The 72,089-nt window shown below is 42.2% G+C and overlaps 1 protein-coding gene across 1 annotated transcript; it reads left to right on the forward strand.

Moving 5' to 3' along the window:
• Nucleotides 1-6,559: 6,559 nt before the first annotated feature.
• Nucleotides 6,560-34,621, forward strand: PPP1CB (protein phosphatase 1 catalytic subunit beta). Its single transcript, XM_084261433.1, has 8 exons — nucleotides 6,560-6,684; nucleotides 18,140-18,271; nucleotides 21,529-21,759; nucleotides 22,106-22,210; nucleotides 27,023-27,094; nucleotides 30,485-30,636; nucleotides 32,152-32,286; nucleotides 32,871-34,621. The coding sequence occupies exons 1-8, from the start codon at nucleotides 6,633-6,635 to the stop codon at nucleotides 32,973-32,975; spliced, it is 984 nt and encodes a 327-aa protein (XP_084117559.1). The 5' UTR covers nucleotides 6,560-6,632; the 3' UTR covers nucleotides 32,976-34,621.
• The last annotated feature ends 37,468 nt before the right edge of the window (nucleotides 34,622-72,089 follow it).

Consider the following 72,089-nt stretch of genomic DNA (forward strand, 5'->3'; position numbering starts at 1 on the left):
AATAGCAAATTCAAACTCTTAAAATGCTGATCATGAAGTATATTAAATTACAGTGTTGCCTCAACTACATGCAGGGCAGGTGTGCTCAGGGGCACACCCTCTGCCGTGCAGAGGATGGGATAAACCAGGGCACAACACAGCTTCTCTCCTGGAAACTGAAGGAAACCAACACCTAAAAAGGCATTTCAGACCTCTGCTGTGCCCTGCAACCAGGACACGCTTTAGGGTTCCCAGCTGTAGGACTTGGAAGCGGCACCCAGTGATTTATGGTAAATAGGCCTCGCGCTAAGTGATCCAGAAAACCGACGTGCTTTCGTGGGCAGGTTCGCTCTGAAATTGCAAGTCAAAAGAAATCCTTCCCAAGGCTATTTTTACATGCAGCAGGTGACGGGGAGTCAGCAGGTTTGGATTCGGCTCAGGAACGTGTGCAGCAGCCGTCAGCGGCCACAAGGCCTGAAGCCCCCTGAGCCTCGCTCTTCAGGCTGTGAGTAATCTTGAGCAAACCACATCAGCCTCCCAGTAGCCCAACAAAATGGTGTACCTATCAGAGTGGCGTAGCGCAATTACCAAGTGGCTGGAAACCACTTGCCGATCGGTAGAAAAGAGATGCCTTGTCACTGCAGAGCGATGTTAAGCAATAACAACACAAATCAATAAAAATCACCAAATAATTAAGCATCTTCAGACACTTAACACCCACTGCAGCTGCCATTAGGAAGAGGTTTGAGGGCTGTTCACAAATCTCTTTAGCATATTATGAATTCCCCACAGAGCACTCAGATGTCCCAGCTCTGGCGATGTATGGTGCACACACCGCAATCCTGTCCCTGTGCTATTAACAGTAATGGTTTCGCATTTAAAAATCATGTCCTGGGAATATGGCTGAGGACACAGCACGCTAGAGAGGCATTAACAAGGAGAGAGACATGTGGATGGATGGTCAGAGCATGCAGGAGGCTAGACCGTGACTCACCGCATAACCCGGAGGAACTCATTTACCTTTTTGACTTTAGTGTAACCCTCTGTGAGAAATGTGTATCAAAATTTAATTACTTCACGGGCTGTTATGTAGTTTGATTAATAATGTTTAGAGAGCCCTTGGTGATCCCTGGATAAAGGTTGTTGGGTTGGTGTTTTTTTCTAAGTCTATTATTACTACCCTCACAGCTTTCACTTCTTCTGTTGGGTCCCTGAGTTTAAAGGAGTTCTCTCTAATGCTCCACACACGTTTTGTGAAACTCCGGCTGCTAGTGTCAAATGCCAGCATATTCACAGGGCATAAACCATCTGGTTTTGCTGAAACTAAATATTCCCGTGTTTACTTAGGAAAATGGATGCAGACATTTTCAGTTCTCGCAGCTGTTCCTTCCTGGGAAACAGGAGGAGAAGCACATTTTTCTCTCCAAAGCAGAGAAATAGTAAGTTTGATTGGTGTTCCCTGAACTGCAGACCCAAATTAGTTGCCTTGTTTTGCTTCAGAACTCCTTCCCTCTTCCTCGCCTGAGGAATAACACCCCAGCAGGTGTTGTGTATTTCTGATAGTTTGTGGGCAGCAGGACAGGCTGCCAGGGGAACCGAGACTGTATCATATGCTAATAAATATATTAATAAAAAAAGGGAAAAGAAAAAAGAAAGAAAGAAAAAAGCTCCCCACACTTTTAAATAGTTCTGACACGAGAGATGAAGTAATCAGTGATAGTACCCCTGGGTACACCTCACCTTGTCCTTGTTTTGCATGTGGCTCTCAGGAGGCTCTCTCACACCCGCAAGGCACTGCTTATCTCTTGCCCAGGCACTCCAACCCAGCTCGGAGCTATCGGGATAGGGAAGGGGGAGCTGCTCTTTTCAAAGTAAGACTTTCATGGCATATGTACTGCACTGAAATTTCTAGGGTTTTGTTTGGGTTTTTTTTTAACTGTTTCAACACTGGTTCTTGGCATCGCTTATCTGCTTTCTTGGTTTAATTCCAGAGAAAATAAGGGAACACCTAGACCTGCCCTGCCTTTTATGTATGCGTAAAAAGAAATGAGGACACACTGCAGTCATGGGAATTGAGGGTCAGTATTAATCTACCAAAAAATCTCGTTCTTCAAAAAATACTATTACTGAAGCTTTGATGATTACAGCAAACACATTTGTGTATCAACCAAAGATCTCATCATGTGTTTTGAATATTTGTTATGTCTCTTCACTCCCCAGAGAGGTTCACATATGTTATTATTCCCACTTTATAAATGTGGGAATTAAAACTGAGAGCTCACCAGGGATGCCCAGGTAATGATGAGCAAACACATGACAGGAGTCTGGGGAGGCTGAGTCTGACTTACCTATTAGCTCTTTGAAGTGGAAAGAATAAGTGTAAAACACCGGTAGAATATTTACAGCATTACTTTAATAATAACCCATCTCTTTGGTTGGATTAATATTTAACTATTTCTGCAAACTCTAATAGTCTGCAACAAGAGAGATGGATGAGCTGTATGGCTGAACAATTGGGGCATTCACCCCACACAGATCCAGACTCCAGTTCCTGTCCCAATGGACATGCAACTATTTATACAAGGTGTTACAGTTCCAAATAGCAAAACCAAGAGACTGCCCCCTTGGGTGCCACAGTTCAGAGAGGAGTTTTTTCCCATCGTAGGTTATGTGCCCCTGAACCAAAATCACAGGCTATTTTGGGGCTGTACTCCTCTAACTTTTCAGGAAAGTTGAGAAAGCCTTGGTTTTACCTCAGTGTAGAAAAGTCTTGTTTTGGTTTAATCTTAACAGGATATAATTAAACCTGCTGTTTAGCCAGCTTTAGTACAAATACTGGGGTCTTGTGCTCTGAAGTGAGATGTAGACTTACACACCTGTCTCTGAATCTAAATTTTTGGAACAAAATTGTGAGGTATCATCTATCTGCAGTAAAGTCTGAAACAGAAAAAGGCCAGTGAGGAGGCAGCGGTACTTCAGATATCGCCGCCCAAGGAGACTATGTTCCTAATTACACGCTGGAAAACTAACCACATGGCTCCTCCCAGCTTCCTCCTCCCATCTACATACCAGCTGCTGTCAGCCAGAAATTACAGTCATCAAAGGTGACCGAGCACATTAGAAACAAGCTGTAGTGATGGGATAGTGCTGTAAAACACTGACGTGTTCTGTCTGGCAGGTAACTGATGACAGATCCAGCAGAGCAATGCAGCAGGGGCCTTGGTTTTCTAAAGCAGCATTTACAATGGTGTAGTAAATAACTTAAAAGCACAGGTAAGGCACTAACTTTTAAAGCACAATGAGGAGTAGACATACTGGCTGAACCAATGTAAGGTTACTAGGGAAGAGTAGCTAGCATCAGAGATGCTGAGACCATGCTCTGTAGGTGGGGATGCAAGTCTCGATGTCCCCACAGCAGCGTAAGAAGTCCTGTCTAGAGAGCCACAGTGAAGAGAATGACACTTACTAACAGAATTTTTTGCCACCTTCTTTGGAAATTTCTCATTCAAATGTTGCTAATTAAGCAGACGAGCAGTGCAATTAAGAGGACACCTCAAGAAGGTGTGCAGAGGAGAGGACAGTTGACACACAAGGTATTTAGGGGGAATGACATTGAGGCCAAGTAGGGGAAAATTAGACACAAAGCCATATTGGTGGATGTAAGAGGAAATGTCAAAATAACAAGGAAGTTTAGGAAGTTGAGCATTATTAACAAGAATAATGCCAAAGGCATCAGCAACATTCAGCTCCTCCTGCTACTTAAGTCACCAGTTAGGTATCTTTGTCCTGTACCTCTATATGCTATAATGCCAACAATTAGAGAACATCTCCCCTCGATCAAAGAATACCCATTCAGTCCATACTAACTGTTTGTTTCTGAATCACAGATGACAACGGGCCTCACTCTCTGATCTTTCAATTCTATTTGCTGCTCTGGGATTATGTCAACACAAACCACGGGACCTGTCAAGTTTTACCCATGGAGGGAGAAACTCATGAACTCGTTTCCCAGCTCAAGCCATCAAGGTGGCGGTGGGGGGGGCAAGGGGAACTTTACAGGTGACAGTCCCCCTGTTTGAGAACTGGGGAGTGGCTCTGTCCCCCAGCCATGTTCTCACTGCACGGGCTGACAGAGGAGGGAAGGCCTGCTGTGGTGTGTGAGCTGGGAGACAGCTGTGATGGGAACCAAGAGGCATCCGTGGGGGTGCCATACCTTTGACGTCAAGGACAGTGCCAGTGGGCTTTCCTCACGGTATGACCCAGCTACCCATCAGCACCCCAAGAACACTGGGAACACAGGGAAGTAGTGAAATACAGGTTTAAAGTATTTACCAGAGATCCTCAATAACGCAACAGCACGAGTTCCACAGGCCAGCGTGGGGAAACCAAGTAAGACACAGGCACGGCGTGTACCAGGAAAGAAGGGAGGTATTTTTTGCAGTTTGGGCTGCTCCATAGCATCTCCGCTTATTAAATTATTTTGTTTTTATGATATGCCACTGAATTATTTCTGGAACATGCTGACATGCCTAGTGAAAACAGTGGTTATGGAATTCCGCTTTGCTCAGTGTATCTGAAAGTTTAGTACCGTCTGGAGTTCTGGAAGACAAATTAATTGTATCTTTATGCCACAGTGAAAGATAATTTCATCTCCCCATTTTGTTGTCAATGCAGAATGTTCTGTGAGAATATAATACGATTATGTCTGAACCTCATGTTGCGATGGCTTAAAATAACCTTCAGGGGAGTTCAGTTGTGAGAAATGAAACCAGGACAATTCCTGAAAGCTCAAGAGGGGCTGCGGATCTATTAGTTTTGGCAGCAATAAAGGAGCTGGGATAAGGGAGATCCTTTTAAAAGCTGAATAATTATTTTTCCTAGTTTGACCAAAAAAAAAAAAAATGTAAAGATTTTTTTACTTAGATTTTTCACTATTAGCAGAATTTGAAAAAAAAGGAAGGGTAGCTGTATATGCTTTCAGCAGATGAGCTGGAATTACATTACCATACATGCTGCCTACAAGTGGAGTTAGAAAATTGTCCTGCTTCTGGCCAGGACAGTTAACCTCAGCTTCTTTGGAACTTCTTTTTCCTGGAGTTTTGTCCTCTTCCATCAATGTATCAAGTCAAACTTCATTAGCACTGCATTAGGTATTTGAAAAGAGTGTTCTTTTACCTGATTGTCTGGACACCTAGCATCACCTAATGCCTAATCATTGCCCCACCTTGTCCTAATTTCTTTTGTTTTGCTCATACTCATTGTCTCCTATCAAGAGATAAAAACCCCCTGTGTTTTGAAATTATTTAAGGTGACAGGATTTTGCTGGCTTGTACAGACTGATGGAAAAAATCAAGTTTGAGCTCACAGAGAGAAGTTTCTACATCAAAATCTATCTTTAGGCATACAAAAAAGCAGTCTGTATTTTTTTCTAGAACATCTCCACTTTGTTATTTTGTCAACATACATGTATTTGTCTGAAGTCTTCACCAACTACCTTTTAAAGCACTTCTCTCTCCATCCACGGCAGGCATCTGTTGACAGAAGTATGTAAAGTAACATGTTTTTAGAGTGCTTGTCTTGAAAAAAGTTTCAGAAATCACAAAAAAAGTACTCCCAGCAGGTCCAGCCCCAATGAAACATAAACCATGTTGGTTAGGTTTTTCTTCAACAGTGTTAGAGGGCTACAGAGAGCACAACTTGTCATTCCAGTTCTGACAAATATTTTTTAATAAACTATGAGCTTTCACAGGCGCAGCTTCAGCCAAAGGGGTGACACATAGGTTATATGCAGCCTACTAGGACTCATTTTCTTGCCATCTGTCTTGACGGCTGCCAACAAAACCTCTTAAGGTAAAGCCACCACTCTCTCCTGCAGTAACATGTCATACGGAGGTGGGGCACCATGACAAGTGCCAAGGATCTCCGTATCCACACTGGAGCCCTCAGAGCTGCTCCCCGAGTTAGACACTCGTCGGAGCTGCCCAGCCCCTCAGGACTGGCGGCTGCAGGCGTCATGACAGGAAAGGTTTACTCATCCTGCGCCCTGCGAGGGCCCGAAGGGGCTCAAACCAGAGTCAGACCCAGAGAAAGCCCCCCGGGGGCCTGGCTTGTGAGCCCCCGACTCCGAGACCCGAGCCGGATTGAAAGCGGGCCAGAAAAGCCCGTCTCAGGGCGCAAGGGCCTCTCGTGAGGCCGGCAGGTAACCAGTCTAGCCCACCCACCGCCACCCACACCGCCACACGCCTGGGCGGTAACCGGGAGACCCGCTGTGGGTGAGGGAGCACCAGGGAAGCTCTGCGCATGCGTCCCGGAGCCCGCCAGCACCTTCGGCGCCTGCGCCGTGCTTAGAGCGCGGAGTGGTAGGGCTGTCGCGGCGGCGAGCGAAGCGGGAGGGGTACGGGGGCGCATGCGCCCTGGCGGTTCCTGAGGCGGGGAGGAGGCGCAGGGAGGAGGGGTGGCCGCTTCCCCCCATTTAGCGGTGAGAGAGCGGGCGCGGCGCTTTTGGCTGCCAGCGCGGGAGAAGCCGAGCGGCCGCAGGGGACTGTCGGAGGGGGGTGGGGGGGAGTCACTGTAGCTGCGGCCACCACTCCCTGCTCCTCCTCCTCTGCGAAGCGCCCTCCTCCCTGCCCGGGACCGAGTCTGGTGGCCACAAAATGGCGGATGGGGAGCTGAACGTGGATAGCCTCATCACCCGGCTGCTGGAAGGTGAGTGAGGCGCCGGGCAGTCCTGCCTGCCTGTCGCCCCATGCGGGCACCGCGGGGGCCGAGAGGGCGCCGTCGTTTGCCCTCCACCTCCCTGCGGGAGCCGGGGCTGCCGGAGGGGTGAGGGTAAAGCGGGCGGGGCGGGCTCGTCCCGTGCTGCGGCCGGCCGGGGGAGCGGTGGCAGCGTCTCCCCCGCAGCGCCGGGCCGGTGTGGCCGCCGGGATGGGGCTTGGCCTGCCTCGGCGGTGCGCTGGGTCCCGGGCCCGGCCCTGCCTAGCCCCTTGACGGGATGAGGGCGCTTTTAAGCGTCCTGTCGGCTGGTGTGCGCGGGGGTCCGTGCTCCCTGTCTAGGTGAAGTGGCTGCTTTCCTGTTAAACCCCGAAGCCAAGCCCTGCTTTCCTTTTTCCCTCCCCGCGCTCACCCCCACCCCCCGGTGCAGCCGCCTCGCTTAGGGGCGAGCTGGAGAAACCTTGCTAGCCGAGCTATGGGCGGCCTTGTCCCTTCCTCCTGTTGGGTTAGTCGCAGTCTATTATGTGTGTAAGCTGTGTTAGGTATGAAGTTGTACGTACGTGAGTCGTGAGTGTCAGTGGAAGCACAGTGGGCTGACATTCCTCTGCCTGCCTACGGGGCAGTGTCCAAAAGTGGCGCTCACGGATGGCTAATAAAAGCTGTGAAGGGTTTCGAGTGTGTTAAATAGTGAGCCTTACCTTTAAAGTAAGGAGGAAGCTGACCTACTACCGGCTTTTGGAGAAGCTTAGGAATTATTCCTAGCATTTTCCATTTTATTTAGGTTATGTCTTGAATGTTTAGTCTTCTTAGGCCTCTTCTCCCATTAATCTTTCATTTCACATTCAACAAATACCTGATATGCTGGAGATGAAAGTGCATGCATGGGTATGTGCTGTTCACTTACTTGGTTGCTATATTCCTTGGATACTTGGATCACTTTGCTGAAGGCTTATGGAAAGGAATTTCTGGAGTATGCAGACTTCTGGAAGTGAAACAAGTTTTCTTAAGTCTCAAAGTTTTGTTCTGCTGAGTTACTACAAAGCACAGTTTGAGGATTGTTTTAGTAGTTGTTATCTGGTGGTTTTTTAGAAACTTAATTATGATGAATAGAGTATTTTAAAACATATAAAGGCTTTGCCCAGTTGTGCTTGTGATTTAAGGTATGCAGTGTAGTATAGTATGAAGAAATCTGCATGTATCATCAGTCAAGGCTTATCTTTGATCACGGATACAGATAAAACTCCCTTTTTCTGGATGTTGAAACCCAGATTAGTAGGTGGGTTTTTAAAACAAAACAAATAGTAACCTAGTAAACACTGACTTCGCAGTGTGGGTTTTTTTGGACATCAAAATGCACGTATATGTGTGGTGGTGGGGTTTTTTTGAGTGCCACTTTAAAAATACATAAGTGTAGTTACTTAAGTGTAGATTGCTTTGAGAAGGGGATTCTGTAGTGTTGGATTGTTCTTACTCTGTTTACCTCTTTTTTTTTTTACAAATACTTTTAAAATATGTTCCATACACTTTACAAAAAACATAAAATACTTGTGTTGCAACTTTCTAGCTTTTCGAGTTAGGCTTAGGTGCCTTGTGTCCAAGCAACCTGATCTGTGCGTTCTCTTCTGTAGTGCTTTAGGGATGTGTATGTGCAACTTTTGACCCAAGCTTTGCTTATAATTTTTCATCTCTTGTTTCTCCCTCTGAGCAGAGATTAGGAAGATTTTTAAGGGTTTTTTCTGCTTGTCATTTACTACCAGTAGTAGGAGTGGCTTGTACAACATCTTGTATCTGAAAGGGAATAGATTTTTGCAGGTTTTACTTAACAAAAAAAATAAACATACTGTTAAAAGAATGCATTGTATTGGGATTATTTTTGCTTCTGTGTAACATCTTTTATTATACTGCTAGTGTATAATATTTTAAGCTGTGGTTCAAATAGGGGTGTTTCACAATGAAGCTTTTTTTTGTACAATTGGCGGCTAACATTCTGGAGTTCGTGCAGTTGCTTAGCTGACCTGTTCTGGTAAAGTGAGTCTGAATCCCTCTCTGTGCTGCTTGTGCAGAAAAAATTCTATGGACTGTTATCTCTGGAGCAATTAATTAGTTTAAAGCAAATTTTTGGCTCCATTACTCACACTTCAACTTTGCCTTAAAGGCTAAGGAGATACAGCTTTTGAGCTGTAAAAATACACATTAAAAATACTTTCTGTGAAATGCTGTTACGTGTGTCTGTAGTCCTTCCAGTTCTTTCAAGTGAGATGGATGGCTCTTAAGTTTGAATAGCAGTCTGTAGTTGTGTCTCAGTGGCTGCTGCACATACATTTTTAAAGAGCAGCAAATACCCCTCAGAACCTACAGCAACAGGAAATTTCCCTACTGTCACTAAGTTGCTGCTTGGTGACACTTGTTTCTAGGCTGTGGTATTAGCTGTCATGAGTTCTTGCTCTCACTTTAATTAGGTTACTCTAACCTTTTTTTTTATCTTGTTGCTCAAGTCTGCATATCTTTGGGGTTGACACATTAACTTGGATTTACCCTCCATGTGTTGGTGTATTGTGGTTTCTTTTTGCTGAGATATCAGTATGAGGTAGCCTGTAACCAGGCTGCTTGTGAGAATTCATCAAGAACATCTCAGTACTCACTGTGTGCATGCTTATCTTGTGTGTGTGTGCGCTTCGAGTGCCGAGAGCCAGATTGATTAACTCTTGAGTTGGGAATAGTTTTCAGAAGGACTCAGCCATTGTGCAGTGCATGGTTATAGTCTTCTAGGACATTAACTTTTAATTTCCTTGTTCTTTTACTTAGACCAGGTTCTTATACCATTTATCTATTGATTTCATGGAATTATAAGAGCTTATTTTGAATTTACTTTCTCTTGCAAAGTATGTAATACTTGGTTACTAGTTAGTGATATCTTATAAATTCTGTTTGGAAAAAATAAAACTAAAATGTATACTGTATGCACAAAGACTCAATGGAGCAGTGCTTTCTCTTGTTTCTTCTACCTCCAGACTTATTTCTCTTTTCTAGAACAATGATGGAGGTGGAAGTGCTCTTAGATGTGTGCCCGCTTGTTCTTGGAGACACTTTTGGCTTTTATTACAAGATTCTTTAGGTAAAGAAATCACTACTGATTGCCTCATTTTTGCTTCAGTGTGATGACTTTTTGTTGTGTTTTTCCTTTTTTTTTTTCCTGCCTTCCCAGCTATGCCATCTGGTGGATAGATTTTTCCTGGTCCATTCTAGCTGTGGACAGCATGGGAGTATTCACACACACGAGATTGTCATGAGTAGAGCACATGTGGGATATGTTGTGCTTTGACCCATCTGGGCACACCACGTATCCCTCTGTGGGAAATGCCTGGAGATTTGTTAAAATGCTGGACTAGGCTGATAGACCAGACTGCATTTAAGACAGGCTCTAAGCTAATTCTAGCTACAGTGATGTGTGGAGAAGTTGCTCTGTGTCAAAGCAAGGATGCTGGAATAGGCGTGACCGTAGTTGTTAAGTGCTGCGGATGGCATTCGGTAAGACTGCTGTATTTCTGATCGGGTGCTGGACTTTGTGCTGTATGTCTCTTCAAGTGCCTGGATATAAGGCAGCCCATCTGGATGGGGCTTTCTGCACTTTCAAATATATAGGTATCTGCCTTGGTAAATGCTAAGGAGTTTACCATATGGAAGAGAGGATGTACTTGGGGAAACCCAGGCATATAATAACATTAAATACAAGCTGGATTTCTGTGAAGAGGGTTTATTTATATAGCTCTAAAAACAAATTTACTTTGTCTAGGCAAGACCTCTTGCTTGCCTAAATCTGGCTAGCCTGTTTCAAATTATCAGCTTTAATTCAGTTGATGGAATTTAATGTTGATCTGCACTAAACCAAAATTATTTTTGTTGAGGCTGGAAGGGCTACTGTGTCTGATAGTACTGATCCACAAGGAAAGTTGGGAAATAATCCAAGAGAGTTCTCAGACTTCCAGTAGACATGAAGAATGGTTATTGCTTCAATGTTCAAGTCAAAGTGAGTTTTTGATTGCCTTAATACAAGCTGGTTGCATAGTGTTCTTCCTGTCATGCAATGTCTTAAAGATGCAGCCTTCAGTTTCTTCTGATTTCGGAGGTCTTGCAGGTTGTGATCAAACCAGAAATTTGAAGATTGTGCAATTTTTCAAATGGAAGTTGGATTTTAAATTCCAATGAAGTAATTGAAATTTACCTTATTAGTTTTAGGTGCTATAGAGCTACCACACTAATATATAGTCAGTAATGTCTTACTTGTTTGGTAAGACATTACCAAACTAATTTGCCTTAACTATTTAACCTATCCAGCCAGCCTGATGGTGTGGTATGATGCAGTAGTAGTGCTTGCAGTTCCATACAGTCAGTAACTGATACTGAAAAAGAGGCAGTTGTAGAGGAGAAAAATAGACCTTGATCTGTTGCAGAGCAGCATAAACTATGAAGATGCACCTTGATTATATGGGAGTGACTACCTAGTTGGGTGTGAAATCACTGGATCATTCACTGTTAAACAGGGAAAAATTAAGTTCTTTCTTGAAATGGCTGTGTTTTTTAAATACTCTCAGTCTTCAGATAGGCAGTTTTCATATATTTCAAGGAGGGTAAGTGTTGTATTTAACAGGAGAAGGGATAGGGAGGGGAATGACATTTGTTTCTGGGTTTGTACAGCAGCGCAGCTATCAGCCAGTTCATCTTTAGCTTTATAAGTGCATGACGAATGCAGTAGTTGGCTCGAAGAATTGCACGGAAGGCCAAGAGCCCAGTGTCAGGCAGTGTGTGCTGGTGTTCCTTTAGTCTGGCTGGTTATTTTGCCCCTTGAAGCCCACATGATTCAATAACTGTTTCATTTAGATATTCTGCAGCAGTTTTTACTGGACCTGGTGTCTTGCTCAGAGCACAGCTAGATCATAGCATAAAAGGAGAAGAAAAAAATGACTTTTTATTTAATGTATATAAGAGTATTTGTACAACTTGATAGTTGTAATTAAATGCTTATTAGTGACCACTATGAATGTAGGTGTGTCCCTTTATTTTTACAAGGGAGAAAAACAAAAGGAAACACTGAAGTCAGTTACTTGGTAAGGTCAGATGTTGCACTCAGTGAAGGGTGTGTGCATATAGAGGAATCCACTCTGAACTGCAACCTCTAATGTGATATGTTCATAATTTGAATGTAAACATGAACCTGTTTACCACTGCATCATATGGCTTGTCTAGTACATAGGCTAGGTCATCTTAGTTTCAAAGCACCATTTTCTGTTTTGTGGTGAGTTTTTTTATATCAGGATTGATAGAAAGCTTTTGTGTGTATATCCCATGCAACCATATTAGTTACATAGCTGTGAAATTGAAGATATGGTAAAGGCATATTAAAACCTAGCTTTTTGTATTGCAATTTAAGTAACTTTTCTCCTAGGTGATTTTCAGGAGTTACTTCTGAACTTTGTCATTTGCCTCTGCCTTCCTCAAAGTTTAGGACTTTCATCAGCACCACTTTAGAGGAAAGGAAAGTCGGACTTTAAGAAGCTTCAGGTCCTGAGACTTTTATGCTAGGTTAGGCTTCCAAGTGGACTAGAACAGGAATTGCCACCACTTGGTATAATGCAGCATAGTGGCTTCTACCTTAGGCTTTGCTAGTTGCATGAGTTCTAGGTTCAAGTGTAATTAAGCAAAGAGTAAATACAGACCAGTAACAAGCATTAGGGTCCATGTTTTGCTTACAGAACAGAGTAACTAATGTGATCTTGTCTTTCAACTTTGAATTCAGCAGTTCTTGGAGCTGTGCATGGTACAGAGTGACTTGAGACCAGAAGTTTATGGAAGTTCTGTGTAAGGAAGCGGGTGGTCTAAGAAAAGCAAATTCAGTAGGCGGAGGTTGATGTGGGGACACTTGCCTGTTTTAATGGGCTTATTTGGGTATCCCCTGAAGCAAGTTTAGGCACTAGTTTCTAACAAAGCTCCTTCTCCAAGAGCCTGTATTCTGCTGGCTAGTACGTATTTTAAGAATGTAAATTCAAGCTCGAGTTGAAGAACACTTAATTGTTTGGTTATTTTCCTGGCTAGAAATTAAAGGCCTGGGTAGTCTCTTGCTCTGCAATGAATTTGTTTGATATTAAATAAGTTCTGCTAAAATGAGTCCACAAGCAATGACTCTGTTATTCAGCAAAATACTTAAAATCAAGAGTATCTAGTGAAGGTGTGGTTTTAGAGTACTTGGATATGAAAGCAGGCTTCTTCACGGGGGGGAAAGAACCCTTCCCCGGCAGTCTGATTCCGCTATTTTTGGTGGAAGTTTGGATGATACACCCTAGGAAAAGTACAGGGCTTTGCTGTGTGTGACATGCAGAAGAGCTATATATTCAGAAATATGCTTCTTACCTTCTTACTTATCATTTATAGCTCCATTTGCATTATTGCTCTCTGCCAGTGTAACTCATGATTGAAAGCTCTTCTGAGCTTAGTTGTGTTACAGTGATTCTGAAATACTGAAATTTTCTGTTGCTGGTTTAGCTCTCTGTTTTGTTGTAAGGGAGTGGCTGTTTCTAGATGGCAGCTGAACAATTTAAGTAACAGAAGATATTTAGGAGTAGAAGTTTTGCTTTCCAAACCGAAAGACACTTTAAATCCAATGTAGGATTTCTGACTTTAAACAATGAAAATTTGTAACTTGGATTTTAAAAATGCTGAGACCAGATAACTTCAGAACACATTTCCAAAATCACTGAGAAATGATTCTCTCCCAAGTCATTGGTAATGCCACCTTTGGCTTCCAAATCTGTTCTGTTCCTACTACTGAGAGGCTAGCTTTTCAGGATTTGTCAAATACTCCAAAGTACTTTGAACCATGATAAATAGGATAGCTACATGTTGTAGTTGTTAATCACTAATGTTAAACATTGCACCGAATGTCAGGGAGAACATAAGCTTGTGGGAATTGCATGTGTGCAGTTTGTAACATTGTATGCTTGCAGTCTTGTAGCTTTGGGGTTTTTTTTAGATACACCCTGGCAAAATAGACCTCTGAAGCCGTAATTTCAGAAATAAGCTTGTCTAGAGCTACTGTGAAAGAAGCAGAACCAGCAGCTTATTCCTTCACTAGTCCTTGGAGAAGTTTACAGTGGATGTATTCTTCAGCTTGGAGAACTGTCTAGATTAAATTTTGTTTTGCTGTGTCTTTGTACTAGAAAGAAAAGATCGGTTCACTAATGCAGTTTACTGTCTGGCCGCACAAATTCATATGTCTGTAGGGAAAGGAGAGGAGGCTGCTGCTTAGCAACAATGCTGGCCCTACTTTTTAACAGACTTAGAAGCCTGTCTTCATGCTATGCTGAAAACTTGAGTGTTTTGTCCAGTGAACAGGATATGAGTGGTATTAGAGAACAGGGTATAAATGCTTAGGACAACTGTGCATGCCACAGCTGATACAGTAATTGAAGAAGCTTCTATTAGCGATGCTGCAAAATGAGCATCGTATCTGAGACTAGAAATGGTCTGACAGAATAGGTTAAATGCATTTTCTCTAGTTCATGAAAGAGTACGTCAAGAACTTCCAACAACCAGTTTTTCACCAACTTTCCTTAGTGTTATTTTCTTCCTCTTCAGTATTGCGTTGCATAAACTGCTGTTCTCTGGCATGAATTTGGAGATATTTTAAAAAAAATTAATTTAGCTGAAGTTTTTCTTTGCTGCCACTGTAACTCCTGTCTCTGATTACTATCTGCTATTAATAGACTTGCTAAGGTTGCTTATGAGAGTTGGTGTAGATGCAGAGGCCATTTTAATATTGATTAGAGCAGCTTTTAGATGGCTGTAGGATCTATTGTGCTAAAATAGCATGGCAGTACAATGGATATAGTTGCTTTTAATTCTCTATTCCCTACTATGTCAGATTGCTTTTAGCTTCTTGCAGCAAAGGCTTGTTCTGGTGTAGCACTATGCACATGGGATTGTCTATTACAACACGAATTGCTGTCCCTACTGAAGACTTATGTAGATCAAAGCTTGTTTACAGCATCTGCATCTTAGATTAAAGACAGTTAATTTACATCTAATGTTGAGATGCTGTTTCTGCTCTGGGTAAATGACAACTATTAAAAATTATGGTTTTGCCAATCCTTTTAAAGGCTTTTTGTGATCTACATATTTTACAATGCATGCAGCTATGACTTGCATGCTTTAAGAATGGTTAACTACAGTAATTTGTAAATAAGTCTGAAAACCATCACTTACACTCTTGAAGTTCTGAGAATGAAATTTTCTTAAATCTGTTCTTGGGGGTTTGGATTTTTGAAAAACTAAATGTATTGAGAGGTGTTCATGTTTGATTCATATAGTGCTTGGCTGAGTCATCAACATTGTAGTTGTAACACAAACTGGTGAAAGATGTGCTTAGTCAGCATGTGTTACTTGTACCATTGGTGTGACACATCTGTTTTGGGTGATTACTTGGTGAACCTTTCAGTGTCTTGGTGACCCCAGTAAAGGGCTGAGGCTTTCAGGGGATTGTGTGAGAAAACTAAGTATATTATTAATGATTGTTCCTCATGAAACTCCAGGCTTTGTGGTTCAGATGTAACTGAGCTGCTTGTTATTAGGATGGAGGCTGGAGGTTGCCTTTTCAAAGGTGCTGTGACCCAGAGTTATACCCTTCCCAAGGTCTGGAAGTAACAGCAGTCATTAGGTGTGTGTCTCCTCCAAGTGTGACTGTTTGTCGTAGTTGTAGCAATGTCTCTTACCTAGAAAATCTGAAGTGTGGTAGGTTACTGACCAGTTTGTTGGTTTGCCTGTGTGGGCTTGCACATTTAAGGCTGTACTGTAAAAGGTAAAGAGCTAGCGTCAAGACAGTGGATACAGTGACTATGGCAGTTAATTTTGAAGTCAGGAGCTGAGTGTTTACTGTGTCTTCTAGCGCAAAAAAATTCAGCATTTAGAGCCTCAGTCCTATAAAGCGATTGTTCCAAGTTTAAATGTTTGAGTTTGAGGGAGCTAAAGACTGGTGTTCTAAGAAATACTAATTGGATCAACATTATTTTAAGTATTATGAGTACCCTCCTTGAACTGCTCTCTCAATTTTGGATTCTTCTTGGTCTGGTGTTAGTTATGGTAATAGTGATGTTTATGGTGGGCTTTCCTGAGTTTAAGTTGTGAAACTAGTGTATGGTTACATCACTTCTTGGTTTTCATCTAGATGAAATAGCTTAATTCTGGTCTTGAAAAACATGACAATAGTTAAGTATTAAAACCAGGAAAATTGGATTGCATTCTTTCAACCTGTCTTGATAAGCAGTTTATAGGGAGGGAAATGGCACTGAAAACCTAGCTGTGCTGTGTGCTGCTTCAGCGTGACCCTAGATGCTGTAAGCTGTGGATTTAAAATACAGCAGTTGTTTCAATAGAACGATAGCTATTGTGATACTAAGACTGCTCTTTCAGTTGGGAGCTTTTTACGTATAGTGGTGGTTTATTGCACCTATCAAGGTGAGCTTCTAGTCCATGAAAGGGATCATAAGCTACTGTAATGTAAGCATGGAAAAAGTGAATATTGTTGGAGCATTTTGGTTCCACACAAATTGGATAGTTGAATCCTGTGCTAAGCTGTCAAGCCTGAGGTTTATTTTCTTTTTGCTTATGATCCACATGGGACTGAAGAGGTGTGTGTATATATATATATAAAGTCCATCACTTAGTAGATGTTTAAAATGTGATTAAATGGAAGCCTGCAGAGCACACTTAGTGTTTTCTAGACACCTTTATTGTATCTGATTTCTACTTTTATGTTCTTCTAATATGTAACATCTTAATACATGAAGAATAACAAGAAAAGATATTACCTAAAAAGCTGTTTGCTTCCTCAAGTATAGTTGAAATCTTAATTAGCAAAAGGAATGTGACTTGCCATATGGTAAATATCACCTGGTACTGATTCAGAGTTTCAGTGGAAGGAGTCCTGTATGGCAGAGCCTTGTTCTTGTGGGGCTCTAATGAGCAAAGTACTTCCAGTGTATCCTCACTGCAGATAGACTAGCCCTCCTGCTATTTTGGTACTCCAACAGGCTGTCCCAGGATCTAGTTTCACATCATCTCTGCTTGAGAAACTCATTCTTCATTTCTGCCTTTTCACGTGTTCCTGTGGCTGCTTCCTAACCTCAGTTTAACAAGTGTCTGGTGTTCATTAAAAAGAAAAATAGGAATTTGTAACACAGTGTTTGAATGCTCAGATGTGCTGTTACACTGGGAGAAGGATGCAGTGATAACCAAAGCAAAGCGTTTTGCTCTTAACGCTTTGGACTGTAGTACTAGGTGATTGAACTATTTCCAGTCATACCCTTTTTTTCCCCATTGCACGATGTAGGTAATACACCAATCTCCTCTGTAAACCTAGGAGCTAGGCATAAATTTTTATGAAATAATGTCTTGTGATTGAGTTTGAAAGCATTTGGGTTTGAACTGCTAATGTTTTGTACCACCTTCTCTTGTAGGTACTGCAGTGGTTTAATGCTCAGGGTTGCATCTATCTACAGCAGATGGCAGAACAGGATGTTCGCCTGTTGTAGACACTGATATATTCTGGCTTATTAGTTTGAACTCTGAAGTTTGGCTTATGTTGAGATGGTAGACTGAACCTGATCAGCCAAAGTGCAGACACATTTGTTCTATTTTGCTGCCTCATTAAAGACACATGAAAACCTCTGACAGAGGAATTGTACAGATATTTGTGGAAAGAAGCAGCTGCAGATAAACTTGCCAGAGGATGTTGACTGGAATGCAATGACAAGTGAATGCTTTTGAAAAGTTAGTGCTAAATATAGGTCTGAATACCTGACTTCAGTGGCTTAGGAATTCAGTTTCATTCTAGTTAGAATGTCTTTGGACATAGAGGTTCCAATGACTGTTCCATATGAATGAAGATTTTATCAAATTTTCATAGTTTTTAGTGTGGTGTTCCTAATATAGCAATTTCAGCTGTGAAAAGTGTGAATTTACCTGTGTGTTTTTTGCACTTAGCCCTGTCGATCTCAACAGTCCTCAAGAAGCTTATATTGTGCTAATGCGAAAGTGATTTCAGGATTTCCATTCTCTGGAATTTTTTCCTATTGCCAATACTCCAACGTAATGGGATTGTTAATTTAAACAGGTTTTGATGGTGATGTTTATCTAAATGTGGACAAAAGCAAAGCTCAAATTGTTCTCTTCTAAGAACCTGATTAAACAGCAGTGCATGCAGACCTTTAAGCACAGGTTACTACAGTACCAGAGATTAATTTTTAGAATCCACTGACATACGTACTTTCAGTTGGTAGATATGTTGGAGCATTCTGCTGAATTTGGTCAAACACAGATTTCAAATACCCCTCATCTGCACTTCGGTATATCTGTGTATCTGAGTGATAGTGACCTTCAGTTGTTAAATATCTCGTTTCAGTGCGAGGATGTCGGCCTGGGAAGATTGTTCAGATGACTGAAGCAGAAGTTCGGGGCTTGTGTATAAAGTCACGGGAAATTTTTCTCAGCCAGCCTATTCTTCTGGAACTAGAGGCACCTCTGAAAATTTGTGGTATGTAAACTTTGTATGTGTTTTATGTAGGTTTCTTCATCTAGCTGAGTGCTAGGTGGATTTGGAGGGTACTTAGATAGACCTTGACTTGGGTGATACAGATTAGTAAGGGCTTCACAATTTTAAATGTCGTTTTCAACTTAGATGCCTTTTCTCAACTTACTCTTAACAGCTGATAGGTTGTTGATGCTTCTGGTACTATTAAGGGACAAGTTCTGTTGGTAAGAGCTGCTTGTGCCTGTATCTGGTGCAGATTTTGCAACCTTTCTCCCCCTTCCCTAGAGATAGCTTGTGCAGAGGTACTGCTCTTTCAATCACTATTTGAAAAGCAGTTAGCTGCTTCAAAAATGGGTGATGTTTAATACTGTAGTTGCTCTCTTCAAAGCATAAGCAAAGGACAGATATTTAAATGTGAAATGGAATACTTCAAAAATACTGTGAAGAAAGTATTGTTAGTTTTTCAGTTGAAAAAAATAGAACAGAATGCAGACTGCTAAATAGGCTAAGTTACCATGTAATAAATTCCTTGAGCTTTAGAACCAGTTTTAACAAACATCATTATTGCTGTCAAATATGATAAAACTAAAATGTCTGTGTTCTTTACAACTCTAAAGCTTTGTAAGATGCTAAAGCACCACAAAGTACATTTGTTAATAGGTATGCAATGCAAAAGTGCCTTAAATACTGGCTAGTAATTGTCCTTCAAGTTATTAACAGAAGAACCAGTCTTAACATAAAATTTCTTGAATTAGGCTTCTTGAAGTGTCATAATATTAAAACTGAAGCAGTCTCAGAATTTGTTGTTGCTAACCATGCTCAAATACAGACTAGCTTCTTCCTAGGCTTCTTCCTGGCAGACCTAATGTAGCAATGTTTCTTATATTAAGATAGGATATTACCAATTTTTAAAAAGTGCATTAGTGGCAAAGTAATTCTTAAATGACTGATTGCTTGGTAGGGTGGAGAGAAAAACCAGACCAGCTTGCCTAATAAGATAAAGTTGAAGGTAAATGCAGCTTTACCATGGTGTGTTTATGCTACACTGAAAAGACTACAGTTGTCTCATCAAATTCTTAGATAAGGAAAAAATGAAAACTCAAATATTTAGACTGTTTAAAAAAAAAGTATAATTAACCTCCTTCGAAGTTAGTTTCTCATTTGGTTAAATTGAGGTGGTTGAAAGGACTGGTAGATGCACAGTAATAGGGTAACAAATACACAGTTAAATAAGGCGTTTGTTATTTTTAAATTGGATTCCAAACACAGTGATAGCACCAGGAAGTGTCAGGTGCATCTAAATTTAATATCAGAGCAATTGTCAAAGATGCATTTAGATAAAAGTGAAAGAAAGATGATCGCTTTCACCAAAAGCAAAATATGCAGCTGTAACGCTTTGAACTGCTGCTTCAGTGTGTTCAGGCAACGCCTGAGGAACCATTATAGGATTGTCTTCTCATGTAATCAAGTCAGTTCAAAATAAGCTTCTACATCTTGAATCACTGTGTTTTAATGCAAGATGAAAGATACTCTTATGTAAACATTAATTTTAAAATAGATGTGGTTTTTACTGTAAGACTTTATCTGGTAGACTTCAATTCAACTTGTGCCTGTATGAAGCTGTATTTTAAAATGTCAAATGCCTGGAATGGAATAGTAAATGCAGTGGTCCCTTTACAAAATTGTTTCTATAAAATGTTCCTTTACCCTTTAAGTGCTATGGTCCCTCTGACTCATGAGTAATAAAATAGTTCTAGACAAGGAACACAATCATAGCGTTCTTTCTGTAGTATGCTTTTCATAGTTAATTCTGGTGGTGGTGAAGTCTGGAGAGTGTACTGATAGCATAGTTCTAGAGAACTAGACTGCATAGCAATGACTTGTTGAGGAGCCCTCTGTTTTCTTCCAGTTGTGATGTGGAGATTGCAAAATATCAAGCAGAATAGGAATTGTTCTTGTTGCGGTGTACATGAAAATTATTTTAATCAGTGAATCTTCAGATTGTGTCTGGAATTGGGTACAGTATAATGCTTCCTGCTACCAGAAGGAGATTGGGAGGTGATTTGTTTCCTTGGGTGAGAAATAGTTATGGAAGAATGCTGCCTAAAGGAATGAAGAGCAATATAGTAGTGTACTTTCCTTATCACCAGCTCTAAGAATTGAACTGGAGAGGCTACAAGTTGGGTAACAATTTTTCTTTGGGATTATGGAAAAAGTTGTAGAGATGGTCTATGTTTTTTTCTGTTCTAAAGCCATAGGAACTAGTGCTCTACTGGGGAATAGCTTAAAGTCAGATTATTGCCACTGAACAAGCAGCAAAAGTGAAAATGCAGTTATGAATGCTTAGTTTAAAGGTATGAAATTGAAAGAGCATACAGTGTATACTGAAGGCTGCTTGTGTAGTGTTTTGCATTTGGTCACTTTGGTAATGAATTCTGCAGTCAGCTGGAATGTCACATGTACTCTGGAAGTTACTGTAGAGGAGCTTTGCTATCTTCTTTGACCTCATGGGCAGCTCACAGATGTTAGCTTTGGCTAGTCTGATATGACACACTACAGTGGTGTAATTGCCACACAGAGTTGTTTCATGGAAAGCCTGCTTAATTTTAAGCTGGCAGCGTGATGAGTAACATGACAGTTATTTTTCCTACGATATGCCTGTAGGGTTGAATATCTTGTAAGGGATATCAGTCTGAGTGCCTGTACTGTTTTTGTATGAGTAATTGCATCAAAGGAGGAGTTACCCTAAATACTGGGGGATGGGAATCTTAGTACAGCAATGTTATGGGAGGAGGAGTTAACCTTTGAAGTGCTCTCTGCCGGCACAATGTTCAGTTTCCCTGCAGTCTGAAGAGATTCTTTACTGATCTGTTTTCGTAGTACATTATGTGACTTAGCCTTTTTGTCATACAGTGACTTCCTGGCCATGTAACTCTTCAATTAGAGTCTGTCTTTCTGATGTTTTAATTTGAACTAAATAGAGCTTTGTTAGAAAGCTTAAGCTTAATTTTTAAGATTTATGTAGCTTTTGATTTTCAGGTTTTCTTGTGTGACATGAGTCTGCAAGTACTATGGTACTTTGGTTCATAGTATCAACCTGGTTCTTGCCTTTCTAATAGCTATTGCCAGTCTGTTTTAAAGAAAATATTAATGCATTTTTAAAGATCAGTTAACAAAAAGCGATTAGCTGACTTTAAGTTCTTGATTTGTATACTCTTTATACTGTTGCGCTAATTCTCAATAAAAATTTTCTTATTCAGGTGATATTCATGGTCAGTATACAGACTTGCTTCGATTATTTGAATATGGAGGATTCCCACCAGAAGCTAATTATCTTTTCCTTGGAGATTACGTAGACAGAGGCAAACAGTCTCTGGAAACAATTTGCCTACTACTGGCATATAAAATCAAATACCCGGAAAACTTCTTTCTCTTGAGAGGAAATCACGAGTGTGCTAGCATCAATCGGATCTATGGATTCTATGATGAATGTAAGCAAAACCTATTTCTTCTGAAAGACTCTTACAAGCTAATACTGTCTTTTGGAGGCACTTCTAGTAGTGACTCTTACGCTGCGAGGACTTCGCTGTTCTGTGAATCTGCTTTGAAACTTTCTAAAAGTACATTTCAAATCAAGGTTAAAGTAATTTAGATAATTACGGTTTGCAGTTCTGCTGTCCTTGAAATGCTCTTGCAGGAGGTTGGAACCTAAGTACACTAACAGAAGTAAAGACTTGTGAAGACAGTTTGCTTATGTTTCTGGTCAGGCTGTGATATGTATTGCAGGTTTGCTTTAAGAAAACAGTCTTGTTCTAATGTCACACACTGTCCTTGTAGGTAAGCGGAGATTTAACATTAAGCTGTGGAAGACCTTCACAGATTGTTTTAACTGTCTGCCTATTGCAGCCATTGTGGATGAGAAGATCTTCTGCTGTCATGGAGGTAAGCTGATGACTGCTTTTAAAGGCTGTGTCTAATCTGATCTTTGGGTTAATGCTATACCAAATGGAGTGTGGATGTGCATACTTGATACTTGGCTGGAGATATTTAACCTTATATTGCCTGTGAAGGTTTTTGTTATGCCTTGCACTTTTCTGTACACATGGCAGCAGGTGGATATTATCCTTACCTGAACACACATGGGCCTCTGTGACTGAGGGGCGATCAGGTCCATAATTATTCCTCTCTGAATCCCCCTTCTGAAGGGTATTGAATGCTAGAATTCTTGCCAAATGTGCCGCATGACTTGTTGCAGTTACTGTCTTATCAATGCAGCCTAACATTGGCATCCCTAACAGTGAAGTGAAAAACTTTTGCAAGCAACCCCAGCTCCATAGTCTTGGCTTCTTTAGCTGTTGTCATTAGATATCAATTGAATGGACCTCTGAGGTCAGTCAAGCCTGCTACTTGAAAGCAACACAGTTGTTAACATTAGAGCAAGCCAGCTGTGACTTGTGCTGACTCTGTAAAACCTCTGCTGTTGGAAAATCTATATTCTCTGGGCACCTGTCCCAGTGCTGCCTTATTCTTGTAGAGAAAAAGTGGTGATCTGACTTCTCAGAATATTGAAATTTTTGGGGGTGCTCTTCACTGTAGAAGGGGACTCCCCATGTTTTTCCAGGCAATGATGCTTACAGGATTTTGGGACCTCACAGATTAACAAGAACTTGGCAACAATTTCAAATTACATATAGTAAGAGACATCCTGCCTCTCTGCAGCTGTTCTTCTAACTAGCAACTTGATGCTTTGAATTGAGTGATCCAGAGATAGTTTGGTAGGTGTCACACTTGCGTTGTCAGTGAGGTAATTGGAGATTAGTGGAGAAACTTCTGGTTTTACAGCTCTGTTTGGAATTAGAAATAATGGGCACCTAAACTTCCTGAGCAGACTCTTCCAGATTTTGTGAGGTAGTATTGATGGCTGCCATCCTGCCTTTATTAATTACAGGTATCTCTCTGCAAGAGCTCTGTCTGTACAGAATGCGTGGTAAAAATGATTGTGGCTCTTCTTACATCTTGTATTTAAAACTTCTGCTTTCAGTGCCTGCTAGTAAAGCTATCAAAGCCTTATTCGTAATATGTTCTGAGGTATTGTCATGTCTCTATAAATACATAATTAATGCAGTTGAGTCTGTGCTAGTTTCCAGGTAGCATTGACATATTAGAGAAAACACTTGTTTTCTCAGAGGTCATCTTTTCTGATTCTCAATCACTGTGGTGTGGTGTCTCTTTTTCTTATGAGCTAGATCTCGTAATTTTAAGAGTGTGATACAAAATCATTTCTGCACTGAGGGAGGCAATTATCAGTAGCTAAAACTCTAATAAATTTGTTACCAAAAAAGCTGACAAAGCTGTGTTTTACTATCATTATACTACTTGAAATTTGTTTTATTTGGGAAACAGTAAATGAATGGTGACAAAATATTGTGGTGCTTCAGGCAAACAGTTCCTCTTAGGTGGGTGGTAGAAGGTAATCAAGGAAGCTTAGCAGGTAGAGTAGAATGCTGTGTTCTGTGACAAAACTGATAGTGTGTGTATATGCACTTGACACCTGAATTATGAATAAGAAGCTTTCTTCAAGTAAAAAATGCATCAAGTAGGAAATCTTATTTTGTACATAGTATGCTTTAAGGATCCTTGTATGAAAAGCAGTATTTATTACTTCCCTGAATGCTAATTGTCCCTTAAACTTGTACAGGCTTCGTCTAGCTGAAATTACTATCGCTCACAATTGATCTGCGGCTGTGAAATAAAGTTGAAAGATTACTAAATGTGCTGTGTGCTCCTAATAAATGAAAGTGGACATTCAGCACATACGTAAGTTTTGCCCTTTTTCCACTCTTCTCCAATCCTATCCAGACTGCGTTCCAGATCCCATGAAGTCATGGACTGTCAACGCCTTTTCATGATGTTACTACTATAATAAACACTGAGGCAGCAACACAAACCATTCAACTCTGCTGGAGGTTGAAGCTAGCATATAGATAAAAGGTAGGTGCCTTTTTTACTATATTGCGCATTTTTGCATAGTTTATTTTAAAAATATTGTCCTCTGGGATATACAATAAAACTTTGCAAAACCGCATAACATAGTAAAACAAAAGGCACCTAACTTACCCCCAGCAGGCTGTGTACAGTAGCTTGAAATCCTGAGTCAGCTTTTTTACCTAGACTTCAATGAGCACCTACTGTTTTGAGTTCTCTACCTCACAGTATAAATCAAACCTCTCTTGGCATCCCTGTCTCCATATGTTCATGATGCTGGAGGGATCTTTTGTTGTCTCCTTCCCAAGACCACCCTCTTTCCACATTGCTCATACAAGGCGTATTTTGGCCTTTTCTTAAGGTGATCCTCTCCCAACTTGCTCTTTGTCTTGCTTGCTTAAGGCTTATTCCATAACCATTCCTGACTTCTTTTGCTCTGCTTTGTATTCTGAACAGTGTTGTCCTCTTATCTATGGCACCACTCTCTAGTTCTAATCTTTAGAGACCTTATGTGATTATTTTCAAGCTTCTATAAATGAAGTCTGTGTTGTAGTGTCATGTTGATGGAACACGTTGGCCTTATCGCATTGGATTTAAGCTCTGAGGTGAGAGTCATGTTAGTTTAGAACACTGGATTTACCTAGTTTTCTGGAATTCTGTTTTTCTTGTGGCATTGATGACAACTAAATGTATGTTGAAGGTGAAGTCTAATTGATAATCTTACATGGTATCCAAAGGGACCTGATGAGCTTCCCAGATTACCCTATAAAAATAAGTAGCCATCAATCTCTATCAATTCTACCTGATCAAGGACTGGTCAAATCTACGGCCTGGATTTGTTGAGTCTGCCAGGAGTAATGACAATTCATTTTGTTTCCCTTAGGGAAGGGGGGATCTCTTATGCTTCAAGAAGATAGTCTATTGAAAGAGACTTTTTCTGCGCATAACTGTCATTGTGACAAGACAACTTAATTCAATTGTGCAGTTTTTTGTTTTCTTTCAGTATGCAGCAGGCTGTGGCAATCACACAGTAGCGGTAGCAGCTTGACAGTGAGCTTGAGTAGCCTGTGTTAGCATTATTTCCTTCATTTAATGCTGATCATATACAGCTTTTGTCTATGGATCTGAACTGAAATATTAGCTATTTTTTATGTGTGCAGGAAGGTGTTAGGAAGATACTTGGGAAAAGACCTCTTGGGTGGTTACAGAGAGGTCTACAAACATACAGGCACAAAATGTAACAACTACAGGTTTGAGACATGGTTTGTAGTAATGTATTCTTTAAGATCTTCTAATTTTGGGTGCCACCTGAAATGCTGAGAATTGTAACCTCATAGAAGGTCAGAAACTGGTTGAGTTTATTTCACTGAGATTGTCCATTGCTATCTCAGAGGGTGTGGTGCAGAGTAGGATCGGGACTAGAATCCACATGCCTTTGTGCTAACATAATCTGCATGCAAATAGATCAGTTCTGAGGAAGTGGTAGGTTGGTCAAAGTTTAGAAGCTGATTATCTACTTGAGTGTTTATATGGGTTTCCATGTATTGTTGTGTAAGTAGAATTGACCAAAACTTCTTTGAAACACCATTTAAGGTAAGGTTTCTGCCATCCTCCACAACCTCATGGTAATACTGTGAAGACAGCTTTTAACATGCTGATGTGATATAGAGAGCTTTTATCATAAGTCTGCTTCAACAAAAATAATCTGAAAATCTTAATACTCGAAGAAACATTCTTCAGTCTTTATATCAAATGCATTGGAGTATCTGTTCTTGTGAAGTGTATTGCCACTGTATGCAAGCTGTCAGCTGAAAATTTTTAGGTGGTGACTCCTTTCCAATACAGGTTTTCTTCTGTTCTGTTCAAAGTTCTGGACTGAGTCAAACGGATATCACTTACTGATATGAAATGTGTTTCATCACAAATTAGGTCTTCATGCTCTATTTCCAAATTTGCAACTTAATTATGTGATCTTGGTCACTTCAAGACCCTTACTTACAGACATGTTAAGATACAAGAGCATCTGGTAGGTTCTCTTCCATGCCTGTATGGCTCCAGTAGAAAAGTTCTGTAAGTGTGTACTTAGGTTGTTCAGTGGAATCCCCTGCTTTGACTGTAATTACATGTTAATATGATAAAGCTATTTGGAAAGTTGTGTCTTTGTGATAAATGAGGTTCTCAGGAATCAAGGTACTATGGTTTTATGAATGACTAAGCAGCTGAACTGTACTAGATAACCACCTTTGCCTATGTATTACAGTTGCATTGTCTAGTATTTGTTTACAGCATCCAGTGACTGCTGCTCAGCTGATGTGTGGCAAAACACTAAAATAGTTATGTGACTTAACAGTTCCAGTCATACCTGCAGGCAACTTTAGCTTGTGGTCTGTTAAAGCTAAGCATTTTTCTTTGCCTTTAGAAAGTAAGGTGGTTGTAAATTAGGCCACCAACATCTTGTTTAAGTGTGTTAGATAATAGGAATGCTATCCTTCACTGGTTTACTCTCCTAAACTCTGTAAGAGATGTTTAACTGTACAGTTCTGTTTGAGGCTAAAAGAATGCTGGGAAAACAATTCCATCCTCTTACTAATTTCACTTCTATTATTCTCTGTCCAGGACCTTAACTGTCTTACAGCAAACTGTCTTTTGTTTATATTGCAGTGGAAACAATGGATGCTGTATGACTTTGAACCTCTAATTGTGTGTTCTACGGAACCCTTTTTACAGGTAAAAGGTGTAGATAAGTCACTTGTTTTCTTGTACTTACAGGGCTGTCTCCAGATCTCCAGTCAATGGAGCAGATCCGGAGAATTATGAGACCTACAGATGTTCCTGACACAGGTCAGTCACATGGAACTTACTCTTAACGATATAATAGGTTTATTCAATTTCTGTGAAGGCAATGGAGTTGCTTAACATAACCTCTCTTCACAGTAAAACATTCTTTGATCTCTGTGCAGGGCATGAGTCTTGTTACTAAGACAGCTAGTTTATCTGACCTTTTGGAGGTTATTGCCCACATTGTTACTACTTGTAAGAGCAGGACACATCACTTGTGTATGGGTACTTGATTCACGTTTGCTGTGAAGTGAACTTTGAACTCTAATGAAAGAACTAATGAAACTAAATAGGCAGTTCTTTTTCTTACCTTGGTTAGGCACACTCAACCTTTTAGTCTATCAAGGAGCATAACTGTTTAAAGATTCCCATTGTTTAAAGTATTTTGGTTTCTCTCTACTTGGGGCCATGCCTCTTTCCTCTTTTACATTTCTAAAGTGTAACTCCTGCTTCATTGTGATTGGGATTTCAATTTCTTAGATCAGTGTGCTAGTCATGAAATTTTCTTCTCATACATTAATACTTTTGTATATAGGTGTTAGATGCAAATTTCCAGTGCTTTCTGTACAATATTCTTTGGAATGCTTTCATTTATAATCTGTCCCATTTATTCCAAATTTTGTTACTAGGGAATTGAAAAGACTGTCAAGAAGTGCAGAGGGATATTTAAGCGTTGGTTTCAACCGTGGTCTGAAACTAACTTCAGAGATTGCATCTAAATCTTTTTTGAAATACAAATTACTATGGTAGTTAAACATTGGAATAGAAGAATTCTACTTCCTGTGATGTTCCTCAGTGCTGATGTGTAGGATTAATTCAGGGACTAATTAATACATCTACTGCCCCTTAAAAAACAGAATTTCTATGCAAGCTGATATGTACACAGACTCAACACAGAGAAGCATTGCTGGACTGGTAAATGAGTGCTTCTGTGGTGTAAATTACTACATTGTTCTCCTTTTATGCTACTTATAATTCACTTGATGCATAACCAAATAAATGTCAGTGCAAGCAGGTCAATCTTTACATTTATCAGAGCTCTTGGGAAAGGTAGTTCTATTCAACAGACTAATACTACTGCTTGAACCACCCCCACTCCAGGAATGCCCCTGCAGAATGTCGTTCTGGTTTCCATGGACACTCCACTGAAGTCATAGGTATTCTTAGTCCCTCCTAAAAATAAGCATAGACTTTTTTTTAAAAAAAGCTTTTGATCTATGGAGTGGTTTGCTGTCTTTATTTTGCTTTCAGAAGTAATACCTGGATGCTTATCAACAGAGGCAAAATGAAATATCCAGCTAGAGGCATGAGTGGATGTGGCTTAATGACACTGAAGGCCTTGGCCTTTTGGACCTACATAAGGGAATTGATGTTATAGAATAGAAGTAAATTTTGTGAAAAAAGTAAAAATAAACTGAAATGGTCTCACTTTTGTGTGGAAGTTACAAGTCCTCAAAAGCTATCCCTTTGTGGAGGGGTGTCACATGGTGAATGGTTTTGTTGCTACAGAAATTCTGGTAGATGCTTGTGTGGCTTGTGCCAAGATAAGTATGTTATTCTTTGAGCTTGATGGAAAAAACCTTGTCAATCTTAACTGCAATTTAAAGATCTCTTCTTTTGGTGGCATTTTTACAGGCTTTGGTAGTTGTTAGCTCAAATATGACTGTATTCCAATCACTTGCCTTTGGTAACTGTTAAAATACTTGCATTTTATGAGGCCATGGCATAAATTATGCCCTTTGAGTTTTGGCTTATTAAGAATCTAATTCACTCTTTTGTTTAACCTTGAATACCTTGTATCAGCTGTGTTAGTGTGCTTCTGGTCAACCTAAGCTATTGCAGTGAGAGATGTTGCATGTTTAAATACAAACCTACTTGGGCAGCATATTTTAGTTTAACAAAACCCTGCAACGAGTTTTAGACCACTGCTAGAGATTATGGCACAGATTTGCCTGCTGCTGTGTATAGCCCTAAAGATTATTTGATTTTTGAGGAGAGAATGTGCTTCCTAAGCAGCTGAGACAAGCATCTTCTGTAACTTGTTGGAAATTCATTATAACAAACCATTAGGGATTGCAGTGCAACTGTTCTGTTTTGAAAAACATTCAGGGTAGAACTAAATTTCAGTAAATTAAGGTGGTTTTGTCATATGCTGTTTGTATTCAGTAGTTTTTCTGGATAGATATTTTATCTAAAATGCAGTTGTACTTGCTCTGTCTTCTAAAAGCAAATAAAATCTTAGCCTCTGCTGGAGAGGAACTGTAGCTGGCATCAAAGACCATTTGATTGCTGTAATGTAAATTCAGAATGGTCTGGTTGCACAGTAGGTTTCAGACATTAGATTTGCTTGATTACGACTTGAAGGATCTGTTATTGAAGAAATAGTGTCTTCAGTGCTTTGTTTAGCAAATAACCAGATGCAATTGTAAATCAGGCTTCTGAGTGCCAGATAGAGAAGCCTGCTGGCATCTCTTTCAGATTGTGAAACAATGCTCTTAGGTATTTAGATGCCTAAGCAGTAGTCATCACAGGTAAGGAAAAGTAAAATTTCATGGAAAACCATGAAATAACATTTCTAATGCTTTTTGTTTTGAGTTGTAGTTGAATTGGCCTCGTTTTTTCTCATGTGAAAATGCTTTGAAAGTTCTATGTATTAAAGACATTTCAGTTGATCTAGAGAAATTATGTACCCAGTTTTAACTCCAGTTAGCTGGCTTTTTGTTGGCAGCAAAAAAAATGATCATGATCGGGGTAAAACGCCAGAGAGGTTTATTGCTCTAATTTAGGTTCCAGACTGTTTGGCATGATGCTTTTTAAGAGTTAACATTAGTTCTGAGCAAACTGAACATGCTACCTGAAAAACATACATCATAAATTTGCTGCATCAAATTTGGATTTAACCATGTAAGGTTCTTAAAGTATAGTAAAGGTAAGGATCAAAGTGAACCCATGTTCAGAAGCTTGCAGTAGAAGTTTATTTGCTGTATTTATGACTGGCCTTGAATAGGATTTTAGAATTTATTGCGGCTTTCAAACTAAACTTCTTTGGTGCCCTGTAAAATTGATAGTTGTCTCTTAAAATACACTCACTGCTGTATTTTTGAAGTCCTCAAATGATCACTGTAAACACACTGAATATTACAATTAAATATTCTTTCAGAGAACTGCTTGGCTCTGCCTTGATATGAAGTAAGTCACTATCAGTTGTGTGGGAACAAATCAGACATCCTCAGACTATGTATTTTGTCTGAGTTGCAGTTCAAATATTGTTGAATTTGTTGATAAGGCTTATTATCTCTAGGAGAGCTGCTCTGGTAATTGCAATAAAACAGTTTTACATTGTAAAATGGTACCTCCTAAAGCTAGCATCCTGACTTGTGTTATCTTTCGAAGGCTTGCTGTGTGACCTGCTGTGGTCTGACCCAGACAAAGATGTGCAAGGTTGGGGTGAAAATGATCGTGGGGTCTCTTTTACTTTTGGTGCTGATGTGGTCAGTAAATTTCTGAATCGTCATGATCTGGATTTAATCTGTCGAGCTCACCAGGTATGAATTATGCTGCTGTTGCTTCTTTAAACCTCTCCTTCTAGGTTTCCTGCCTCTTTGCTGCTTATTGGTATATATTGGAAACTTACTTTGCATTGTGTTACTTTGGGAGGTGGGGTGTAGAATCTTCTAACAAAGAGATTGTAAGGCTATGTCCATCCATTGACTCATATTGAACTGTCAGTGAAGTAAAATACTAACAGCTAGAGTCCCCTTTTGATCTTCTTTTGTATTACCTGTTTACTGTTAAATTGAATGTGAAGAACCATCAGAGTTGGTCTCCAGGTTTAAAGTGGCAAAGTGACTTGAATTTGAGATTTATACTGAAGTTTGAGTTCTTCCAGTTCAGTAGTAGTCAGTTCTCTAGTAGTTGAGGCTGAACTTAACCTATGCTTCACTTCATGGAAGTGAATGCATTTTGAATGCTTCCACATCAAATCTGTAACACAAAAGCTTTCACTGTTGCCTTCATTTTGGTTCAGCTATCTAGACTACTTGTGCATAGAAAGCGTGACCTACTGAAATGTGTGGAAATCAGTTATCTTTGGCATCTTCCATCTTTAATTACACTTTTTTTCAGTTTTTAAGTTTTTAAGCAGATGTCCTAGTTAGGTGGACATCGGGTTTTGATTTCCTGCATAACATTCAGTTTCATTATTTAGTCATAAACAAAGCACTCTCCTGCTATGAAACAAAAATAGGCTTTTTACTGTGTGTCACTCTTAGGCTTGGTTATACTATTGGAGCACTTAAACGTTTCTCCTTGTAATTATACTGATAAAATGTTAGAGGTCACTCTGTCTGGAATGGATGTTAAGATTCCTTAATTGCTGATCAAGATTGCTACCTGTTTCCTGTATTCATTCCTTTAGTCATTTCAGTTCTTTCTAAAGGCCATGGTGATTGCACCAAAGTGAGCAGTTGGTGCACTAGTGTTGCTACATTACGTGAGGCTTCTATTTTGGGGAAGAGGCACATCCTTAGCTGATGCATCATACTACTTGCTCAATTTTAAAGGTGAATTCTGCTTTTAGAAGGGGGAAAAAAATGGGAGAACCACTTTGCTTTTAAAGCAACGAAATTCTAAAAAAGCCTACACTTGAAGTTTGTGCAGTCACCAGTGTAAGTGAAATTTAAGTTACAGTTGCTCTATAGATGGTATCCAGACCTTGCATGTTCTGAACTAATAGGTCAAACATCCAAATTCTGTGTATAAGCCATAAAATTCTGGTAATACTTAAACTGGCAGTGCATAATCAGACTTCAAGTATGAAAATATTGAACAGTCAAGCTAATGCATATTTAATATTGGAAGTTTCAGACAGGTTAAGCTACCTGATTTGGCATTCAGAGTCCAGATAAGACAGTGACTGAACCTGTCCTGTCTGAAAGCCAAGACATAAAATACCTTTTGTATGAGTTATTTTCATCTAAGTCCTGTTTCCCTCAAGTCTGGCTTTCTTCTTAAAAATATATCTTTTTTGTTAGCTGTATTGATTTCTCTGGTGTTGACAGGTGGTTGAAGATGGATATGAATTCTTTGCTAAACGGCAGTTGGTCACCCTATTCTCAGCTCCAAATTATTGTGGAGAGTTTGACAATGCAGGGGGCATGATGAGTGTGGATGAAACTCTGATGTGTTCCTTTCAGGTATGATATATTTGTACATTAAGTATTACTTTACTGTTTGGGCTGCAAGGACTGAGCGTTGACATGCTTATGATTAGTCTAGTGTGATGTACTTGAGCTAAAGAAAGGTCTGCACAGCAGGCTGGTGTTTGGACAATTAGAACTGCAAACCAACTGTTCTCTAGAGAACTGTGTGGGATTTGGTATTTTACAAACTCCTGCATATTAAGTTATTCCTTCTATTCAGATGCTCATTTCAGAGTTTAATTGGGAGATTCTTTAGTCATATGTAGTGAACAGAGGGCCAAATTACACAGACTAATGGCCCTTTTTGTGTAGTTCCTCTGAGCAGACTTTCTCTCTACATCTTCCTGGACATATTTGCACCTCCTTTCACCTTCCCACCCCAATGTGATGGTAGAACTAGAAGGATTAAGAAGTGGTATTAGTATTGTTTGTAGGATTAAGAAATTTGTATGGTGGGGGGTGTGATTTTGCCCTTGCCCCTATTGTTCCCGCTGAAAGACATTTCATATTGGCTTTAACAGTATTTTAAATCCTCTTAGTTGTCTCTGACTCAAAAGAACTTCTTTATTTTCTCTAAGATTTTGAAACCATCTGAAAAGAAAGCCAAGTACCAGTATGGTGGACTGAATTCTGGGCGCCCAGTCACTCCACCTCGCACAGCTAATCCACCGAAGAAGAGGTGAAGAAAGGAATAATGTAGAACCACCATCAGATCTGTCAAGGACAAAACTCCATATTACAGTATATAATAAGTGTGCACTGTAAAACCATCCAGCCATTTGACACCCTTTATGATGTCACACGTTTAACTTAAAAGAGACGGGTAAAGGATCTTTATTAATTTTTTCTAGTAGAAAGATGTGCGACACTGTATTGTAACAAGTATAGCTCCAAGTTCTAATATCCAGCATAGAGTTAAAAAGAAATTAGGAAAAAACTATTGCAACTACATATTCACATTTACCACGGTTTTAAAAGTTGACCAACATCCCAGTTAAAACTTGATGTAATAGTTAAACCAGATGAGAGCATGATGTTCCATTTGTGTAATGTGGTCTTATTGTTGCTTGATTGCTTTTACTTTGGTTATTTTGTAGCTAGAATGATGCAAATATGGTATCTAGTCTTATTTCCCAGGCTCTCTCTTTGAAACTCAAATAAGGAAGGGGCTTTTTAGAACAGCCGTTGATATCTTATCCTCCCCCTAGTCCCCTGTTGTTCATAATAATGCCGCCCAAATGTGTGCCCCATCATCATGCAAAGTTTATTGTATGGTAGCGATTACAAGGCAAACTACTAAGCCCAAAATGCCCAGACTGGACAGCTTGACAGCCAACATGAAATTGAGACAGAAAAACCTGTTCTGACTTTTAACTTAAACTGCCACATGATGAATTTGTGCACTACACTCTTTTAAATTATTGATGTTACACTGTGCTATGGCACTTCATTTAACTTAGGACAAAAATGGTATTGCCTATTAGTTGGTAACTTGATTATGTGGTACCTTGGCTTTAGTTTTATTAGCATGAAACACCTTTGGCATGCTTAGCTTCCAGGTAACTCCTTTACCTGCATCAAATTCATCTTACATAGTCCACAGAACATGACGATCCTTATTTGCTAAGCCTTCGAAAGCTTGACACCCTTTTTAACAAGAGGATGTGTTTAAATGGATGGTGATCAACAGACAAACTAGCTGATGAGTGCTGAGCTGAAAATGCTCTAGGAAAGTCCAACACAACTATAAGGCTTATGTCACTAAAGATTATATCCTTCGGATTTTCATGATCAAATTTCATATACTATTGTATAGACTTCTGCTTTGTAGTGTACTATAGTAGCAATAATTTCTGTACATGATCAAGAGTTATGCAGTATTTCTTTTCAGTTTTCTCCTTTCTTAAAAGTGTTAACAATGGCAAATGGGAAGATACAGAATTTATGGTAGGACAAATGAAAGGCATAGATTTGTGATGCTTTAAGATGCAATACTTATTGGCTACAACTACAAAAGCTTTTATTGAATATTGTCAGATTTGTAAGATTCTTTGGGGGAAGGCTTCAGATTTATACCATTCTAAATGTGCATCAGTAGATGTAAAACTCTTGACTTCAGTATTGTCTTTGAAAATGTTAAATTGAGGATTCTGGTAACTTACGTTTTATGAACTGGCGTATTATATAATGCGAGAGATATATTGATTTCTGACACAGTGAGCAAGTTCTTAAAAATGGATTTAAGTCTCTTTTCTAATTCCATTTTGGTTTAAATGCATATTTTAAATGTAGGTTTTTCATTTAGTAAAGTTGTCTAATTCATTTGAAACGAAGTCTGACTGGTAATTTTAACATACCAAACTGTTACTACAGAAGTGTGGAGTTAGTTGTTTAAAAAAAAAAACCCAACCCAAAACCTTCCAGCATATGTTACTGATTTATAACTGATTGGCCTGTGGTTTTGAAAAATAACTTACCCCACCTTGAAGCAAGCACCAGTGAATACATAGAATAAAATGTAGATTTCATCTGATACTGTTCAAAGATGTTTGTTCTTGAAAGTCAGTGATGAAAGCTGTGTGAGAGTAACTTCAGCTTGTGACAAGGTAATTGATGAAAGCTGTTCTGTAAGCCTTGACAAGTGACTTCCTGCTCTTAAGTCATTGCTTACTTCAGGTTGTTTTACAGGTTTTGAAAACACTGTTTTACCAAGTGCCAGCCTCTATTATAAAAAGCATCCTGTAACCAAACATCTGGATTAACACTCTCCCATTTTTTCCTTAGTTTCTGGAACAATGTCTTACGTGTCATGAAATGTCCAGGTATAAAGCTGTATGTTATGTGAGTACTGAACATGCTCGCTTGTACTACAGATGCTATGTCAAAAGGAAAATAAAGTTTTCAGGCCTTATGTGTCTTCAAGGAAGAGGAAAGTCTTAGTTTATTTTATGGCACTAGAAAGTGAGATGTGGTGATGGTATTCTGAAGAATTTGTTTTATACAGCAGCAATAACTTGCAAGGGATTTGAGTGCTGTCTTGACTACTTAGGAGTTGGGATGTCTGCTAACATCCCTCCCCAGGAAAAAAGCAGGGAAAAAAGCTTGATTTAATAACTTTATCCCTATAGATATGACTGATACTCCCTCCATACTAAAAAGTCAGGAGTGCCAGATAGGTACCAGAGCTTGCCATACCACTTCATCATATGTTTATAGTGTTAATGTAGAGCCTCAGTACTTTTACAGTTGTCCCTTCTGAAGAGATAGAAAAGAACCTGAATCTAATTATGTTCAGATAAAAATAACTTTCTTCCATGGAAGTCACTAGTGGTCTAATTGCTAATAATTTTTTTCCATGTAAGCCTAAAATGCTGCCAAGTCACACAGTGCTAGTGTGCTGGGAAGCAACAGAAGGATTTGCAAACGAGTTGTTAAGAGGCATATAAAACTTTATACTATTTGAGGCACATTTTTGCATGTTCTCCCCATACCTCCTTTTATCTGATGGTACAGTATAGCATATAACCTCATCTTGTTCCTTTTTGGTTGACAGATACTTTGTGATTTCCAAACACTAGAGAAATACCTGCTTTAATCTGATTTAAAATACTGATGCAAGGAGTGCTTATTTGGTCTCTTTGGTATTGATTGATACTAGATTCTTGTTTTACATCACTTTTTTTCCTATGCTTCATAGTGGTTAGTGTTTTCTGTGTGAAATAGTCGTAATTTTTGCTGCTTTTAAGGAGGAAAACTGTTTCATATAGTTGTTACTCTGCTGCTGTAGTACCTGGAACAATACTTCTCTTTGGGCAGAGACTGATCTACTCCAAAAAGATGTAGAGATAGACTCACTGAAAATGCTAACAGTTCTTAAGACTAGTGGATTGTACTCAGGATTGCTATGCCTGGACACACAGAAACGCCTGTCATGGCCACTGAAGTCTGAGTTGGTCGTTTTGCTTCAAGCTTCGTGTTGTTCGCTCCAGCGTACTGCTGCTAGGTGTCACCAAGCTTCTCAGGACTGTTAGGAAGACGGTTTGCATTTGTCCTGTACACTCTGTCAGGAGAGGAGCTGATAGGTACATACGGCGTGACTCCTCCTGTCCCAGTGCAGTGCATTGCTGTGTACTTGCTCACCTGGGAAACTCCAGTGGAAATGTTTCATATCTGTGAAAGTCACTTTTATTGCTAGTAGACTACATCCCTGTTTTAAGGAGGTTGGCGGAGAGGATCTCTATCTTTGGTGTTTCTGCCAAAAGGTGGTAAGAGCCAATTAGCAGGAAAGTATCTTTTATATGAAGAAGTGTTTCTGTTTGGCTTATGCTTTAAGTCCAAGAAGATGCTGCCATCAGACCATGGAAGCTGTCAGATTAAATTGCTAGAGCTGCATGTGGTTTGTTTGGTCTTGGCAAACTTATTGTTGTGTAGTAACAGAAAAATAAAAAGACACTACTGTTACCAAATATGGTCGAACTGAAGGTGACCTGACAGTAACTCTGGAGTAGCTGGAATTCTCAGAATATGAAATATTCCATGTTTGGCCTTCGGTGTAAAGCTCAGAGGTTAACAGAAAAGGGGTACCTGTGTTGTGAGGCAATAGTTGTTAGGTAATAATTGTAAAAACCTAGCCTTTAACAGGGTGTTGAATTTCTTCCTGGCAAATTGTCAGTGTTGTATCCATGGCTGGCATTTCTGGAACTTTGATTGCTGTTGGGTTTGTTGGAGATGAAGACACTTTATACAAACCTGACAGGTAACATTACAGCTCCGCAAAGAGCAGAGGCAAAGTGATATTGTCAATATTGTATTGCTTTTGAACTTGAGTTGTAACTTGATTCATGATTGGCATCTGTCTGCTTTGTAATGTACATGAGGATGAATGTGAGCATTTGGCTTCAAGGGTGAGAGAACATCTGATGCTGGAGCAGAGAAGACTACAGCACACTGTTGTCAGTTTGAGTCCCTGTGTGCTAATAATAAACTTTAAAGAGCAGTGTGAGGTTTTTAATACAACAGAGTTGGGATGAAGTTCATGCACATTTGTGTCATTCTTGTCAGCATTCTTACTGCATACATGAGGTCATCAACACTGAAGGAACCTCAGGCATTGATGGATTGAACACTGGAACACCATATGACAGTGCATCTGTGTTGAGACAGTAAGTGACCAAGGAAGATACAAGTTCGGGTACTCCCATGTTGTTTTGAGTCTGCCAGATTCTTGTCTTTCATGGCTTTCTGGAACTGGTAGTACCTCAGCATCATCTTTGCAGTTCCCTTGAGTTGGGAAAGCAGCAAATTTAGTTACTTGTGTGTCTTAGTATGCCTTGTTAAATAATAATGATCTCAACGTGTTAATAATAAGCCAAAATTTCATTCTGCTTCCCAGTGTGGAGCTTTACACAGAGTATGTTGCTGCATGTGGCCTAGCACAGACCCTCTCCTGGGTTCTGCTGCCTTAGTGAACACAGGCTACAGCTCAGACTTTGTCTGCCTGCTGCAGACTCAGTCTTAGAAACAGCCATGTCAGAAGCTCCAGCTGCTAATAAAAGATCAACCAAAGCCATTCTGTATCTTCAGGCAGAGATGTAAGCTTTGTTAAAGATGGAAAAAGCTCCCAGGCAGAGATCTGGAAACAAGCACCACTTGAAAAATCCTCTTAACATCTGGGCACATCTATCCTATTTTGAATTTCAGTGTTGTATCTTAATCTGAGTTAACTGTTAAAAGGAAGAAGTAAAGCAAATGGCAGCAAAACTGTAATCCCTGTCTGTTTTACAGCCTGCTCATACTCAAACCCAGTAAATTATGTTTGCAGGCAGCAAAATTATTGTTACTGACTTTCCCCTTGGTAGAGAGTTCTGCCTGCTCATGTTGCTTTAAAAGCTGGCTCTTCAGGGTGCAAGAGAGAATGCTGTAGATGGATTAAATTAATTATTGAAAAGACTTAGCCAGAAAAAAAACCCTGGTATCTTGCAGACAAACTGATGCAGCTCATGACAAGAAGCAGAGGAGCGCACATCGTGAGTGAATGCAGGGGACAGCCCTGGCGAGTAAATAAATTCCAATGTAATGTTTGTCTCCATCACTTTTCATATCCTAATAGGAAAATAGCATTCAGCATCATTCCCCCTGGCTCCTTCCTGGCAGCATTTCTACAGTTCCTCATGCAAGTCCCTCATCTTGTTGAGTTTCTGGGCATGTGTAAATAATTGAATCTCCACTAGCTACCCCAGAATATTTTATGTTTCTATTCCAGGTTGCTGTTCCTGAGTGGCATCTTGCACCTTCCACAGAGGTAGAGCGTGTATCATTTCTGTGAAATGCTGGGAGAGGGAACGTGTTAGGAGAATTACCTTGTAATGGACATCTTAACTTTCTAGGAGTCTGGGTTAAAGGTGTGAGCTGTAACAGTGAAGGCCCCATTCTGTACAAGCAGTGATGGAGAACAAATGCCTATTTAATTCATGCCCTTACCTGAAGGTACAATGACAAACAACTAACATGTTAGTCTTGGAGGCTTTTGTTTTGCTTTTACCATCTGGAGTAAGAAGATAAATTCTTTTCATAGAATTGTAGGGGTTGGAAGGGACCTCGAGAGATCATTGGGTCCAACCCCCCTGCCAAAGCAGCTCCCTAGGACATATTGCACAGGTAGGTGTCCAGATGGGTCTTGAATATCTCCAGAGGAGACTCCACCACCTCCCTGGGCAGCCTGTCCCAGTGCTCTGTCCCCCTCACCGTGAAACAGTTCTAACACATGTTGGTGCAGAACTTACTATGCGCCTTGTTCTATCTTGTTTATACTAGTGCTGTCCAGCAACTTAACGTGGTTATTTAACCAGGAAGACCCCATCCAGTCGACACAACTTCCCCCGCGTTAGAATTGGCCTAGCGCGCAGGTGCCACCTGCTGGTCGAAGGCCAGTGGATGCAAAGCTCTTCCCGCAGAACCCGCGGTTTACTGCGTGCCCGTCCTGCGCTGGTCTGGTGTGGAAACCTTGTCCCTTGGTTAGTACTGAAGTACGTGCATACTGCGCGGCTTCCTTATAGCTCAGAGCCTGCTGCAGTGAATGAAACGAGGCTTATCTTGGGCACACAAGTTTACTTCCCTCAAATCTGGCAGACTTTGTGGGGCTTCTTGAGGAGTCTGAAGGGGGGAAAAAAGCTTAATAGAGCTGCCATGAAAATCAAAGTTAGCCTTTATCTTAAGCAGAGGATTCCAGCTGTCATCCTCACTCCTGAATCTTCTGTTCCCAAGTCTAATAACTAAGGTGGAATTCTTTGGATTTCCAGTGATTGGAGGAGGACTGGTGGAAATGACTAAGTCATATGTTTGGTTCTGGTAAAAACAACATAACTGCATAGAAAAAAGGAATTGGTTCTGGCTTAAGTGTGGGCACCTAAATGGGAGATGCTCTCAGAATAAGGCTGGTGTTAAATTTGCATACCCAAATGTTACATAATTTGGGTTTCTTTTAACTTATCAGTTCTGCTCTACCCATGGGCTTGGTACCACAGGTATGTACTGTTCAAAAGAGATTTGATGAGTCTAGATCTGATCTCAGGGAATCACTTCATATTTAGCCAGATTCCACTAGTTATCTACATAAGTTGCTATTGAAAAGCTATTACCTACACTAGTGTGGTAGTTCAAAGCAATTACATATTTAAGTGCATCATCCTGGTTGTTCTCATGTACTGGTTTGGATTGCAGAGCTCATGCTGTTGTATGCAAATTAGATCTTCTGGTTTAGTTCCATGCAAAACAAATCTGTTCCTTGTGTGATGTCCCCCAGCAAGGAGGGAGAGACATGGGTGTGCCCATAGTTAGAATGGATTTGAAATGTGAAGAGCTTACGTGACGAGTGAAGTGCTTCCTGTGCTGTGTAAACTCAAATTGCCGTCTGCACTTCTGATGCTCTCTCAAGAGTCACGCTGATCCACAATCTACCCAACATTTTCCTAAAAATCCTTTCTATTCTTTGTCATACTTTCTGTTGCTTTGACTTTTTTTTTCCCCTCTCTCTCTCTCTCCTGACTGTTTTCCTACCTGATGCTTGTAAGATTCCTTTGGCTTCACAGGTGTTCTGATATGGTGGCACCTGAAAAATACTCATTTTCAGTTTGTCATGAGATTGCTGAAATCTTTGGTGGATGGATGACTTAGCAGCAGTAGGAGGAAGCCGTGTATCTCCATCATCACTGACTACTAGGTGATCAGCAACTGGGGTATGTGTACAGTTTGAGAAGGTGGAAGAAGTCACCTTGAAGACTAAGACCAACAACCAGGTTTTGTGAGGTGTCATGATGTGTCCTTACCACAATGATACTAAAGAGGTCACTTGGGAAGTGTGCAGTCTCCTTGCTTGTAGGAACTGAGATTCAACCCAGGTCAATGTACTGCTGTTGTATACATGCTGTTAGGGTGGAGTGGGGAGGACAGGCATGTGAGGCTTCAGGTGGAACTAGGGCATGGGTCCAAGTGCATGGAGAGACAGTGAGTTACTAGTCTGAGCAGGAGGGCTGGTTTAGGTCTTTAATTCTATCCCACTGTGAGCTGTAGGAAAATGTCTACCATTAAACAATTTTGTCTAAATACCGATGTGAGGTCTGTCCAAGAAACTAAGCACACTGCGCAAGGATAACGTGCTTCTGTAACCTTCTTCAACTTAAAAGGGCAATACAGCCCCTTCCCTTCCATGAATGTTGTGTGGTGTGAGCTAATGACACTACAGACAACCCTGTGAACAGTAGCAATGACAAATACTGGTTGATGTGTCAGTTCACTTGGTATGAAAGGCCAGGCCGTCACGGCAGCAGTGGGGTTTTTTTGCCACTCCACATTCCAGCAAGCCTGGAAGGTTTCATGGCTGCCCTTCCTTAGGCCCTGGGAGCACCTGCATGAAGCTTGCCCTAGAGGAAATGCCTCATGCTGCTGTATGGTCACTTCAGGATCAGAGGCTTGGCTGTCAGGTACAGAGCTGCTATTTCAGTAGGCAGCCTGCAGTCCTGGATCGATTGTGGCCCAGGTGTCCACAGGGCAGCAGGAGGAAAAGGATGTGTTGTCCTGTTTGCTGGCATGATTTTGCTCCAAATACGTAGCAGTCCAGTGGGAGGTAGACAAGCTGGTGTCAGAAGAGTTTCAGGTGGTTGGTTACTAAGGGGAGGCTGCACTGTTCGTGACACTGGTCTGAGGCAAAAGTGAAAGGGAATAGAGAAAACCTGGAGACAGCCATGGTCCGAGTGAGCTAGAACATGGTAGGCCTGGCAGCAGTTCTTGGGCAACCTGTGTGCCAGAATTATTAAAGCTCGGGAGTAGGAGACTTTAGGAAGGTGGTAGGAAGACCAGTATCTTCAGCAGGCATTTGATTTCTCTCCAGAGTTCCCACACCATGCTCTTTGGTATTGAGTCATAGGCCAGCGGGAAGATGGAAAGGTGAAGGTCAGCTTCGTTATTCCAGCAGCTTTTACGTACCTTTGGATTACCTTTGGTCATTGGAATACCTCACCCTCATCCACAGGAGTGGAGAGGGTATGTGGTATGGAGGAAGATGTGTATAGAGTGCTTACTGGTCTTCCAACCATCCTCAAAACAGTGTGATATTTGCTGCTTTGGTCGGTTTGACCACACTGCTAAGTTTGGTCTGTTAGACCCTAGTGTGGGCCATGTTGAACCCCAAGGAGAAGTTTGTGGTGTATCAGTCATTCCTATAGGCCCCACTGTCCCCCACTCTCAGGCCCCACCCCCCAATCCCAGGGCCCTGGTTCTGTTCATCCACTTACAGATGATGGGCTGCTTCTTGGGCAATACAACTTGGATGCTGTTGCTGAGCCACTCACGTGAGGTGTTCTGACCACTTATTTCCACCTCAAATTACCTGACTTCCTGACTTGTGGCTTTCTAGGGTGCAGACAGTAAAAGGGGAAGGGTGGGGTAACTGAAGGGGGTGCTTCAGCACAGGCTAGGCTCAGAATAAATAGGTGCCTTCAGCTGAGATACTGGCTCAGGCATCCGCATGGGACGAGTCGTGTGTATCTGGCTTGGCTGTAAAATGAACATTCAGCTCTGTCTGGTAGGCGCCAACAAATAACCCTGAGGGCTCCGCGGCATTGACCTCAGGCTGAGAAGCTGTCTGGGAGGAAATGAGGCGTTCTGGAGCTCGTGGAGATGGGACGGAGCATACCTTGCTCAGCACCTCCGGGAATCAAGAGCTCGACTGTCACATACTTGTCAGGCGTGAGTCTGTCCCCGTACGGTGCCGCCTGCTGCCGCGTTAGCTGGTGACAGAAATGGCGGTGGGGCGGGGTGTGCTTCAGGCGAGCTGCCGCCTCCCTCCCCCGTAAGAGCAGGAAATAGGAGATGGGGTTGTGTTTGAGTTTCGGAATAGCCAGGAGGTGGCAACAGCGTGCTACAAATACGCACTAGGCCGCAAAGCGGCTGTCGGGTGAGGCGGGCTCACCGTGTGGGCACTTTTGGGGCGCTTGCCTGGTCACCCCTGCCTGGACACGTAGGCTTTGTGAGGGAGGCAAGCGCGGTGTTTCTAAGGGGCTTATCTAAATCGGGAACTAATTATTTGCAGGCAGGTACGGGCAGGTTATTTCTTTACTGTGAGTGTGGTGAGGCACTGACACAGGCTGCCCAGAGGGGCTGTGGAAGCCCCATCCCTGGAGGTGTTTAATGCCAGGATGGATGAGGCTTTGGGCAACCTGGTCTAGTGAGGGTGTCCCTGCCCATGGCAGGGAGTTGGAACTAGATGATCTTTGAGGTCCCTTCCAACTGAAACCAGTCTGTGTTTCTATTTTTTTTTTTTTAGGATGACTAGGTGTAGTAATTTCTATATACCATTAATCAAACTGTATTCACCAATATATGTATGCAGGTTTATTAATGGGTGGCTGGGTTTAGTGTCCTAGCCTTCATACTGAAGAAACTCTGGATGGCTGAAGTTTATAATGTTAAATGCTTTATGAACAAAACCCACTTGCTCTATGCTGCAAATATAATGCATTCCTATCCCCTTTTGATGTTAAAGTAGTCTCTGATCCTCAAGTATCCAAGCAATAAATTCTGCCTCAGTTTTTAAGGTAGGTGTGTATGATGCATATGATGGTAGAAAACAAAATATCCCAAGACTTCTTGACAAGAGTGCTGATGAGGACTAGATGGGAGAGGCAAGAGTTCCTAACTAAGGTCTGCAGTCAGGGTTAGAGTCCTACTACATAATTAGGTGTCCTGCGTACAGTACTGGCAGTGCTGGCCACCATTTCCTAATAAAGAGTTCTATTTCTCCCTTGGAACTCTTCCAAAATTTTGATTCTTCCTTGGTCTTTGCTTTCTCCTGATTTCATTTCTTATTTCTTCCTTCATTTTCACCTTTCAAAAGAACAAGTAATGAGAAAAAACTTCTTTCTCTCCCCATGTCAGAGACACTTCTTGGTCTTGTGTTTTTGCTGACCTACAAATGACACATACAAGGGGTAGCTGAAGAAAACACTGTGATCCCTCCTTCATGATGTTGTCATATTGACAGTAGCACTGATCTGCTTGCAGGGTTAAGGTGAGATGTTCTAATTGCCCTACATTGTTGGCTGCTCACCTTCCTGCGCCGATTGCACCTTCTGCTTGCGCTTTGACCTGATGCCTGCAATTCATAGAATCGGTTCACCAGAGGAAGAAGCAATGCCATTGTGAGACAAGTAAAAACTCTAATCCTTGCTCAGCTTTATTGCTAGCACATACCAGGGGATGGATGACTCTGCTGGGATGCTTGGCATGCTGCAGTGATCTTGCAGGTGGCTTGCTTAGATGCCTTCCACAGACTGGGGACAAAAACATCTCTCTGCTTCTCATCAGAGCCATTTGTTAGATTCCCATGGCTGCTAGCAGATGTGGAAGATACCATGTCACCATGTTGTCTGTGAGGTAGAAGTGCATTTCTGAAACTTCATGAGATCCTTCTTGCTGTTTGTCAACAAACTTCAAGTGACTGTAACTCTCTACAACCCAGTTTTGCACAGAATGTTAGGGATTGGAAGGGACCTTAAAAGATCATCAAGTCCAACCTCCCTGACAGAGCAGGATCACCTAGATTAGGTCACACAAGAACATGTCCAGGCAGGTTTTGAATGTCTCCAGAGGAGATGATCCCACAACCTCTCTGGGCAATGACACACATGCTTCTTTGAAATAGGCACCTGAGCTTTTACTGGAAACCACATGATATCCTGCTCTGAAGTAACATTTGGAAGTCAGTTGCTTTTATAAGTTCCCCTATGGGAAAGCCTACAGGGGTGTGCTGCAGTTGGGGCTCACCTCTTGTTTCAGTAAGGCTGTCTTTTTAATTCTTTTCCTATAAGAAAATTGTCTGCATGTGACTTCAGTGAGTTTCAGTATTTCCATTCTGGGAGCACTAAGCATTGTAGGCCTAATGGGAAATAAGCTGCTTGTGTAGTTCCTTACCCACCTACAGTGTTTCTGTATTATTTTTATGTATCAGCTTCCTCTGGCCTGAAAATCTGCCTGTATTTATTACCTCTGATTCAAGTTTATTAGTTCATGGCTTCCAGTGACTTCCCTGCTGGCAGGTCATGCACAGTTTCAAGAGTATCTTCTGACTCCTTTCTTCAGAGTGGAAAACTGGGGGTGGTCAGTTTGAGAGTTGGTCACTCCTGGATCCCACTAGACACCCAAGCTCATGAAAAGCAAAGTTAAAAGCATTTTAATTGCAGTAGTAGTGTGAAGTAAAGGTGACTTACCCTGCTGAGGTGTTTGGATGCACTGTGCTGCTTTAGCAAGTGTTTTACTGGTATCCAGGCTACCTACCCCAAAGCTATTCAGCTGGAGGTGGTTATGGCTGGTAATACTGTGTTACAAACACTACAACTGAGTGTGAACAACCCCAAGACCAAATATGTGTCTGCAGTATGTGAGGTGCTGCTTTTCAGAAGAGGAGATGCAAAGTGGCCTTTCATATGAAGAGTTAGAGATACGCCTTCACTTGCTTAAATTTGAGCTGCAATAATTTAGGAAAATAGCATAGAGAACTGTCTGTTGCTGTCTGAAAGGGATCCTTCAGTTGAGTTCAGAGACAGATTTTATATCAGGTCTCTTTATCCATTTCCCACCAAGAAGGACTGAATCAAGTAGAATGCTGACTTCTATTAACAAGCATTTCTCAAGAATTCAGCGTCCTTCAGAAATAGTCAGCTGTATTGGGAATGTCTGGAAACAGGGAAAAAAAAAAGGCTTTTTCAGTGCATGATGTCTTTGTATCAAACACTTTTCTTCCTCCTAGAGTGATGTTCTTCAGAGTGATGGAGATGCTGCATTGAGAACAGAGGATTGAGCCACAGGCCTGAATACCTAAATAGTTCAGTCTACATGCCCCGAACTCTGCATATTTCTAAACCTCCTTGCCTTCCTCTTCCAAAGAGTTGAACTCATGTTACTTACCACTTCATGCTTCTATTGTAACAGTTCACACCCTACTTACGAAGTGGGGCAATGCAAGACTTCTTTTTAAGAACTTCAAACAGTCACAGATGAGAACATTAGCTGCAGTCATGCACCATCTGTCATTGCCCCTTGGGCATACAAGCATGTTCCTGAATACCCCCGTGTCAACATCCCATGTATGACAGGTAGGGAGATGTAAGTATTTGTTGATGAAGCATCAGGGTGCTTTTTTTTTTTTTTAGCCAACTGATATCTTGCATTAGAAGGACATTTCCCTGCATCACATGCTACTTTAACTGAAACCATTGCTGTTGCAGCAGATGTTTCAGAGACAAAGATTGTAATTTGTCGGGCGTATTAAATGTTCATTGATTACAAATTCACAGAACTTCCACATAGTTCCAGAATACAGCTATATCCAAACCCAACAGATTTCTGTAGCTATTGACTCTTTTGAAATGCTATTTTGCTAATAAGAGCAAACATTGTGCCATAAAAAGCAAAGAGCTTATGGTGATCCCTGTAATTGCTTTTTAAGCAGATGGAACGTACGTGTCCGGCTCATTTCAGGAGCCCCAGGCGCAGCAGTCTTCCAGCTAGGAGGACTCAGTCTCACTTCCATGGAAGGAAATGGCAGTGAAGATAAGTTGCCAACTCTTCTTGATCCCTACCACGCAACAAGCGTAATGCTGAAGGGACAAGGAAAGCCTGGAGAAAGTAGCTCGATAGAAAGGCATGCTGCACAAAGTGCCCTGGGCACTGAAAAATGCTCCTTTTCCACATTAACCACTCCCAGTGTGAGGCCTTCAGTGCTGCGATGGTCACATTTTGAGGCAGGCCAGCCTAGTGAGTCAGCTTTCTGGCCAGAATCCTGCATGGATCATTAACAAGCAGTATCCAAAAAGCAAACAAAAAACCCAGGGAAGGTAGAGGTTCCTTCTCACGCTGTAGAAAAGGCATCTATTTGGGCTAATGGTTTATCTACTAATGTATGGAATCAACCTTTTATTAAACATAAAAGTCTCATCTGAAGCCTGTCTGATGATTAATATCTGCAAACTCTCTTTTGTTGGATCCCTCCAAAAAGCCTGTCAGGTCACGTATTAATTGAAGCATGACAAAAACCTGTTTTTCTCATGGATGATGGCAAAAAAGCAACAATTTAAAGGGCTACATTTGCTAATTTGGAATGAAACTAAAAGATGAGGTCTGGCTTCCTTTCTTTTGGCTTGTTCTTTATCATCGGGATTTCTGAAAGCAGCTGGAACTTCTGCTCAAGAGAAACAGGCTCTGGCTGACTTCAGCCGAGATGTGTGCTGCTCTGCCTGTGCCAGCTGAGCCCTCTTTCCCAAAGGAAGGGTTCCACCCCATGGGAGGGTGCATGGTGATAGTGCCTCCTGTCCTCTTCCTGGCTATGCCAGAGCCAAACCCAGCTCTCCCTGGGGGTCCAGGAGAGGATGCCCAGAACCTTTATGCTCTTCCATTGCCGTGGCAACAGTGTCTTCCTTTCTGTGCTGCTTCTCTGCCATGGGTACATTGCGTACCCCAGGGGTGCAGCAACCTCTTTGCTCCTACCGCTTTTCTGCTAGGTTTCCCCTGATGCAAACCAGGAGTAGGTTAGGCATAGCCTTACTAGTGAAAAAGTCATACAGTGCATCTGGTGTTCTTTAAGCCTGCTGACATGGGAAGAGTGGTCTCTGCCCGCTTCCCTCCGCAGCCTGTTCCAGTGCTTGAACCCTTTCAGTACAATTTTTTTTCCTAAAATCCAATCTAAAGATTGGAATGATGATGCCCATGTGGGCCTAGCCCAAACACAGCTGTAAGAAATTGAATTCTCAGTCAAGCAGGCAACTGGCTGCTCTTGTGAGATTCTGCTCTAAGAAAGAGGAAAAGGCCTTAAGATAAACCTGACTGCCTTCAAGTTGCTGACCTGTATTGTGCTGAAAGTGACATAACGTGGTACTGCTTCCTTCTTCCAGATGATGCTTCCAGTAGAGTGCTGATCTGCCTTTCAGTCATCCTTTCATTTGGGACTTTATAATTGTTGGTGAAATATTGTAGGCTTTGTCATGTATGAACGTTGCTTTTGCAGAGGCTGCAGACAGCAGTAGCTATCAGTTGTAAAGATGCATTTGTCTAATCAATCATACTAGCCTCTGGTAGGGAAAGGACAGGTCTTTCCTTCTAGTTGGGTAATCAACCACCGTGAAGTATTTTATATGCCAAGAGGAATAGTATATAATTTAGGATTTAAAATATTTCGTTGCAAATTTATTGTTTTCTAGTGAGTAAAATAGATATTACAAAGGCTTCTCTCTTGTACAAGTGTGAGAATTAAGGGGACGTGAAAGTGACACCACAAACATTCTGTTGCTTCACATGGTACTACTGTCCTGCAAGGTGAGTGCTGCTTATAAAGCCAGTAGGGCTTGCTCATGTTAGGTTTCACTCTGGGTTTGCATTATCTTCCAGTAGCTTTGCACCACTGAAAAGTAGCACAGAACAGGAGTAGAAATCAGCCTTTCAGATCAATGCATTAAATCATGTTCTCCAGGAATATAAGGTAGAAGGAAGCCTTTATGCAGAGGAGCAGTCCTTAATCCTTTTCAACACTTGGTGGGGCACCTAAGGGTGTCCCTAATTTTAAGTATAAGAGTGGCTCCCTTTCAATCATTAGGGCTATTTGCATACTGAACTTTACAGAAGTGTTCAAGCTCTTATCTACATCAGGGACTCTGACATGGCAGCAAAGTACATGAAAGCTGTCTCTAATCTTTCCTTAACATCTTTACCATGTTTGTGCACGCTTTTTCCAGGTAGTAACTTGAGCCTGATGAGTCTCTCATCCTTTCTTGAGAAGTTTTGTGGTCCCTTGGGCTTTAGCAAAGCAGTGTTTTGTCATGCATTCCACTCATCTTTTCTTATTAACCTCCCCCCCCCCCAGGTTTGGTTTTTTCCCTGGTGTCCTTTGACCTCAGTAAATGTATATGGTTGCACTTAGAAGCAGAATGTGGCTTTTGAACTACTATTTCATCCCCCAAGTTCTGCATTTGTTTCAAGGTCTTATATTTGTTGTGATAGAGGAACAGCAGGGTCTTCCATCTTTTGTACCACTAGCTAAGAATCAACATCAGTCATGGGATGTTCTCCAAAGCTTATGATGTCCTATAGATGAGTGTCCCCAGCCCTTTCCAATAGATCCTACACGTTATTGATCTCACTGGCATTTGTGCAGTTGCCTGAAGGCTCTGTTGGGCAGTTTGTTCCTGGATTTCCCAGAATTCAAATGCCTCGTTAGCTAATGTTTGTTCTTTGCATGAAAATTGAATGCAGCCCTTAAAAACCAAAAAAGTGAATGCCTCAGGCCATTTGTGTCCTCCTGTCTCTGAAGGTACAGCAGCTCATACAGGAGAGTGGACACAAAGTTCAGTGGGGCTGGTAGGAAGGGAAGGAAGCCCTTGTATGAGGGTGCAGACTGGCAGAGGTGTGGGTTTATCTATGGATCAGTCACCATGCCCAGCCACTGTTAGTGTGTTGCAGCACTGACCATTGAATTCTGCCCCCCCTTAAATATGGCTGCTTGCAAAGGTATTGAAAAGACCTTAGGAATGAAATTACAAGGTAAATGTCCCAACCTGTTCACAGAAGAGGATTTCAAATCAGCTAGCAAGCCGAATGTCCAATTCCTCTCCCTTCTAGTGGGAAGTACTCGTATCCGAATGGCATTGAGACTCTTGGCCTCTGCTTGTGTTCATGTCACCTCTATGTGTGATGTACGTGTGCAATCTTTCATGTGTGCATGCTGCCAAGCTAGAATTGTCATACTGCAGTAGTGCTCCCATCATTGTGCTTGTTTATTTTGGGGTGGGGGGTGTGTCAAACTGAGTAGCTGTACTTCCCCTAAATTTATCTTCTATAGGAAGTGATTTTGTTTGCATGAACAGTAGAGGCAAGAGAAGAAACACAATATAGCTTAGCCAGCTTCAGCAAATTTAGTTGTCTTGGTTTTTTAGTAAAGGGAAAGAACACAGAAGAAAATGAATGGAAGAAAATGTTACTAAAGTTTTGCTATATAAGCCTGTAGCTCTGTAGAAGTCTCCATAGGTTACAAAGCTTTAAAGGGACATGAACTACTGGAAAAAAGGTGAAAGGAATTCTTTGTGTGAGGATGAGCATGCAAATTGACATCAGTGTTACACAGAATCCTTCCTTATCTATAACCTATGTGATACTGCTCTTATTTTAAGATGATGAGCTGAACTTCTTTTTTTCTCTTTAAATGTGTATAAACTACTTGGTAGGATATTTTGTCTGGACAACATAACTGCTATGCTGCTAGGGAAGCTGGGTGTGTTTCTGGTGCTGCAGTGACTGTGCAGTGCAACAGAGGCTCCAGGCACCTTTTCTGGGATGCTTTGTCAGGGAGACGTACCCGTGATTTGGTACAGCTTGGGGCAACATCTATCAAGTCCTAAGGTAGAACTGAAACCAAAAGATGGCACGGTTAAGGCTGTGAGGGTCTGTCCATTGGAGCTGCAAGCTCTGGGCACAGAATAATGCAAAACACGTAGCCTTGCAAGCAGAAACATAACAAGAAGCGGTCAGCCTGTGGTCTGTTTTCTGCGTGTGTGCAAGAAGTGGGTACCCACTCCAAGAATGAAAAGCTGCAGCGGCAAGAGAGCAAAGCCTATTGCTTCCAGCCGTCTCGTTCCACCTCCCGCAGCTTGAATATTGGCTGCGTGTGTGCCATGCCTGTAGCGTGTGCACTGGGCTCATCCTGCCTGGCACGTCCTTCTCCCAAGTTGGGTAAGCACGGTGCAGCAGAGGGCAGCAGGAACCTACCTCTGCGGGAAGCTGGTTTTGCATCACAAGCACGCAAGGGTAAGTTTTCCCCCCACTCTGCTCCCCTGCTACAATGATATTCGAGGGCCAGATAAAGCTTTCTGGAGGGGAGCTGCCGCAACTGTTGTCACTGTGCTTGTCACAGCGAATGCGGGGTCTGTGCTTGTAGATCCATTTTTAGTCAGTGAAATGATTCTCTAGCTTTGGTGCGTGCAGTGAAGGATCCAGGCCTGAGCTGATGGCAGAAACTGGGCAATTTTTGTCTCAATTCAGAATCCTTTAACAGTTGGTAGAAGGGAAGTGATGTGACAAACTACACAGCTCACCCTCGAGCATGTTTTCCTGCTAGCTGTGGAAATAATCTTCTCCTGGAAGGCTGTTTCTTAGAATTACCTAGCACAGTATCTAGGAGCTGAAACGCCAGGCAATTAAAAGCGCCTGCTTTCTAAGGGAAGGAAAAAGTCAGCACTGCAAAGCAGCTTCAGCTGGGAACCTTTCGGATCCGTGCAGCACGATGATGTCATCAGTGCCAGGATTGCCTCCCCTCTGCGCATCTCTTCAGTCCTGGCTCACCCTCAGCATCTTCCGCCAGCGCTGGGGAGCCACTGCAGTTCCCTTGGGTTTGGCTGCCTTTGCCTCCTGTCAGTTCAAGTCACTGTTCCAGTTCTGCAAGCCACCTCAGCAGGTTTGGGCTTCCTCTCCCATCCTGTTTTTGTTTCCTGAAGGAGGGGGGCATGCTCGTGCACCCTCCTCTCTGGTTCAGCGGGTTTGTGTCACGGCAGCGAGCACAGTCGTCCCCTAGTCGCAGCTGAGATCAGCAGAGGCTTTGAACTTGCTCCCTCCTTTAATTGGAAGTAGCCCCGGTCTGATGAGCTTCCAGACAACGTTTCAAAGCTCAGCTTTCCCCCACCCCCACCTTCTCCAGGCGTGTGAGAGTGTACGCCTGTGGGAAGGAGGGAGTTGTCATTGTGAAGAATTGTTCAGGAGAGCGGGGGATTTACTCATTTCCTAGTTTACTGGTGAGGATCTGCCTTATGTATTGCTACACCTAGGATGTATTTTTAACTTCCCTCTGGTAACCATAGTAAGTACAGATGGACTTACCGAAAGATGGATTAAACATGCTGTGAATTGCACAGGTTCTGCATCGGGATACTAGGAATGTGGCTGGCTGTAGAAGTTCCTAGCTCTTGGAGTCATTCATTTTTATTTTTATTTTTATTTTAACCAAGACATTACTAGATAGTCTGGGGGCTTTTTTTTGGTTTTTTTTTCTTTTGTTTGCCTATATGCTTGTAAAAGGTTGAAATCAGGACTCAGCAGAGCAATTCACAAGATGGGTTGCTTCTGAGGCTGGACTGGTCCCATGTGTAAAGGACAAAAGGGGCTGGCTCCGTCGTTGTTCAGAGCCATTCAAGGATGGAAAATGCAAGCAGTAAGAGGTGACCCACAACTTCCCAAGACCCCCATATCTTGCTCTGGTGCTCTCCTTTCCCTATTACTTAGACTAAGTCCGCACCATTTTGGGCATTACCCTGTCTTGCAGGGTAAGTAGCAAGAGGGGAGTAAGGGAAATGAGTTATTAAAGCCTTTTGCTTTGGCAGCACCTGCAGCTTGTCACATGGTAGCATTGTCCTAGCTCTAGGACTGCATTATTGCAGCTCTGTGTTCAGATGGCCACGTTGTGCCCCTTTGTGCCATGGCATAATGTGCCACGGGGGAGCAGGGGACACCTGAACATCTGCCTGCTTCCAAGCACTGTGCACGGGATGCTCTGATAAAGGAAACTGTGTGGAGAACACATGGTAGTCCTGGCTGCCTGTGTTTTCAAAGCTAAATATACCTGAGAAATTTGTTTTAGAAACTGGTTTTACCACACATAGCTATAAAGGTTGTTTTTATAAAACTCTGGGTTTCAAAAAAAAACCCACCAAAACACCACTCAAAATTGACCACATAAAAAAATCAGTGAGATGATTGTAACATAAGTAACTAGTTAATGGTTGTTCCCCTAAAATATTACCATACAGACTGAAAAATGTGTATTTAAAATATATTTCAGCCCAAATTTCAGTACTTAAACTTGAAGGAACAGAAACAGGTGTAAATTGGACCCATGCAGTTTTAAGAAACCCCTAACTAGGTGTTGTCTGGTACAGTATCATGGTTTTGCCATGGAATGTGAAGAATGCAGTTTGAAATGAACCTCAGCCCCCAGCCCAGCCTCTTGGGTAGGTGGGTGTCAAAAGGCTGTGTTCTCTGCGGGCATCAGATGACCAAAGGATTTGACGTGTAAAATGTACCAGGACTACAAACACAAAAGAATAACTGATTAAAGGGAAGTTCTGCATCTGAATCTGAACTTGCTGCTGTGCTGGTTTCTGTCGATTTTCGACGTGGGTACTTGTGCTGCCTCTGTTCGTGTCTTTGTAGGGGAGACCGGAACCACTGAGGCGCTGGGAGAAAAGCTAAAGCACGTTATCCCTACCTCAATCAGAGCCCTGCATGTGCTGTGTGGTACCAGTAAGGTAACTCCTCTCCTACCAAGTCATGCTCCAGGGGTACCTTGCTTACGTTTAGTGATGCACTGGTGAAAATGACCAGCTCTTCGGAGGGCAAGAGTGAAGTTGCTAAAGCAAAAGGGTTGAGAACTTGGAGCAAACAGGTTTGGTGTTGGAAATTGCTGATTAAGTATAATGGAAGCATTTCCCATAGAATACGCAGACTGTTCAGTTTAAAATTCCAGGGAAAGCTTTTGAAGCTTTTTTTTAATTTGACAAGCAAAAAGCATCTCGTTCCAATTACAGCTTTAGCTGCTGCGTATGATGTGAGTTGGTACAAGCACTTTGAAAGGCAATTTCAGTGTTTCATTTTACCAGTTTTTGTATATTTAATTATTAAGCAAATTTGAACATTTTGACATCTTCCAGAGACGATGGAAAGCCTATTTAGAAGTCAGTGCTGCCTGAGGTCAGTCAGTATCTTATGCAGATGTGAGGTCAGCACCCTGCATAGTCGGGTGGAGGAGTTAGATTGCAGGAGTTAAGAGAACACAGAGAAACAGCTACTCACGCTGAAGCTGTGCAGCCTGTCTGTTTTAACCTTGGGCAGGCTTTAGTGGATGACTGCTTCAATGTGCCTAGCTATAGCTGAAGCTGAATCTGAACCAGAGGGCTGTTAGAAATCCTAAAACTCCTGGAGTAGGGTCTTGGGACTCCATCATCACTGGATGTCCCCACATTGTGGAAGTTCCTCATTCTGAGGAGTTGTCACTGACACAGAAATCTGAGGAAAGGTTCAAAAAAGACAGGATTGACCCAAACTCAGGGAAAAGAACTTGTCAACAGTAGAACACCCTACTGTTCTAAGGACCTGATGAAGCGTTGGTGTTAGCTTCATTACATGTGCTTAGAATAGTGTCACAGAATCACAGAATGGCAGGGGTTGGAAGGGACCTCTGGAGATCATCCAGAGCAGGATCACCCAGAGCAGGCTACACAGGAACGCATCCAGGTTGGTTTTGAGTACCTCCATAGAAGGAGAATCCACAACCTCTCTGGGCAGCCTGTGCCAGTGCTCTGCCATCCTCACTGTAAGGAAGTTCCTCCTTATGTGTAGGTGGAACTTCCTATATTCAAGTTTGTGCCCACTGCCTCTTGTCCTGTCACTGAAAAGAGACTGACCTTAAGAGTAAGTAATTCTATTGTTATAGGAGAAGTGGTATGTTACCTGTTAGCTCTTCTGGTTTCCAGTGTCTGAGATCCATAGTTGTACCTCTTCAGAGTGGTAGATGATGAAAAAGGAAGGAAAAAGCAGCAGTGGTTACCTGGTGCCTCCAATTTGGCATGAGTTCAGAGGCATTTTGGCCCTGTATCTGGCTGTGTCATTGTTTGGGGACTGAACTGCTAAGAGTAAACTGTGCGTGCTGGCTTGTTCTCCAGCCTGCCCCTGACAGGGTGCTGAAATGTCCCTCCAGAGATCTGACTGTAATGTTACTATCTGGATTGTGATGGCATTGTCCATAAGGAAAAGCATTGAGGCAGTAATTTGTCACACAGGTCACTTGAATATCCTTAAGAAGCTTCTAGCACATGATTTGTTAAAAAAAAGTAAGTAGCAGTACAATGGCTTCTTTATGTTCAACAGATGTTTCCCAAACTAAGCAGTGAATTCTTAAGGCCTATAACGTGAGCTAATCTTCCGTGGAGTAACACCCCCTGCTATCTGGGAATAGTTACAGTTATTACTGTTACATAAATAAGTAGCCATGCCAAAGGGTCCCGGGTTCCTCGTTGGAGGTGTGCAGCAGTACACAGAGCAAGAGGAGCCGCCCGCCAGCGGGAGGTTCAGCCAGAATGGAAGGAGGGAGGAAGGGAAGCGCTGCGCTGTGCTCGAGTCACATACCACCTCACAAGCCTCTGCTTACCAGGCCCTACTCTGCATACAGCTCTCACTTTGCCCTGCTTTCAAATTCTTAAAAAATCCTTGTAGAAGAAATTAGGCAGAGGTTAATAGTAGCTTTGCTTTGAAATCTGCTTATGCTTTACATAACGTAAAAGCCTGCCTGTCTAGGTTAGATGTCTGCTTAGTTCTGTGCCACCTGGTATGAACATAATATACAGTTTAAGGCTCGGTCTTAAGCAACAGGTCAGCTGAATTCCAGTTAATCCATTTCTTTCCACTCTCAGAGAGGCAAAAACAGAAATGGGTGCAGAACATGGTGACACTCATACAGTGAACTTCTCATATAATTTCAGACTTCAGAAGAGGTAAGTTTAGCCTGTTCATCCACAGCCTCTACCTTGGGATCCAGTCCAGCCCTCTCCTATTCCAAGGGAGAGGGTTCACCTTGTTGGGAATGTGACTGTGGCCAGCAGACAGCGTCTGGCAGATCTAGCAGCTACCAGGAATGCTTCAGCTCTTCAAGTGAGTGCAGCCAGCCATGCTGGTCTGTATAGCTGATTCCTGGTTGTTGGGGTGGGTTTTTTCAGCTACAGCCCTTCTTTCAACATCTGAGAAAACTAACATGGATTTGAGACCTGCATTGTAGCTCAAAATTAGCCAGCTTGGGTTGTGCCAGCAAGCGGTTCTGCTGGCCGCGCTCACATGCTGCTCTGACGCTGCCTGCTACGGAGGTAAAATATCATACTCCTCCGAGATCAAACCAGCTGCCAAGCAAACACGGACATAGAGGTTTTGATAACACAACTACCTCTTTCAGAGCTAGCTTGGGTCCCTTGGCACAGCACCACATCCTGTATGTATGTGTCGGCAGCCCAAAATATGTTAGCCTGTGTAGCTGCTGAGCTGCATGACATAGTGAACCTCAGCTAGTTTCCTGCTTTCACTTCTAGTTCACTCTCATTATTGTTTCTTTTCAGATTTGTCCTTGGTCTTAGAGAAGTATCTGCAGGTTTATCCCTGCAAAGAAAATGCTAGTTTGAATTCTTCTTGCTTACAAAAGATCTAAAGGATCACTGAGACAAGGACTTTCTACACTGATCTCGGTAGACTTCAGGTGAGGTTTTAAATCTGCTCTTTTCTTTCTACTTTAACAACACATTACTTCCCTTGTAATATTTCTTGGCCCTTGGTAGCACTTGAGAAAAGTTCTTCTTAAATACTATACATGACTGTCATTAATGTGCTAATGGCTTTGTCTTCCTCTGTCTGAGGGTGCTAAGAGAGATGCCTGGAGGCATTCACCCTCTTTTCATATTTCAAATTCATATTTATTCTTACTCTACTTACAGTGTTTAGGGAGCCCTTAGTTTGCATGACCTGGCTTGTATCTTAAATGATTTGAATCAATTTTGAGAGGAATCTCTGTGTAAATTATCATCTATAATCTAACCCAAGACCTGATAATTCCTTTTCATTTGCTGGTTGTATGTCTGAAATGAGCCAAACAGCAGCAGTATCAGCAACTGAAATTAACCAAAGATTTTCACTTTAGGACCCAAAGCAGTACATTATCTTGCCCTCTGTATGCCTAGAGATTTTTTTTTATTATTTTTCACCTCTCAGAATCTGTTCCTTTGCAGTTTATTGGCAATAGATGCCGTTGTTACTACCACAGAGCAGAGTTCAGCAGTTTTTCAGGGATGCTTTACTATATTGCGTGTTTTGTCTCAAGATGGAAGTCAAATGTGTTGGCAGAAGTTTAGCAGAGCCCAAAAGACTCTTCATCCTGAAGAGAGAAAACACAGCCAGCCAGTTTAGCTCTGACTGAGTTCAGTGGGCACCAGAAGCCACTGTCTTTCCTTGAGGCTTCTGTAGGTGCTGCAGCTCCCAGTTCCCTGCATGTGATTCAACATTTGTCCCTATGAGATGTTTGGCATCTAAGTGTGGTGGGATGGCCATGGCTGTCAGCCAAACTCCCACCAGCTTCTCCTTCCCTCCCTCTCTCCCTCCACTCAACAGGAAGGGGAGAGAGAATAGGAAGAGCAGGAATGAGAGAGCTTATGTGCTGAGATGAAGGCAGGCGAAATCACTTCCAGTTACCGTCACAGGAGAAGCAGGCTAGACTTCAGGAAAATTGATTTAATGTATTGCCAATTACTAAATATGTATTTGATTACTGATTTGGGTATTGGAAAGCAAAAAGACAAACACTAAAGATTTACCATGAGCAGCTCCTCTCTGCTGCTCCCTTCTCGTCATGTCCTCTGCTCTGGTGCAGGTCCTCCCCAGGCAGCAATGAATATCACTTTCCCAAATCATTGACTAATCCAGGACTGGGTACTCCAAACACCCAGGGCTGGTCACAATGCCTGCTACTGGGTCAGGTCTCCTAGAAGTAGTGGCACTGCACCCCGTGCTGGGTGCCACACAGAGCAGCAGTGTCAGGAGGAGACCTCCCGCCAAGGATGCCCAGTGAGCGGGGAGCCTGCACTGGCCCTTGCCTCAGGGTTTGTGGTTGAGTGTGAGGGTGCTCAGCACATTCCAGGGTAAGACTATCAATAATAAACCATTTTAAATATCTCAAAAGTAGTGCAGTGATGACAACCCAAAGTAATTAATTGCATTACTTTTAATAGACCCTTCAAATAGTGCCAAGTCGGTGACATCTGCTGCAATGTGGAAATACCTTCAGGGGAGAACATTTTTAATACAGTGATACCTCAAAAGGCAGGCCATAGACAGACAGGCTGAAAATGGCCATGCAGGGCATAAAATGCTTTAACAGACTGTTAAGCTCTTCCTGCTTATTGCTCAGCCAAAAAAAATTTTGACCATTCATCCACTTATTGGTGGATGATTTAATTACGATCTACTTCTAAAAAGACAGAATCCATCTGCCTAAGATGCACTCTGCATTTCTTGGAGAGCACCACGTTCTCCTGCACTGTACTTCTGTGTGATACCAGTCCTGCTATTGCCCATTTTAGCATAGTTATCTTTGATACCTGACGGTGAATCGCATCCAGGGGAGGCCTCATCCTCTGCTGATGCAAACAGGCTTGGCCCAGAGCAATTAAGAGCACTGATTAACAGCAGCAGAGTATGTGGAGCTGGAGTTCTCATACAAACATGAATTCACTTGCTGCTTTGGTTCTCCTGGGGAAAAATGCAAAAGATGTTATTAAAATAGGGTTTGTTTATTGACCTTCTCTAATTTCTGTGTTCATAAAATAATCTTGTTTATTAACAAGTCATCTTCAGCTGAGATGCACTGTGTTTCCCTGAAACATTTTGTGCGGAATTCGCGCATTGAAGCTGGACAAACTGACTACAAGGGAATTCATTTCAGATGATAAGATCTCATCATCTCACTAACTATTCATCTCTGGAGATGGATAGATTTTGGCTGGCAGCTGCAACCCTGGAGATAAGTGCATCCACATATTCAAAGGAAATGGAACCCTTTTAAAAATATATTTGCTATCACATTTTCATGCTTGTGTCAAGTTCCAGGGCTTGGATTAAAGACCAGGCTTGGTCTGGTTTTAGTGCTTACCCAGCCCACTCCTATCAGTGGAGTTAATATGGAAAGAAATAGTGACCTAACACTGATCCTGCTCCACTGAATCTTGGGACTGGCAGAAATGTAGCTTTTGAGGGTCTCTCTTCAAGGCTTCGTGACTCTCCCTGCGCCAAGAACTGTGTGCTGCAGTGGCAGCATAGAGCTGGTGGACCTGGCTGTACATCTCAAAGCAGCAGACTTGTAAGGCTGGGGTGGGGGGTTCTGGAGCCAGTCGGCAGCCCCTTCACTCTGGTTGTGTAGTGACAGTGCATCACGGGTCCCCATGGTGCTTCTGAAGCAGAGGGAGAGAGGGACACTGTTTCTTGCTGATCAAAACCATCACCACATAGAAAACAGTAGAAAAGTGGCCTAAACGCAGCGTGGGAGCAGAGGAGGATTTTCAGTGGGACTTGGTTATCTCTTTGTGGCTTGGAAATAGAGAGCTGGCAACAGTGCTTCAGTGACTGGAAATCTCCAAGGCAATTTCCCAGATTTGCTGATAGCTTACATAGAAATTGGGCAAATAATTTTACAGAAGCATACTTCCCAGTTAATTCCTTTTCTGTATGCCATTCCCTCGGTAAATGACTGCTTTATTGCCCAAACTTACTCATTTGGCTGTGTTATTTGTACGATCCCCCTTTACGCGTTATGTGCCTCAATTTCAGAGATTGCCAAAGGACTCATGATTTCCCCTGATGTTAGCTAAACCTGCTGGAGCTCAGTAGCTGGAAGAGGAGGCTTGCGAGGTTGTTTAAAGCAGTAAGTGGAAAAACTCAGCCTCTGATATCTAAGTCCAGGGCCAAAGTGAGGTCGCATCAGCTCTGATGCAGGTAAGTGTTTAGGTGGGTGTATAGGCACTGTTGCTACTTTGATTCCTGGGGGTTGATCTCAGGTTTAACTTACAACACACCTATCTGCTTTGCTGAGCTGTTGCCAACGTCCCAGAAGCTGAGGTAGAAGGAGCAAGGAAGGAGCACTCCGATGCTGATGGACCCAACGGCGCCACATTCAAATCTACATTCAGTATACAGTGAGCTGGACCCTTCAGAGGAACAAGAGCTCAACCTTAATTCTCTTTTATTTACCCTAGGTGAAGGGAGCAGGCATAAACATGCATGAGAATGACAAAGGGCTTGCTGGGAGGTATTGGACATCATAGGGATTAGGATTGAAGCTCTAAGTGAGGCCTCTGCTAATGAAGCGAGGCCCTTGTAAAAGGGTCTGAAAGCCTTAGGTAGGGTTGTAAGTGGGAACTGTGGACAGACACTGGGGAGTATTGGGAAGCTGGGAGGTGCAGAGCCTGAGGGCTCCCAGGGTCTGCTGCGGGTGGGGGTTGCGTAATGCTGCACTCAAAGAAGCAGGTGCTGGCTTTCTTGCCAAGAAGGAGGAAAAGAGATGGAGGAAGAAAATAGATGTTGGAAAATGAAGACTGACAGATTTGGTTTTTCCTCTTACTCTGACTTTGGTTCTGGAAGCTGTAGGTCAACGTTGTCACTTCAGATGGGCCATAAGCCTGTGATGAGAGAATCTGATATGATGAACCTATGGCTAAACCAAATAATCCCCTGCTTGAGGAAAACTTGTCTCTGTTTAGTGCAGTAATAGTAGGCCATGTTTTACTAAACTGAGTAGTCACCTGCTGTGCACTCACAGCCTTGTGAACGTATCTGAAGTTATGTTAAGCTAAGTGGGAACAAAAGTACTTTTATGATGTGGTGAGGAAACAGCATTTAAAAAAAAAACGTGAGCTGCCTTGAAATGTTGATCCTCTGCTGACGTGTTTTATGTGTTGCAAATCACAACTGGATTTTCAGTCTCTGGAGAAAGAAAAGCAGCACCAGAAGAAAGAACATTTGCAGGAAGGGCTGTGCCAGATGCTGAATGTTAGTGTTCTCATCTCATGGGTACGCCACGAGTGAGAGGTGTTGCCTGAGACTGTAGGATGAAATTCAATAGGTATTAAAAAGAGAAACTATTAAACCTCCTTTTTCAAGAGTTTTCACCTGATGCCAACTTCATCGTGTAAGCTCTATACTTGCATGTTGTAGCTGACATGCTGCAATTGTCCTTAGAACAAGAACAACGGAGGTGACTCATCACATAACTCAGGAGAAGACTGTTGATGCATCTGTCAGAGGTTGGCAAGTATAGACTCTAAGACAGCAAACACCACTGAGTAGACTGGGAAGAGGACTGTTGTCTTTGCCTTCTGACCGATTGCCCAACAGGTTAACTGAACATGCTTAAAGATTTTTGGTGCTGGTCAATTAATTTGTTGAACCACATGTATTTTCCCATCCTGACTGCAGAAGACTGAAAGCTGCAGAGCTCTTGTGTGAGCTGCAGGCGTGATTTCAGTGAATGTTTCCATTTATTTTCACTTTGGCAGCTGTGGGCCTGTGGGTTGTTCTGTAACTTATTTAATAGACCCCAGTACTAAAACCTTATCTGAAAAAAAATCCAAAACAAAACCACCCAGTATGAAGTTGCTTTTAGTAAAACTGCACGAGATGGGTTTTATAAGGGCCTATTTCAGTGCCCGTTGGAATCCATAGAAACGTTTCAACTGATTTTGGTGACTACTGATGAGATGAAGTAGGCTGTTTCATGGAAAACCTGGAGGAGAATGGTGATGATGCTATAATAAGACTGTGAACAAAAGCCATTACTCTCACTAGCATTGGAAAATGGGGGGGGGGGAAGATCTTTTTTCTCAGTCTTTCTTACAGAGAAAGACTATAAAAGTTACAGAAAAATATAGGCACTGGAGCAAAGAGATAGATGAGAATGAGTCAGAGCTTTCAGCAGGACCTGACTCTAGCTGGGGTTTTCATCTTTGCACACAAAACGAATGCAGCATTACAGACCAGCTAGTGAAATTCAGACTTAGATGCAAAATAACCAAACTAGGTGAATTTGGTATGTATGCTGGCTTCATTTTACAATCTGCAGTGTAAAATGTGACCAGCTTCCAAAGAAACACAGCCATCCTTGTTACTCTGCTGAGTGCTCTGTGGGAGTTGCAGCACTGATTAAGCTATAGCCTGTGGATTTCAAGGGCCCTTTTTCCCAGTGTGACAGTGAGAGTTGCTGATAACAAGGCCAAACTTCATGTGGAAACCGGGCGATTCGAGGAAGCGGAGCTACAGTGCTGCGCTCTGCGCTGTGCCCGGCTCAAAGGTCAGCTGCAAGAGGTGGACCTGGGAGAAGCAGCAAGTGAAAGGCAGTTTTTCCTTGCTCTGACACATCCAAAAGCAAACTTTGTCCTCTTCCCTCCAGTTTTTTCCACAGTGTCACTGTCTTGGCAATAGGAACCCGTTGGGTTTTATTGGTAACGTGCAAAGTTTTACCAATGACTTTTGCTGACGTGGGCTCTGTGCGCAGCGAGGTTCGTGTCTTTCCAGAACCACGGAAGCTTTATCCAAGTGTGAAAGTGTCCTGTGCAGGGATCTCTGTCACTGTAGGGTTTTAGATGCTGCATGATGTAAGGATTATTTGCTGCACAACAAGTGGTTTTTGTGTTTGAACCTGTTTCAACAATAGGACAAGACTTAAACAACAACAACAAAAAAATTGCTCCCGACTTTAATTGAAGAGGTAATTGCTAAGAAGAGCAATTGCTAAGAGGAGGAGAATGGGGCTACTGCTTTTCTTGTGTGTTACCTACGTAGTTGGCTCATCTCCAAAATCAGTTGATCAGAGATAAAACTACAATTTTGGAGAAAGCTGTAGGTAATCCAAATCATATACTTGGCTTTGCACTCCCACTCCACTCAAATTCCTTTCTGAAGTGATGAACTTGAACATGCTGTGAAGGAATAAATGCTACAATAATTTAAAAGGGGGAAGAAAACCCACGAAGCATGCTGAGCTGCAATTTTCTAACTTGTGAGTTAGATTTTTTAAAATTTTTGGGTTTTTTTCCCCTGAGGCTGTTGCATTGGTTTCCACTCTTCCATTCTTCTCTCTGCCTGTTGAAGGACAAAATGAGCCCTGGTGAAAAGAGAAGTCTTTGGCTTTAAGTCCTATTCCATGGATTCAATTGGGTATTAATTTCTGCTTAGACTTTGTGCCAACTGTCTCCCCCGAGCAAATTCCGTTCATTATAAACACAGAGCTTTGTTTCTCCGTTTGCATATTAAGCTTGGGTAATGCCCAGTCCCCACTACTGCTCTTTAGCTCGCTGAAGAAAAGTTTTGGTTTTCATTAACGTCCACAACTTAATGCTCGTGGATATATTGTCTTTTATTTCCTCTTCAGCTTTACTTTAGCCCACCCACACTAGATGCATGATTATGCCATTCCCCTCACAAACTCCTTGTATTTCTAACAAGCACCGTGGTGCATGCGTGTGGCATAGCAGGGTGGAGCTGCCAGGCACAGTCTCATGGGCAAAAAGAAACAAAACCAACAAAAAACCCCACCTTTCTGTTAACCAGTATGATGTCTGTCAGATCATTTAAGTATTTTTTCTGGATTTTTTTTTCCCCTTGAGTAACTTTTGTAGGCAGTGAAAAAAGCCCTTGTTGATAACCAGGATCAGTTCTGAGAGAGGCAGAAAGTTCCAGGTAGGCGTGAGGGGGCTCTCTGTTGTCAATGGGTTAAGGACACTCTGCTCAGGAGTACGCAACCCCACACCAACACTCAAATATTGTTTCAGCTTCTTCCTAATTGCCTCATCCAGAATCGACTCCCCAACAGCTCAAGGTCAAAAAGTGGGATGCGGTTTGTAGCCAAGAACCGAGCTGAGAGAAACCAAAGGGTCTTTTGTGCAGGGAAAGTGAAATGCTGCGTGTTTCCTTCCCTAAGCATAAATAATTATCTCCATGACCCTGGTTGCCCCATCCCATGTAAGTGACATGCATGCTCCTGCCCAGCAGAAGCAACAAGATGCTGACTTCCTGGGAAACATAGGTAGGCAGGCAGGCAGGCCTCTAAGGCCGACAGGAGGGACATTTGAGTACCACAGACAAAAAGCTGGCTTTCAGCATTCACGTTAGCAGCCTTTTCGTCTGCAGAAGCCTGGGTGCTTTTTCTGAAGCAGGCTTTGAAACGTTATTACAGTAGATGTAGGGCTCTAACAGTGGTGCTGAGCTGGTAATCCTGGAAACCAAAGCTCTCCTCTTACCCAAAAAATCCTAGCACAGGGCAAGCAGCAGAAGTGGATGCTTCCCCACATTGGCCCCTCCTGGGAGGGAAGAGCATTGCTGTGTCCCTATTCCCAGTGGGCGCTTTGCCTGCTGAGCTGCTAGTAATAGAGTATTGACTCACCACCACTCGAAATATCTCACATACTGATGTTGCCCAGAACCCAAAGTGTATTACCTCTGCATTAATTGAAATGTAGCTTTCAGCAGCCCTTATATACGTGCTCGACTCTAGTGTGAAAGCATTTGTTTCCAGCGGAGATCCTGATAACCAGTGAGATTCAGGAGCGGTGACTGACCTTTGATCATCAGCTTTCAGCTTGGCTTGCTGCCTTGCCGGGAGGAGGAAGGGAAAGTTCTTCCTTATAAAAGCCAACTTCATGTCAGTGTCTCCTGCTAACATTTTGTTTGTTTAGCTAAAAACACGAAGCTTTGGCACTCCCTTTGTACTGAATTGCCCAGCTTCTTTTCCCAGTGTTAACTGTAGCTCAGAAGTTATGTCTGCATGTGACTTCCATTTTGATGGATATTGCAGCTGCTGCATTTCTAAGTCTGCCTATCTCCTAGCTTTCCCCTCCTTTCACCTCAAAAACTGCCTTGGGATTTTCCTCAAAGGCTGCCAAAGTCAACTTCACCTCTTCCTTGAAACCTCCTTAGCTCCACTGTTTATGGACAAAAACCTCTTCTTGGATGCTGCCCAAGTGCTGCTCTGGCTGTGCTGCCCTGAGGGCTGGAAAGGTAAGAGCCAGGAGCCCCACGAGCTGCTGTGTGTTTCTGTGGCCTTCGTGCTTCTGAGAGCACCGGGGCTCTTGCGCTTGCAGCTCCGTCAGGATTCGTTCCCGTTCATCCTACCCCAGTGCTTTTTCTGAGCGTTCTTCGTGGCAGGAGGGTCAACTGACACCTGCTCAAAACTAGGTTTTAGATTGCCGTCTGCTATATGACCTGGTTCCTCCTGTGACTTTGGAGTAACTTATGCAATCCGAGCTCGACTCCGTGCTTTTCTCTGAAATTACTCTGATTTACACCTATTCCACGGCGCCACCTTAGCCCCTGACACTGGTAATGTAGTTCATTATTGGTGGAAACAGCAGCAGGTAAGGATCTTTGGCTTCCACCACACACAAAACCAAAACGAGAATAAAAACTTACTTAATGCCTGTTAAGGCAAGCTTAGAAAAGGAAATGCAAAAGGGAAGGCAAAGAGGTCACAATATTTAAAAGAAACATAAATGGAGCCCACGAAACCAAACGCATCCCAGGATGAATCTGCAAAGGCAGCTGCCCACTCTGAACTGTGCTTTTTCATGGTGCACTGCACCATTACACCATAGGTTAAATAACCACAATGCAAGGTCAATGGCCCGTTCAGGCATGTGCTAATTTCACACTATGCCATTGTTAATAGGCAGGATTTAATGGAAATTACCCTTGTTGGTATCTAGTCTCCTAAACAAATTGTAGATCATTTTGATCTGCCTTATTAGAGGATGAGTTCATTGTTACTTGCAATTGTCTCATTGGAAAATTAGTCTCATCTTTAAATACTGAGAGATGTGCGCTGTTATTTCTGTTGGTGTTCTCCTCCTCTGCTTTAGTTTTGTGTTGGACAAGGTCCATACTAGTGCATGTGCAGAAAAGGGGAAAGAAGTAAATATGTGAGTGGGTTGAACTCAGCTCTGGGTCGAGTTTAGAGAAGTAACTACCTTCCAGTTTTGCAGATATTTTTCCTACCTCTCTGAATGGGATATTTTGAATCTGCTTTGCTGTAACAGGTCACAAGCCACTTTGAGTTTTGCCTGAGCCATGGGTTTCTTTGGAAATTCGTGTTGGTGTCTTCAGTCAATTGGTCATACAGAACCGCTGTTATACTTTCCTAGAGAGCAACACATTTTGCTCTGGTGTGAACCGATACATTCTATTGGCTTTAATGCTGCTGCTTGATTGTTATTTTTGAATAGTAGCGTATGTAAGGGATAATTTGCATTGCACTTTTGAGAAGAGACTACCTGCCTGGGAATCTCACGGCTTTTTGGTCCTCTGGACTTTGCAACCTGCCTTGGTTGTGAGTATTCCCACTAACAATCTGCCTGAATGTGCATTAGGAAACGTTAGAGCAAGCACCTTCACCATGTTCCTGTCGCTACCCCTGGAGATTTGATGTGCCACAGCAATAGCAACCAAGCTCTGAAGCCGTTCTCCAGAATGGAAAACTGAAGGAGGACATGCAAATTCTAGACATAGAAGCATGTAAGTAATAGGTTAGTGTGCCTGTCAGATTCTGAACAGCCTATTTGTGTATTCTGGTGAATCCACTTCTTAAAATCTGGTCCAAAACCCAGCCACATGCCATCCTTGCTCACCAAAGTGGAGTTACTGAGTGGAGGATGGGGTCTGGCCTGGGGTTTGATGGCTTACGTTATGGTGAGGCTCCGAACTGAGAACCTCTTCTTTTTCAGCAGGTAAGCACATTCTGAAGGTCTGCAGTAAGAGAGCATTTAACGAGCCTGTGCTGGAATGAGCACCAACAGACTGTAAATTGCAAAGTGCAGTGTAATTGAATCTGATCTCTGGCTTTCGCAGACTGTAGTAATTGGAAATTGCCTTTCTTTTAAATATATGCTCTTCCTAGGATGGCTCCTTCTTGAAACTGTGATCTGATCATTTTTAAAGACATAATAACGTGAAGTAAGGAGCAGTATGCAATCCCTTTGGTACTGGTAGAGAATGGCGAAGTAGAGACTTTGGGATACTTCCTGCTGTGTCATTGGTATTAAACTAAGTCCTACGCAGTAATTAACAGCTTAGCAAATATGAACTCAGTCCTTGAATAGCCACGGCCCGGAGCCCAAATATCAGTGCTCTGTTCCAGGTCAAAGCAGATGACCTACAGAAGGGCTGAGTGGAAGCAGTCCCGGTTTGCACTTGGCAGCGGGATGATGAGCGCCGCTGCAAGCGCCTCCCTGGCCAGCCCTGTGGGGATGCCTCCCAGCACCTCTGTGCTGTCCTGTCCTGCCTTCACACCTCCTCAGTCACAGCCTTCTCAGAGCTGCCCTACCCCGTGGCTGAGCAGTTCCTGGTATAATCCAGGGTAGTCCAAAATTTTTCTTCAGCTATGGAAACACAATGATTTCCCTAACTTTTTGTTCCTACATGTCTAGGAGATCTAAAGGTAAGGTTGGAACATAGGGACACAAAGTAAAACAGATGAAGTCTAGACCTGAACACTGCCTATCATAGTGCTGTAGACTTGCTGCTTAGGGCTCATGCTCTTTTTCCTCCTATCTCCCTTTTCTGTCCTGATATCTCCTTTTTTTCTCTCTTTTTTTTTTTTTTGACATGCAATGTCAAATATTAATGATAGACGCATTAGTTTCCTAGATATTAATTAACCAGAAACAGGCTTTGAGGTCTGGCATCTTTAGTGGCAAGAGCTCTACCAATTTAGCTTTTTCAGGAAGAAGGTTAAAATTTGCCTTAGTGCAGAGGACAATTATGGTAAGACTGTACTGGTCATCAGAAAACTGATAGAATGGCTGAAGGGAATGTGTGGAGATTGGTGAAGAATGTCTCAGACACCTGGAACTTGAGGCTAAGCAAACTCAAACCATAAATTTGGCTTATACTTTGTACAGGTGGTATGTTGCTAAGAAAAACCTCCAAAGGAGCAACTCTTCATATCCTCTTTAAGACAGGTCTGAATAACTTTCTCAGAAGACTCTTTTCTTTCTCATTGTAGCCAGATATTTAGTTCAATAGATGGTTATTTGGTTCTCTACAGGGTTACTGACTGAAATTTAAAGGGTGGTGATACACATAGGAAAATAGAATAGGTGATTGTAATGGTCCTTTCTTGCCTTAAACTCTGTGATTCTATAACAGACCAGTTTCTCACCTGTGTGTGCCAGGTAGGTGGGTCCACTAAAGTGGGTCTAGGTCTAAGCTGACAGCCATGAGTTCTAGAAAATCCAGGATGTGATTGAGGTAGGAACTTCTGAGGACCCATCCCCATATCTACCTACCTCTGGCATGGGGAAAAGAAACATTTGGGGTGCTCTTAGGCAATTCTGCAAAGTTTACTATCACCTTCTTGTCCTTAAAACAGTTGTTCTCTTGTTACCCTTGTTGATGAGGAGCACATGCCACCACTGTTCCTGGTTTTGTGCATAGAGAGTAGTTGGAAATACCCTGATGATCAGGTGCTTTGGAGGGTCATCAAGGAAGAGGGTGACCAGCACCTGCTCTTCCAAGTAGTTCAAAGCTGCCACCCACCTGCTCTGTCTGCCAGTCAAGACAATCTCATTCTCAACTTTGTTTCACAGGCAGGGAAATACACGAGACTTTGCACTGTGAAGACCATTATTACCTGCAACTGCATGCTGCCAAGATTTGGGTACAAGTTGGGTTTCAGTTTCACATTTCTTACTCGCTGTAACTATTTGGACTATGGTATTTTGCTCAATGTTTTTCCTTCATGAAATCCATCCGCCAGTATCTTCTTACCTAACGTGTTTTGCACGCAAGTTCCCCAGATAGCCAATGCTTCCCGAATCCCACAATTTTAAGGAAGTGCAGCTTGAGTAGCCATGTGTGCTGAGCAGTGGCGTTCATAAGACTGTGATTACAAGGAATGAGGTGGGATCAGGTAGCTATTGCCCATTGCTTCCATTATTTCAGTTGGCGTTCGGTGTGCAGACCTCTAGCAGTTGGGTGACTTGAGACACCTGAAATTAGAAACCACTTCTAAATTGTGTCCTTAATAAACACCGTATAAATAACATTAGTATGAGGGATTAAAGGAAGAGCATTGAAGGAATTTAAGGGCACGGGGTTGATGGTTCTCCTTACGACGCTCCTTCGAACCTGTGACCAAATCCCACTGTTTACCACACAGTATTACTTACTCAGCTGTGCCAGGGCAGTTGTCTGTTTTTGGAAGAGGTAACAGTTTCACATATGTACCATATTTCAAGAATGATTGACTGGCTTCAAGGAACTGGAGTTTCAGTTTCACCTAGGTAACTCTGCTAACTAACAAATTTACTTAGCTCTAACTCCTTTGTGGCTACTCAGAAATACCTGTGCATGCCATCTGAAGGATTCCCTATGATTATAACCCCTTTTCCCCTTTTCCCCTTTTCCCCTTTTCCCCTTTTCCCCTTTTCCCCTTTTCCCCTTTTCCCCTTTTCCCCTTTTCCCCTTTTCCCCTTTTCCCCTTTTCCCCTTTTCCCTTCTCCTCCCCATACTAATGCTAGTGCTGGGATACTCTGTTCTCTGCTAAAGGTAGAAGTGGCATTGTTCCTCTTTCCAGGACACCACATGCCACCTGCCTATTTCAACCTCTGAGTTCACAGCCAGGCTCTGCCCAGAAGGCATTGACATGAATTATTTAATTTTGTGTTCTGAAGGTTCCCTCTGGTCATATAAAATAGATTCCATTTGAAGGCGTTTTTTCTTTACAGCATTTAAGCTGTAAAGTTGTGCTGAAAGCACTTGGATAGAGCATTCCCTTCCAAGTAAACTTGGGTGTTAGGAGCCTTTCTAAACCAGATCTGTTTAACAGAAGCTGGGTGGCCATGCGCTGTGCCACTGCCGTGGCAGCGCGGCGTTAGGAGATATCTGCAGGGAGGCACGCTGCAAGCAGTCTGGGCCTCTGAGCAGTGGTTAGCAATGCGTGGAACACAAGTCAGGGGCTCTGCTGTGAATTCCTCTACGAATCTGTTATGTGATCCGGAGGAAGTCACGTTGCCTGTCCATTCCTGCTGCTTCTCAAGGTCTCATCTGCTGACAGTACCCTACTTAACGTGTTTCCTTTGAAAGGTAGTAAATACAGCATTTTAGGGTCCAAAACCGTCATTTTTTCAACTCATTTTATACTGACTCCGTTTCGGCTGCATTAGGTAAGATGTATAAAGAAGAATTTGGTCTTCACTTGTTGATATCACGTATCCTGAGCCACACTTGCAAAGGTATTATCTCCTGCGTAAACAAGCCTCAGACATATAACCTCATGAAGGTGTTTGCTCAACCGTGAGGTTCTGAAAAATCCAACTTGCTGTGTGCAGGCATCCTGTTAGACGTGTCTTGCTCAAAAGTATCGAGTGTGGTCAAGTTGGCAATTAGAAATTCCCATGAGAATGTAAAATGTTGCATCTTACATTAAAAAAAAAAAAAAAGTAAAACAACCACCACAAAACTTCCACATTTGATGCTGATACCCCACATTGACACATTTCTTACTCGGCCACTGACCAGCTCTGGTCTGCAAGTTAATTTAAAAGTGTTGTCTATTTATACCTCCCATTTGTCTGCATGGTAGGAGGCAACAGTTTCGTTTTGACTGACTACACCGTACACCTTGTGCTGTGAAGCAGTAATGGTTTGAGTTGATGAAATCCCTCTCTCAATAAAAAAGTAATTCTGCCAAGTGCAACATTAAAAATTGAATGATTTAAAAACCACAAAAGCATGCTTTTCCTCAAGTTTAATTACAGAAACCTTTCCTAATAATATATAAAGATTCTGCTCACTATGTATGCACTATATGTGTGTGTGTATATATATTTACATAAAGTGTTAATGAAAAACCCCACCGTCAGTGTGTCATGGGACACAAAATATGGTCACCAACACGTGTATGACAGCAGGTCGTGCAGTGGAGGTGATGCACTGACAGCTGACTTGGCTTCCCCTGGACTTCTGAGGTAGTTTGCACTATGTAAGTCTACATGTGGATAACCTATGGAGAATCTACCACAGAGAGCACCATGAGCTTCATCTGCAAGATGTATTTTATTGAGGTTTTCACGGGGGCAGACGTATCTACGTAGCTTAGCTCAGGAATCAAATATGTAGCAATTCTCAGATTCTTTTCAAATGGTGCTGTATTTGCTCCCTTTTGAAAATGTAGCTGGGTGATGCCTGTGCCTGTCTTTCAGACAAACAGCTATTCTGGTGAGCACTGCTGATCATCCGGGCGAGATCCAAAAGCAGATCTCCCACTCTGCCATGCCAGAGCCGGTGATGGACTTTCCTGGCTGTGATACCTTCCGTCCTCCAATCGATGCTGTTCCGCTAAGGGAAAAGAAATACAATATTCATGGGGAGGAAGAGAGAAGTCAAGGAGCTGTGTCTCGATCTCTCAATGATGCTAGCATACAAGCAAGAATGCAGACACCTAGATTTTCGTCCCTGCTCTCCAATAAGCTAGATGTGACCCAGCATCTAATGGAGAAAAGGAAATCTCTCTCCAGATCTCAGATCCCATATTTAGAAATCAGCATCATGTCCTATTTCTGTGCCAAGCAGCTCCTGGCTAGCTGAAGAAGCTATCTCGCTACTCCCACCTGTGGATCTTGTATGATGAAATTAGGTATGGATTTCTTTAAATGAAAAAGCAGTCTGCTTGGTCTCCTAGAAAGGTTTTGATAGGTCAAATGTAACTTTCCACATAGGATTTGGCCAAGATGTATAAACTACTGTCTGCGAAGTAGTGAAAGCTTTGGGGCCTTAAAATGACTATTAAGTTAGTATCTATAAACCTCTATTTTAGTCTCTCGTAAATGTCTGTGCCTGCTGCTGCTGTCGTTTAGCAGCACAGCTAAGCACTGTCTCCACAGTTTTACTGTTGCACCACCTAAACTCAGCTGCAACTGCGGATTAAGCAAGAAGGAAGGCAAAGCTTCCTCTGTGTTTTCTGCAGTTCCCATACTACAAGCCTTACAAGGATAAAATAAACGGCGGGGGGTGGGTGTGCCGGAAGGTGTCAGCAGTAAGTATCGCTGTAAGCCTGTTTTCTTTGTGCCTTTTAGGAGAGCTCTCCTGCTGCATGAGGCTTAGTAACAGCCTCCTTTGTGGTGCCCTAGCCACGACTCATCGTTTGCTGCCTGGCTAATGCTGAAGGCTGGACCCCGCTTCGTTACACAGCATCTTAACCTTGCTTTGCCCTTCTACCCAACGACAGCTGCTTCGTTTCCTTCCGCTAAACGGTCAGACATCACAGATTCCTTCTCTCCAAAGCCATTAAAACAGAACCAACACCACCCTGAGTGGTTTCAGAACTAACTGATTTAGATGCTGGAGTCTACTGCAAGGCCAAAAATAACTCCCCGTTCCTTTCTCCTTCATTGGTGAAAGTAGGAGAGAAAGTGGCCAATGACAGAGACACAAATCCCCCGTAGGCATCGGAGACAAATCTATTTCGTGGCAGGGGAAAAAAAAAAAATAAAAAAAAAAAGGCTCTTGAAAAACGTCTCTTTGCTGGGGCCAGCAGATACAGCACTGCTGCCTGCAATTTTGCTGAACCGATGGTATCACTCGAACGGCTCACGGACCACATAAAATGCATTACATAATTATATTTTTAAACACTGTCCCCAGCT

The sequence above is a fragment of the Gallinula chloropus genome (assembly GCF_964237585.1).
Source record: "Gallinula chloropus genome assembly, chromosome: 3".
Lineage (NCBI taxonomy): Eukaryota > Metazoa > Chordata > Aves > Gruiformes > Rallidae > Gallinula > Gallinula chloropus.

Coding starts and splice junctions, on each gene's coding strand:
- PPP1CB (XM_084261433.1), top strand. CDS start 6,633: ATGGCGGATGGGGAGCTGAACGTGGATAGCCTCATCACCCGGCTGCTG. Junction 6,685..18,139: donor CATCACCCGGCTGCTGGAAG/GTGAGTGAGGCG, acceptor ATCTCGTTTCAG/TGCGAGGATGTCGGCCTGGG. Junction 21,760..22,105: donor CTATGGATTCTATGATGAAT/GTAAGCAAAACC, acceptor CTGTCCTTGTAG/GTAAGCGGAGATTTAACATT.